This window comes from Canis lupus, chromosome 7 (assembly GCF_048164855.1).
Source record: "Canis lupus baileyi chromosome 7, mCanLup2.hap1, whole genome shotgun sequence".
NCBI lineage: Eukaryota > Metazoa > Chordata > Mammalia > Carnivora > Canidae > Canis > Canis lupus.
Window position 1 is genome coordinate 2699066 of NC_132844.1, and position 72089 is coordinate 2771154.

The following is a 72089-nucleotide window of genomic DNA, read 5'->3' on the forward strand; positions in this document are numbered from 1 at the left end:
GCATAGAATGAGTTTAGAAGTATTCTTTCTATTTCTATCCTTTGAAACAGCTTTAGTAGAATAGGTATTATTTCTTCTTTAAATGTTTGCTAGAATTCCCCTGGGAAGCCATCTGGCCCTGGATTTTTGTTTCTTGGGAGGTTTTTGATGACTGCAATTTCCTCTCTGGTTATTGGCCTGTTCAGATTTTCTATTTCTTCCTGTTTCAGTTTTGGTAATTTGTAGGTTTCCAGGAATGCAGCCATTTCTTGCAGATTGTCTAATTTGTTGGCATATAGCTGCTCATAATACATTTAAAAAAATCATTTGTAGTTCCTTGGCATTGGTTGTGATTTCTCCTCTTTCATTCATGATTTTATTAATTTGAGTCTTTTCTCTTTTCTTTTTAAAAAATCTCGCTAGGGGTTTGTCTATCTTATTAATGTTTTCAAAGATTCAGCTCCTGGTTTTGTTGATCTGTTCTACAGTTCTTCTGGTCTCTATTTCATTGAATTCTGCTCTAATCTATTATTTCTCTTCTCCTGCTAGGCTTTATTTGCTGGTTCTTTCTCCAGTTCCTTTAGATGTAAAGTTAGCTTGTGTAGTTGAGATTTTTCCAAAAATTTCAGGAAGGCTTGTATTGAAATGTATTTCCCTCTTAGGACCACCATTGCTGTATCCCAGAGGTTTTGAACAACTGTGCTTTCATTTTCATTGGTCTGCATGAATCTTTTTAATTCTTCACTAATTTCCTGGTTGATCCATTCATCTTTTAGTAGGATGCTCTTTAACCTCCAAGTGTTTGAGTTCCTTCCAAATTTCTTCTTGTGATTGAGTTTTAGTTTTAGTTTCAAAGCATTATAGTCTGAAAATAGGCAGAGAATAATCCCAATCTTTTGGTTGAGATTTGTGACCCAGTATGTGGTCTATTCTGGAGAAAGTTCCAAATGCACTTGAAAAGAATATCTATTCAGTTGCATTAGGATGGAATGTTCTGTATATATCTGTGAAATCCATTTGGTCCAGTGTGTCATTCAAAGCCCTGTTTCTTGGTGATCTTCTGCTTAAAAGATCTGTCATTAGCTGAGAGTGCCATGTTGAAATCTCCTACTATTAACGTATTATTATCTATGTGTCTCTTTACTTTGGTTATTACGTGTTTGATATAATTGGCTGCTCCCACATTAGGCCATAAATATTCATAATTGTTGGGTTTTCTTGTTGGATAGACCCTTTAAGTATGATATAGGGTCCCTCTTCATCTCTTAGTACAGCCTTTGGTTTAAAATCTAATTTATCTGATATGAGGATTGTTACCCCAGCTTTCTTTTGAGGGCCATTTGAATGGTAAATGGCTCTCCACCCTCTCATTTTCAGTGTTCTTCAATGAATCTCTTGGAGACAGCATGTAGATTGGCCTTGCTTTCTTGTCCAGTCTGATATCCTGTGTCTTTTGACTATCATTTAGCCCATTCAAATTCAGAGTAACTATTGAAAGATAGGAATTTAGTGTCATTGTATTACCTATACAATCCCTGTTTCTGCAGATTGTTTTCTTTGGGCTCCTTCTTTGCTTAGAGTCCCCCCTTAATATTTCTTGAGGAGCTGGTTTGGTGGTCACATATTCTTTCAGTTTCTGCCTATCCTGGAAGTTCTTTATCTCTCCTTCTATTCTGAATGAGAGCCTTGCTGGATAAAGTATTCTTCACCTTTCTCATTTAGGACCCTGAATATATCCTGCCAGCCCTTTCTGGCCTGACAATTCTCTGTGGAGACGTCTGCTATCAATCTGATATTTCTCCCCATATAAGTTAGGAATCTCTTATCTTGACCTGCTTTTAGGATTTTCTCTTTATCTCTGAAATTTGCAAGCTTCACTATTATATGTTGGGGTGTTGACCAGTTTTTGTTGATTTGGGAGAGGTCCTCTAACTCTTACATATGAATGCTGGTTTTCTTCCCCAGTTTAGGAAAGTTCTCAGTTATGATTTGTTCAACATACTTTCTGGTCCTCTCTCTCTCCATGCCCTCTGGAATCCCAATAAGATGAATGCTATTCTTTCTCAAACTCACTTAATTCTTGGAATCTCTCTTCATGAGCTATTAGTTGTTTTTCTCTCTTTTCCTTAGCCTCCTTCCTTTCATCAACTTGTCTTCTATGTCACTCACTCTCTCTTCTGCCTCAGTAACTCTAGTTGTTAGAGCATCCAGTTCAGACTGCATCTCAGTTAAAGTATTTTTAATTTTGGTCTGATTAGATCTCATTTCTGCAGTAAGAGAATCTCTAGAGTCTTTTATGCTTTTTCCAAGAACCACCAGTAATTTTATAACTGTAATCCTGAATTCTGTCTTTGACATCTTACTTAAATCCATATCCATTAGATCTGTGGTAGAGAGTATTCTGGTTCTTTCTTTTGTGATGAATTCTTCCTTCTAGTCATTTTTTTTTTCCAGTGCAGAATGGCTGTATGAGTGAGCCGAGGCAAAAATATCAACCAACACTTAAGCAAAATACACCCCAAACAATTCCAAGGAAGTCAGGGATCAGAGAATAAAAGGAAAAAAACAACAACAAAAAAAAAAAAACAAAAAAAACAATGAAAGTGAAAAACAAATTTTTAAAAAAATAGTAAAACATTTAAAAAGTGTGGAGGGAAGGAAATGATGGGAGAGAGAGAATATACTCACAGAATGGACCAAGACAATGATCCTCTTGGTTCTGAGTGTGTTTTGGTCTGTATGTTAGAAGGTACTAAGTTCCAAATTGATATAAAAAAGCAAAATTTATATAGAGAAACAACAGTAACAACAGCAAAAACAAAAACGAGAAGAAAAAAGAGAGGGGTAGAATGGGAAGAAAGAGAGAATATAGTCTCACAGAATAGACTAACATGGTGCTCCACTTGGTTCTGAGTGTATTTTGTCTGTATGTTAGAAGGTACTAAATCTTAAAATCATAAAAGAAAACAAATCAAAAAGTCCTCTCAAATACCCAAAACTTACATATTTACAAAAATATGTTGAAATGAAGCCAAAAATAAAGAATGTATCTATGACATATCATTGTAAAAAAATGCAAGTCAAAAAGGAAAAAACTGAAAAATGAAGAGTGGATAAAATATTGTAGTTGAGGCAGGAAAAAAGAAAGAATATTTGATATTTTTAACCTAAAAGATGAACAAATCATAAGGAAAAAAACCTTGAGTTCTATATACTATTTTCCCTCAGACCTGGAGCTTTCCAGATTTGCTTGGTCAGTAAACTTGCTGTTCCCCTGTTTTTCCAGCAGTTCTTCTGGGGAAGGGGCCTGCTGTGCTGATTCCCAGGTGTCTGTGTCTGGGCGGAGGTGCCTCACCCCTTGCCAGGTGGCTGGGCTCAGTGTGAGCTGTCTGCCCTGGTAGGACTTTGTTCCCTGGAGGCCATGCCTCACCCAGGTGAAAAGAGAGAAAAAATAAATAAATAACTGCAGCCAGATCTCCAGCCCTAGAACCAAGAGCTCCCAGCAGGTACCAACCTGCAGACTCTTATGTGCACTGGCGGAGATCCCGCTGGGGGCAGGCATGGGGACACTGATTTCTACAGTTTGAAGGGCACTGGGAGAGCTTTCATGGGCTTGTGCATTCACTGGCTCTGCCCCTCCTGGTGGGAACGGGGGATAGTCCACTTCTGTCCCCTGCCAGGCCCTGGGGCAGACAGCATTCACCCGTTCGAGTGTGCACCTGCTCCACCTCTTCCAGATGCCCGCAGCGGGCTGTTGCATTCCAGTCCTTTACTGGGACCTAGTGCGGCAGCGGTCCCCCAACCTAACCATGGTTTACAGTTTATGGCACAAACTGAGGTCTCTCCTGGGCTCGCTCACCTAAACCCGTTTGCCACTCCAACGCTTGGGGATTTTGGCAGTGTAGGCCTCTGCATACTATTCTGTGCCTCCGGGAGTATTGAGACCGCACTGCCCCTCCTGCGAGCACTTCTCAGGCAGGGAAAACTCTCTCTGGAGCAGATTCCTAAAGGTCCCGATTGTGCGCTGCATCACTTTCCCGCAGCGGCCTGACAAAGGCTCCCTCCCCCTCGCGTTTATCTTCAGATATATCCCCTCTGCTTCTCTTCTCCTTGCACCTTGCAAGGAGCAGACACCTTTCCCTTTGTATTGTTCCAGCTAATCTTTCTTTACATCTCAGGTGGAATTCATAGGTGCTCAGGATGGGTTCAAAGTTATCCAGCTAAATTTGGGGGACCAGATGAAACGAGGACCCTACTCTTCCACCGTCTTGCCTTCTTCCCCCAATATTACTTGTCACCTGCACCATGCAACACTGAACCAAACCTGGTAAGCTGCATGGAGAAAGTAAACAGGTGAGGTCACCGGTTTTGGGGTTTGGCCAAGGAGATGCTATGGAAAGACAGTGGGGCCGGGGAGCCCAGAGCGTTGGTAAGGGAGGAGGCAGAATGTTTAACCACAGAATCTAAGCAGGGTAATTATGGGACTAAAGAGAGGACAGGGCTGTTAGGCAAGGGAAGAGTAGAAGAGGACCAGAGGTCCTGATGAGCTCCAAGCACTCATTTTAGACCCAGTATATATTTAATGAATACTCAATTGATAGCATGGGATAGATGCCCATTTCCACGTGCAAGCACCAAAGATCACTGGACTCTCATCCGAATAGCTCTCTCTCCATTACCAACACCTCTGCTCCAACTGAGGGGTTCATTCATTGAATCGGAGTATGTCATCCTGCCTTTGAACATTTTGTCCTAATAATATCCTGTGCTAATGCCTATTCCATTCCCTTTTGCCTATTCAAATCTTACTCATATTTTAATGTTCAGGTCTGACTTTCACAAAACTTGTGGCTCAGAAATAGCACAAGGGAAAAACAAAATCCTCGGACATTTACTGAGCACCTATTATGTTCCAGGACATGTACTGATCACATGCAGTTCTGATTCAATTTGGCATTGGAGCACTCATCTTCCCTTTGAAAGTGAATTGTCCTTATTGTCTTTAGCACTCTATGGCATGGTATGGTTTACTTGTATCAAGAGGTTTTTTTTTTTTTTTTTTTTTTAAGATTTTATTTATTTATTTGAAAGAGAGAAGGGAAGAGCACAAAGGGAGAGTAAGAGGGAGAAGCAGACTCCCTGCTGAGCAGAAAGCCTGATGTGGGAACGATCCCAGGACCCCGGGATCACTCCCTGAGCCGAAGGCAGATGCTCAACCACTGAGCCACCCAGGTGTCCCATCTTTTTTTTTTTTTTTTTTTTTCTGGGTTAATTATGTTGTGTTTTCTGTAGCATCTTTCAGAATGGATTGGACATAGAGACATAGTTCATAAATTAAGAATGTGAAAATACACATAATAGACTGAAGAGTATGGAAAAAAGGAGAAGAAGTGTGAGTGCCAACCGTCATTCTTTGTAGGTGCTAGGGATTGGGAAAATTTGAAAATTATTGTCCTAGTGTTACAAAATCATTAACATATCTTCTAAAGGCAAGTAATTTACTGCTGATTCAATAGACTCAGACTTGATATATTTGTTATGGAACATCTTCAATTCTACATGACTCTCACTTGAAAAGCAGTCAACAATGGATAGAGACATGGATTTCTTTTTATTAGTTGTGTTTCCATATTTTATAGTTGACAATTCAGTAAAATATAGTTCAGTAATTTATTTCAAAAAATAAATACTGTATAATTTAGGTAGTTTTGCATTAAAAAGGTTAGTATTGTTGAGAAAAATAGTATTTAAATTAAAGTTAGCTAAAAGTTTAAAAGACTTGACCCATATAAAATATAGTGGTGTTTATAAGTCAGATATCAATGCCAATAGTTCAAATTTTAGCAACCACAGAGTAATGTTTTGGAGTTAAATCACTGGAATTGGCTCATTAAAGCTATTTTGTAGCATCTCGTTGAGAAATGGCTATGAATTTTTCTTTAATGAATCATCAAAACTTTCTTCTCGTCCTCTTCCAAATTCTCCTCCTACTTCATTTTAAGGAGGTTTATAATATTTTTACATTCAAAAGCTAAACTTCACTTAAAGGATTTGCCAACATGATGTTCATTTCACAGACAAATTAATTCAAGCACAGACAAGTTATACTTGTCTGAGTTTCTGCAGAAAGTTTTTGCCGGAACCAGCAATAGAACTGGAGTTTCCTATTTGCAAATGAGGTAACTATTTTAGAACACTCTCTGCTGTATGTTTAGTGGGTAAAGATGGTCAAACTTGTTATACAAGATGAATGGATCAGAGCCTTTTCACAACATCACCTTCTTCATGGAGATCTTTGGTTTCTTCATTAACCTCAATTAAGTTTACTAAAGGAGTGTTGATTTTAGGGAAAATTTACAAAATATTTCAGTATTTTGAGGGCTCAGCAATCTCTTACTATGGAAAAGGGGGGCTTCTTCTATTCCGTTTCTATTACAAATGTACAGTGACATATATCATTGAGATGACAAAACCTTTGTAATTCATAGGTGTATATAATACTCTGATATACCATAACAGTGGAGTGTATGTTTTCATACATGCTATTTTACTTTCCAAATGTAAGGTTATTTTTTCTTGTTATAATAGAAATATATGCATATTATAGAAAAATTAGAAAACAGACACATAAATAGAAGGAAAATAAAAAAATACTACTCTGAGTTAAACTCTTTGGCACTTTGGTGAGTTTAGTTCCATACCCATCCCACTTCTCTATGTAGATGTTTATGGATATATATATACACACACACACATATCTTTATATATACACATACACATATCTTTAACACCATATATACATTTTTTAACTTGCCCGTATAGTTAATAATAATAACCTTTACATGCCATTATGTACCGATAGCTGTATTTTATATTTTTGCAACATTATTTTTAGTAGCTGTACACTATACTATTATGCAGGTACATTCTACTCTATTTGACCACTTTCTATTATTGGACACTCGATTGTTTCTAACATTTTGTTATTACAATCAGCACAGTAATATACCTACTTTCACATATATCTTTTTGCACTTTCTTCATTATTTCCCGAGGCTAAATTTCCAGAGGAATCACTAGGCCAATGTCCTGGGCATTTAAAAGTCTGATAATTATCAGCTAAATTGTTCTCCAGAAGGTCTTATAATTTACCCTGTGACCAAATAAATGTGAGAATGTCTCTCTTCTCTCACTAACAAAAATTAAACTATTAATTTTCATCATTTCATTCTGATTTTTACAGTAACTGTGAGATAGCAGAACAGATTAGAAAAACTGCTAATGGTCACACATTGAGAAAGTCACAAGAGTGGGAGTCAAGGTTTCTGACCAGCCTTACCACACATTTCTTTTATATCACACATTTCTCACCATCTTGCTGTTGATGGTGGCAATTCCAAGAAAACCATCAGGAAAGAACCTGAGTGGGAATTCTTGCATGTCACAGCCTGACTCATGTCTGTGTGACTGGCAGTGCTCTGGCCTCCAGCCATTGGACTGTGGGTGGCACAATTCTGGAGCTCTGAATAAGAGGCTATGCTATCACAGTGCTTGTCCAGGCCAGCACTGAAGCCAATAGAAAAGGGAGGAGGAAAGAAGCAGTTGAGGGTCACCAACTTACAGGCCTTGTAAGATGGCCCTGAAACTTTTTGAGTCTTGCCCTATATTGTGGTTGAAATAATGCAGGCCATCCATCTGATCTGAAGATTTTTAATTGGTGGGTTTATTTTGTTTTATTGTAAGATTCATACAAACAGAATTCTATTTTTGTTTTCATTTACACAAACACTCAAGTATCCAAGTTCTCGTGAGTGAAACAACAAAAAGAGGTGGTAAAAGAGATTGCCTTTTGGATAGAAAGATGTAAAAGTGAGATTTTTTTCCCCCTTTGGTATTATATGGTTGGGTAAATTTAACTCAAATTTCAAGAAAGAAAAAAAAAAACAATAACGAGTTCAATCATGTGTTTGCAAAGTTGTAGAAACTATTTGGCTAAAGAATCATGTAGGGAACGGTTGTGCGAAGGTGCAAGTGATACGAAGGGCTGATAAGCCAGTGGTGGTAGTAGGTGGTGTGGAGTCAGGGCGATAACCAGGTACAGGCTCTGTCTTTGGGGGTGTCTCGTTGTGTGGTGGCCAGAGGAGTGCTCCAGGAAGCCTTCCTGACCACGAGTCTTTTTTTTTTTTAAAGATTTTATTTATTTATTCATGAGACACACACACAGAGGGATAGAGAGAGAGAGAGGCAGAGACACAGGCAGAGGGAGAAGCAGGCTCCATGCAGGGAGCCCGAAGTGGGACTCGATCCTAGGACTCCAGGATCATGCCCTGAGCCAAAGGCAGACGCTCAACCACTGAGCCACTCAGGCGTCCCCACGAGCCTTGACTTGATTCACTTGTTCTCTTCTGTGCTTCAATCCTGCTCTGCTCTCGTCATCAAACCTGCATCATAAATCGAAGTCACTGATTCACCTGTCTGTTGTGCTTGTTGGACAGTGAGCTTCCGGAGGGCAGGAATTGTGTTTTGCTGTGCACTGTGTTCACCTGGAAAGGCTGCCTAGAAGAGAGATGGTGGGAACTTAGTAGATAAAATCAAATTATAATATAGGAAACATAGCATCAGAGTTTATCATTTTGGAGTAGTAATTGTGTTTTGGTGGTTATATTCACTGCCTCTCAACAATAGGGGGTTATACTCTTCAAATTGATTAAATAAATTTATATTACATTAATACATTTCAGTCTTTATTAATTTTGCAAACTTGGACAAATTATTTAATCTACAACCTCAGGTTTTCTGCAAAGTAAAAGTGTTAGACTAGATCAATAATTCTCAGTGATGTTTGTGAGACCTATCCTGATATTCAGAGATGGGGTAGGATATATCAGGATATTTATTAGGATATTTGTGGTTTGGAAAACCATTCTCCATATCATTGTATAATTTTATATTTGGAAAAGGAAATGAAAGGTATTATTTCTATAATATTAAACAGTAGGAAAAAACAAGTTCTGGAAAATGTTGACTCCTAGGTTTCACAGAGGTTGGGAGCCGACTCTTTTTGGGAGGTTGTATTAGAATCTCTAGCACAGGTGTGGGAGGGACCATAATTTACATTATTTTATGTTTTTCAATGAGTTCAACAAATGTGAGAGATACTGCATTAATTAAGAAGAAGCTCTAATCACCTACGATTTCATCATGGCTGACATATACCTTGTTTTTTCTTTGGATTTATTGAAAAGTTCACTTACTTTCTTTTTTTTTTTTTTTAACTTATGTCATTTTGAAGAAAGGCAAAACTGTAGATCACATTAAGACAAAGCTCAGAAAAATAAAGAAGATAAGAAAACCAGTCAGACTGAGTTACTGAAGTATCAATGTGTAGAACTGTTGTTACTTCATGGACTTGCCCACATCCTTAAGGGTCGGGCAATAGCTTAATTTAATTGTAGCTTAAAAGATCCTGAAAAGAGTTGAAACACAGCATAGCATGTTTGGGTGACTGGTTGCTGCCTTTTTGAAGAACCAGAGGCTGTGTTCTCATGGTGCTTGGAGACCCTACTTGAAGGATTTCTTTAAGGGTAACTCTGCTGTTTGGTGTCTGAATGACTTCTCCATACGATGAAATACTTCCAGATCTGCACAATTCTCATACACTTTTCCTGTCATGAGTATCCATAGCCACAACAAAAGTATAAAATGATTGGAAATGCCATACAAATTAAAAAAAAAAAAAAAAGACCGAAAGGTCACCCTATTATAGCAGTTGATACACAATTGACTTCTTGCAATATCCTCTTCCTGGGGCTTTCCTCAGCTGGTTAGTGTTGGGGACAGCTGGGCTGTTTATACTCTGTAACTGTTGGACACCTGGTCCATGCTCTTCAACCCCTCTGGTACCTCGATGACTTGATCACACTCCTGTTGTCCCATGAGTCAAGTGAACCATGATATTTTTCATACTACTTATAGGCCAACGTGGGCTACTTTTACTGTCTATTTTGCCTCTGTGTATATCAGATATACAGAAGCAGAACCCATTTGTCCTGTTTTATGGTATTTTTAGCTCAGATTCGAAACTACTACATAGCTTTAGACTAAGGGCGTTGTTAAATTGTAAGCAGAGTTTATGCATTTAGAGTAGCAAGTCTAAAATTTGACTTTTGGACCTAAATCTTGAGTACTTAGAGTACTAACTCTCTTAGTTTAGAAGTCCAAGTCTTCTGAAGAGCAGATGTCAAGAAAAGATTACCTGGGCAAGAGAGTAATTGGGGGAAATGCTTGTGAAGGAGAAAAAGGGGTGGGGAGTATGAGTAGGCAAGAGCAAGCTTCAGGAGAGAAGAGATGATCTGGTTGGAAGCAGCTGCAGACCACAGTCCAGTTCTGAGAAAGCCTCAGCTATGCCAGTAGGGATCCCTGAGCTCCCTGAGCTCACATCCTATCAGAGGAGACCTGACCAGGCAGAAATGGCCCAGGTTTCCTACCCCCACTGTGTTCTCCTTGTCTGGGAGCAGCCGATGGGAAGGAGACCTAACTCTAATGCTGCAGTGGATCCAAAGTTATGTCAGTTTGAGGCTGTCAGACAGCTATGTTCCCTGCTGCAGGTGCTCTGGAAGGGAGAGTTCAAAGAGGGTAACTTCATGGCCACCCAAGTGCCTAAGCATGTGACCTGAAATCCTCAGGATCCTCAGCAGAACTTTCCAAAGCTTATGGGCATTTCCCCCCTCTTTTCTCCACGCCCATCTCCAGCCTAATGTATAGCAATTCAGTCCATTCTTAGACTCTCAGTTCCCTCAGAACCAGTTTAGGTAGAGAAGCTACACCTCTGGAGGCTCACTGTGTTTGGCTTTTTATTTCCTAGCCGATAAAATCACTCCTTAAAAAAAAAAATCCTAATTCCACAAACATTTAGGGATGAAATTCCTAGCACTGGGGTAAATACAGAGGACAGAAGATAAATCAGACACATCAACAGACCCATATCCTAGAGAGGTGCATATGTATTAGCAGAAATTTTAATAATGTGATAAATAGAAGACTAGACTGGACACAGATGGGGACTAGCTTGGCCAGCCTGGGCAAAGTCTGAGCAGAGTCCTCAAGGACAAATACAACTTACTCAGACAGAAAAATGCAGTCAGAGCAAGTCTAGGCAGAAAGAAAGTATGAGGAACGGACTATAAGAAATGGAGCATTCCTGGAAGATAAAGGGTCAGACTTAGAGGTAGGCAAGATCCAGATTTATGCTTGGGAACTTGTACTCGATGGTGTTAGCCATGGTCACAGGTGCCCTTTACAAGTGGGGCAGAGGACTTGGGTGGGTAAGACCAGGGAACAGTAGGAAGCCATTGCCTATTGAATATTTATTTCCATCCATTCACTGACATTTTTGTAGGAGGATAGGAATCCTGGGGAAAGACTTACTTACATCCAAAAGATGTGGATTCCAAACTCAGCATCACAGCTCACCATAGTTAGACCAGTCACATAATTCCAGAAAACAGACATTTCTGTTATTTAGAAGTGGGAAATAATGACACTTGGCTTGACCCCTATGGAACTATTGTGAGGATCAAATGAGCTGAGACAAGACTTTTTGTAAACTTTCAGTCTGTGAAAAGTAAGGGACTGTTATCATGTACTGCTCAGGAAATAACAGCACCTGGGAAAACCCACAGAGTGTGGTTTTGTAAGAAGTTGCTCAGCCTTCAAGGGAGAAAATGCCTGGCTCAACATTGGCCAAGAGGAACAGATCTGGGAAATTACGACATGAAGTAAAGCAAATGGGGCTTCTGTTTTGCTTCTGGAAATCACCAGTTCTTAATTGTCATTCTCATTGTTTACCCTTCCTCACCTTGGGTCGTTCTGAAATGAGAGGAAGTTTGGTCGGGTCAGGGAGTACTACTAATAAGGCAGAGGAGATGGTTCAACTTACTGGATGTAACAAATAGAAACTGAGCCACTTTAATGTGGGGAAGGTGGTAGGCTAGACATCGGGCATGTGAGTGGGCTTTCATATAAGGATGAGAAACAAGTTCAGCTTTACCAGGAAACTTTCCAACTCTTCAGGAGTACTATGGGAATCCCTGTCTTCTCATATTCCTAGGGAGAAATAGTATATATTATCAGATAAATAATATTTGCCCTTTAACTCCTCATCTGGAAAAAAAAATCCTTCCTTTATTAGCTTGGTTTTGATGATGATTTGTTCAATTCTCAGGGAAGAAGCTACTAAAAATATAATCAATATACTCAATGTTGGTGAGACCCAGAGGCCAGGCCTTATACATACATTATCAGTACACATATAAAGATATGGAAAATCTCCAAAAAAAAAAAAAATCCCATGATAGAGACTATTCTTAGAATAGCATTGTTTTCTTTAAAAAGTTACCTATTGGGCAGCCCGGGTGGCTCAGCGGTTTAGTGCTGCCTTCAGCCCAGGGCCTGATCCTAGAGACCCGGGATTGAATCCCCTGTCGGGGTCCCTGCATGGAGCCCACTTCTCCTTCTGCCTGTGTCTCTGTCTCTGTCTCTCTCATGAATAAATAAAATCTTAATAAATAAATAAATAAATAAATAAATAAATAAATAAATAGTTATCTATTCCATGAAGAACAAAAAATTTTATAGAGGAATCAGTCTAGAACTATTGGTGTATCCGTTTAGACAACTGGTTGATTTAAAAAAGGGATTTGCTGGCAAAAATGTTAATTACTTTCTCTTGAGTACTTGTATGTTAGGTTGATCTTTGCCATCTTAAAACAAAACCAAAACCAGACAAAAGACTAAGGGACTTTTTAATACTGATCAGATGTCCTCTGAAAGACGTGGACTTTTGGAAAAGAATTCCCCAAGGAAGATGGTTGCTGAGATCGATTCACTCAGTACCAAGACCAGCCACTTCTGTTTTTTTTTTTTTTTTTAACTAAAGTTTAGAGGGCAGAAAGTGAAAAGCCTTTCCAGTTTAATTCTGAGGACCCACATGGCTCCATCATGCACATGCAAGTGTGCGTTTGTTATTGCTGTGTAACAAATTACATGGATTTAGTGGCTTAAAATAACATCATTTGTTGGCTCAGTTTCTACAGATCGGAGGTATGGGCACAGGGTAGCTGGACCCTCTGCTCAGGGCTTCCTCCACAAGATGCTGGCCAGGCCTAGGCTTTCATCAGGCTTCTCTTCCAAGCTCACGGCCTGGTCGCTGGCAGAATTGAGTTGCGTACGGTCGTAGGAGTAAGCTCCCTGCTCTCTTGCTGGGGTCATTCCCCGCAGGCCGAGCCTTCTTGACATTCTCTGCCCTGTGGTGCCGTCTACACATGGCAGTTTGCTCCTTCAAGGCCAAGAGGAGAGTGTCTCTGGCTTCAAATCTCTGACTTCTTTTAAGGACTCATTTAATTGGGTCGGATCCACGCAGGGTAACTCTCCTTGGATTAATTCCCAGCCAATTGACGGGAGACTTTAGTTACATTCACAAGACCCCTTTTTGTTGTATAAAGGAATATAATCATGGAAATGATATCCCATCATATTCACAAGTTCTGCTCACACTCAAAGAAAGGGTATTGTGGTGCGTATTTACATCGGGGAGCAGGAATCTTGGGGGCCATCTCAGGACGCTGCCTGCCACCCATACCGTGGCGAGGGACAAGTAACCAAAAGCAGTGAGGACTGTTACCTGGGACATAAAGCCTTGATTGAGACAACAGGATCATAAACGACCTCTCTATATATCCATTAAATGTGTGTAATTCTGCGTTGTCTTTATAGATTCATAGTATGTCAAAGCAAGAAGAGCACTTCTAGTTCCATGGCTTTTTCCAACTATATATATATATATATTAAGATTGTATTTATTTATTCATGAAAGACAGAATGAGAGAGAGAGAGAGAGGCAGAGACAGGCAGAGGGAGAAGCAGGCTCCATGCAGGGAGCCCGACGTGGGACTCGATCCCAGGACCCCAGGGTCACGTCCTGGGCTGAAGGCAGATGCTCAACCACTGAGCCACTCAGGCATCCCCCCAACTATATTCTATGGAACACTTGCAATAAAGTCCAGGATGTGAGCACTTTTTTGAGGGGAAAAAGTGTTCAATAGTCCTGTCAGCTTGGGATTCACTGCACACTCCTGGAACTCATAGCCCTCATTAGCATAGCAAAGACTCAGGGAGATCCTACAGGGAAAAACAAACACCCAAAAACTTCTCTGGATCCAAAGAAGGGTTCCTAAACCAAGCCCCAGAAAAATTAAATAAGTCACAAAAGCCTACTAGAGGGCTAGTGGAGAAGGAAGGCCTAAAACTAAGATCCTTAGGCTTTCTACCTTCCAGAAACGTGAAGCATGTTCCTCACGCCCTACGTGCCTGCGAGATAAGCTTCAGTGAACACAGCCAGCTTCACGAGGAAGTAAACAATAATATGTAAATAGTTTGGCAAATGTATTAATGCTGTGTCCATGGGACCCGTGGTGTCTCTTTGAGAAGCCTGCAATCCCGGCCACGTCTACTCACGCACCACGCAGCAGAGGTGCCAGCCCAGAGACCCAGCCCAGGGCAGCTGTACCCCCACCTCTCTGTTACCCACACCACAGCACTTCCCAGGTATAGGACCAGAGGAGGGAAAAAGGAGCTTGTGAAATCCGTCTCTGGGACGTTTTGATAACTGTAGCACACTTACCTATCAGCCAGACATTTGGGGCTAAGGGATTGATGGAACACGGATCATTTAAAAATAAGCCCACATTTAAATGAAGAAAAAAAAAAATGCACGGAGGTCACTGCAGAAGGCAATGCAGACCATGTATATAATAGAAACCTGATTCTTGGATCCGAGCGCTTGCAAGCACATGCCCGGGCTGCATTCCACAGTGTAGATCACATCACGCACATCTGACCAGGAGACAAGAGGTTCCAAGGGGCGCATATTTTCAGCATGAAAACGAGGAGCCATTAGTTGTTGCAAGCACCGGGCCGGTCAGCGGGCGGGCCTGACACACCTTGGCATTCATTGCTCCCCAAGGCCACGCGGTTGCGCCCCGGCGGGGGGGGGTGGCACGGGTGGGTGCTGTAGCAGTCACCCCCCGCATCCCGCTCGGCTGTCCTTGGAAGAAGCCAAGCTAAATAAAGGACCTAGACTCCACCACACTTTTATTATTGGCCGGTGATTCCCCCCACCGGGCAGAGGCCTAGATTCCCAAGTGGTCAGACTTGGTGCATTCTCTCTCCTGGTGCTCCCCTCTCTCCTCCCCCACTCACCTCATGGTTTCTTTCTTCCTTTTCTGTGGCAGCTGCATCTCGAAAAGGACTGGTGCATTCGTTAAAAACAAACCCAAACCCAGCAAACTGTCCTCACGGTGATGGTTCATAGCCACTCAGACCCAAAGAAAGAGAGAGAGAGAAAGAAAGAAAGAAAGAAAGAAAGAAAGAAAGAAAGAAAGAAAGAAAGAAAGAAAGAGGTAAATAAACCATTTAGTCATAAAGGAACTCAAACCACAATATACACCCACCACAATTCTCTGGCAACATTTCCACACATGAGCATATTCTCTGGGGTTTATGGAACCTCCCAGAGCATCCACTAGGGCATGACTGGGGCAGCACCCTGTGGACGACTCCAGGCTTCGGGGGCTTGCATCTACTCTGCTGGATGCATCAGGAAAATGTAATTTAGGATTTTTTTTTTTTTTTTTTTCTGAGCTAAGGCAGTTCCATTATTCTTACATGCTGAGTGTTCGGTGGCCATCCTCCAGCTTTCTGGGTTCCACAGCTGAGCCCCCACCCTGATGCTTTCACACCAAAACTACTAGCCCATCGGCAGGTGGCTGTGTGGATACGCTTGAGGACCACAAGAGGCCTTGGTTCTTTGAGAAAAACAGCAAAGCCAGCATCCAAGGAATGGGATTGTATTTCAGCTTGTATTATTCTGGGGCTGCTCATGGAAGAACCAAAATAATAGGAAAAATCATTTCTGAACCCAGAACGTTGGTATATCTGTTCATCGAGAAGTAAAATCAGGTTAGTAAATAATATTTCCCCTGTTATTAGCCCTCAAAACTGGGCTCAGACTCTATTTAGTCTATAATTAACAAGATGTGATGAATATGTTACGCAGAAAGATTTTGAATATGACCGATGCCCCTGCTTTGTTAGACCGTATTCAATGAGGACAGAGTCGTCCTATAACAGAGAACACACACGCTTGAGCTTAATGCAGATGGGCGTAGAGACACACGTTTTTCTTTTTTTCTTTCTTTCTTTTTTTTTTTTTTTGAGACACACGTTTTTCTATTCCAGCAGTGGGACAATATATTTACATCAAGAATATCCAGAAAATCCTGACTGTACAGGTTGGTTGCTGTCTGTACAGTGCTTCTGTCTATCAGTATGGCACAAGGGGGCTCTGGGAAGTGCCTTGTATGATACCCACTGTCCATGCGGGCGTGACATGAGACTTCAGCGTAGTTGGAGCTCGTTAGTTAGAATATTCTTTATTGTAAGAAATATGGGTTCACTTCTTCCTGGTAATTATTTATGCTAAGTTTATATTTAAAAAAATGCTGCTTCGAGACAGTAAGGTCTCCAGGCTTGAGGTGGGGCAGGGTGATCTTATTTCCATTCCTCTTCTTTCTTTTATCTGGTGGCCTGAATTTGTTTCAATCCACCAAAACCAACATGAAATTGCTTCCTCAAAAAATTCTTGATTTCCTATGATCTGAGGAGCAAAAGGAAGACGGTGTTAGGGGTTCCCAGTAACATGAATATATATTTTCCCCTTCACTGCTGCACACCAGGATTTCAGGTCAAACCCTAGGAAGGAGACAGGAGGTGTCGAGGGTGAGGAGACAGTTCCCCAGTGATTCTTTTTTTTTCTTCTTTTATCAGACTGTAGCTTTAAATGACTGTCTTCCTGGTCCAAAGCAGGCAGGTCTGCTAAGAATTTCAAATAAGTATACAAATGACTTTATCTGATCCTATAATGGACATATTTTCGGTAAGTGAATGGGGAGAGGTGAGATCCCCATTTCAAAGGAGCCGGCAGTGGGCCCGCGAGGGTTGGCTAGCAGGAACTTTCAGGAAAATAGTCGCAAGTGCACTGCTGGGCTTCGGTGGGTGCCTTGGGGCTGTACTTTGGACTCTTCACTGCTGGTCTAACAGGTGAGGCCCCAGATGCAAATATTTGGTTTGACCCTTTCTTACTGTCAACACTGCAGCCCTTTGCATGATGTAAAGTATAGAATTTATGGCTGTTTGCACAGACATTATCAAAATAATTGTAAATCCTGCTTTCTTGTTATTTCTGAAAGATTACTGGCCTCACCGGTATTTTAGGGAAGGGGTTCGGTGAAGGTAGGTGAGTAGGGGGCTAAAGAATGAGAAGAGTCAACAGTACAAATGGATTCCAGGGCTCTGCCTTGAATTCAGACGCCATGGTAGAGCAAGGAACAGTCACCCAAAGAATCCAAAGTTCACATCAGCACAGGAAAAGGTGATAATTCCTGAACTTAATGGGGTGGACATCAAGGCCAACCTCCTTTCCACACAGACTGTCCCTCCCATCTTTACTTTTTGTTCACGACCACACATTGTGGTTTTTGACCACCTTCCTTGTTGGATTTTGTTGAATCCTATCTCGTGTTCTTTTTTTTTTTTTCCATCTCGTGTTCTTTTTCAATTTATTTTTATTTTTTTGCTTTTCCGATCTGTGTAAATCTTGCCTCTCCTTATGGTTTTTAAAACATCTTCAGGGCAGACGCATTTGGTGTGAAGGCAGAGGGCAGCAAGTAGAAAGATGATGGGCTGTGGGATCAGGCCGGCTGCTTTCAGATGCTGGTTCTTTTACCCACTGACTGTGAAAGCACAGGCCAGTTCATTAACTTCTCCAAGTCTCTCTTTCTGCATCTCTCAGAGGTGATCTGTCCTGTGTTAGGTATTACAAAAGAGAGTGAATATAAAGACCACAGCCCAGATCTAGTTCCTTCATAATAGTTCTTCCCAAAAAAAAAAAAAAAAAAAAAAAAAAAAGGATCCCTGGGTGGTGCAGCGGTTTAGCGCCTGCCTTTGGCCCAGGGCGCGATCCTGGAGACCTGGGATCAAATCCCACGTCGGGCTCCCGGTGCATGGAGCCTGCTTCTCCCTCTGCCTATGTCTCTGCCTCTCTCTCTGTGTGTGTGACTATCATAAATAAATAAAAATTAAAAAAAAATAGTTCTTCCCTTCCCTTGCACGTCTTTGACCTTCCTTGGCCCCAGCGCTCTATGCTTATACTTAGCACACAAGAGCCATCTAAATGTGCTGGTTAAATGTAGTAAAAATACATGTGCTTTTTGAGAGTGGATGGAAAGATATAGAAATTATCTCGTATCAGTTTGCATCAGGGTGGAGAGACTCAGCCCTTACAGAGCTCCACCTGCCTTCCCCTGGATCAGGAGGTTGCTATTTTGTGCTGAACTCTTCTCCAGAGTTGCCTTAGCTCCCCACTTTGCCCGTGTAGGTACAGCCTTAATACTTAGATCTGGAAATGGGTTTGTTGAGAGGCAGTAGCAAGGTGGGGAGTGAAGAAGGAAGATAAAGTAGGGAAATTTGGGCAAAATATCCATGTGAGGCAAAATAGGGAGAGCAAAGCCCTAAAACAAACTAATAAACAAAACAAACACTGAACTAAATACATTTGAAACAACCAAATTCCATTTAAGTAGCGTGATTCTTGCAGCATGGAAACAGTGAGGGCCAAGACTTGGGTAGACATGATCAAGTCTAGTTCATACTTAGGTGTTGAAGTATGTCTGCAAGTGTAGATTCCCCAGGGAATTAGAAAGCTGAGGGATAGGCCAGAAAGTTTAATAAATAAGATTAATCAATTCTACAGTCTATTTGGAAGCCAGCTTAGACTATGCTTCAGGAAAAACACTAGACGAATATTTTGTATATCATTTGACTTTGATGTGTGTAACATTTTGACCTGGCATGTTCTAGAAATCATGGACTGAGATCCTTTAGAAGAGAACATATTTGGGGGATCCCCAGCAGGGTGGGTGGCTCAGCAGTTGAGCATCTGCCTTCGGCCCAGGGAGTGATCTTGGAGTCTCGGGATCCAGTCCCGCATCGGGCTCCCTGCATGGAGCCCGCTTCTCCCTCTGCCTGTGTCTCTGCCTCTCTCTCTGTGTCTCTCATGAATAAATAAATAAAATCTTTAAACAAAATTTAGAAGAGAACATATCAGAATTAATATTTGATTAATGAGTTGGGGAGGTGGGAGGGCTTATTATGCTCCCATCTCTATTCTTGTGCAGCTGAAATTGATTTAAAAAAAATTTCATCCAAAATTTACAATTTCAAAAAACTATTTAAGCTGCAGGTTAGCAAGAGGCTAGAGGTAGAGTTGGAGATCCACACTGGAGGATAGCTATGGGCTTCGCTCCTGACCTTGCCCTCTATTGGGGAATTGGTAGCATTTAAAGGTTGCATTTGTGCCCTGCGTGGCCTGTAGTGTACTCCAGCCTGGGTCTGCAGGGAGGTGGGTCACTGTGCATACAAGTGCAAGCCACAGAAACATTTCTTCCCCCTAGGAAATAGATTCTGATTATGCTACAAAAACAAGTGCCAACATTTGTCTTTCGTGTTTCTCAGTGGTTCTGCAGAGACACAGACTTTGAAAAACAAGTTAAAATTTAATTATGGACTTAACAAACTGTTTTGAATATTTAAAGGCCAGGCATTAAAAATCATGTAGAATCATTAAGAAACCATAGCTGCCTGTCCAGGGTGTACAACGTGCTAAAAAGGGAAAAGGAAAGAAAATAGCTCCAAGTTGTTTTTACAGTGATTTGGGAAATAAAACTAAAAGCAAAAACGTGATGCCCAAGGTTTCTGTTTGTTTTTTCTTCCTGTGTCTCTAACTTCTATCTTAAATCTAACAAATGACTGCCTGAATTTGTCCAGAGGCAGTGACCAAGCGGGGAGTGAGAAGGAAGCGTAGAAACGCTGGCGAGGGATCAGCAAAAGGGAAAACCAAAAGGAAAGTCATGGTGAACACACTGAACTAACAAATTAAAGTAATAAAACTGCATCCAAGTTGACGTGAATACTGAGCAACCTGATGAAATCAAAGTTGCAGGCCTACCTTGGCTTAAGTATGGAAATTAGCTAAGGTGCAAATGATCTGCCGTGCTCTCTGAACGCTAGCTGAAGTCTTAATTTTACATGGGTTTTGGCTCTTGTTTAGTTTAATAAATATTAATTGAGCACCTGCTGTGTCCCAGCACAGCCAGGAACCGGCCACCCCGTGTAAGCAGCGGAGGAATTACAGCCTAGTCGGGAAGGTGACAAGCCAGCAGGTACTTCGGCTACGGTAGAACAGGGTGTTATAAGATAAAAACATGTAAGAGAAATGATGGCTAATGAAGAACAAAATTCTTATTTAAATCTAATTTAAAAGATATGAGTGACCACAAGGCCAACGCGGGTTCATCAGCTGACCATAGTGGTGAGTTCTGAAGGACCCTGCCCTCCGCAGCTGAGCTAACGATGTGTGAAAGGTTCACTACGTGTAAAACACAGGCGCTAAAAATACATACATCGGATAGGAATTTTGAAGCTCAACCACCACTACCTATGAATTATCATTATTATATTCAGTTATTAGTTATTGAACCAATACTCTTTTCCATATTCACGCAAAACCATGGAAAATAATTAGATCCAAGCAGATCACAGAACACTTTAACTTTAAAAACTGTGGTTTTATGAAATATCTGTTCAGTCTTCCAAAATATCCAGATGTTTGGCTTTTGCAGAAAAAAAAAATATTGCTTGTGCTTTTCTCTTTTCATTCAGATGCTTTGACATTATTATATAGACTCTAATGTTTTTGTTGTCAAGATGTGATTAGAACCTTCTAAATTACCGTCTGTGGCGTCCGGTGTTATTTAGGCCCACATTAGACCTGACATCACGCACTTAATAGTCACTTCAGAGTTTTTACAGAGTTTGTGTCGTATAAAATGCGATGCCAGAGCCTCTATCACAGATGTGTTCAATAAGAAAAAGCTTACAAGAAATTCTCGTCCATATATTAGTCATCTCCCATCAATGTGCTCCCTCCTGATGCAGTTCATCTCCACGTCCTTGGGGCTGTGGAGTTAGAGAGCCTCAGGCAAGGTCATCGCCAGGCCCATTGCGTCGAGGATTAGGCCTTACAGAGGCTCAGCCTCACTAGTCACCTCCCCTCACAGACTATGGACTTGCCTTCAGCTCCCCGGAGCCCCTCCAGGTATGCTGGGGTCTTTCCTGGTGCCCACTGCCCACAGGACCTCCCCCAACACTGTCACCAGCCTCCGGGGCCGGCGCCTGGCGCTCTGTTGTCTCTCTTCCACCCAAGCAACCTTCTCGCTCAGTCTTTAAGTCCAAAGGTTTGTTGTTTAATGTTCTTTCCCGGGTCCTGTAGGAAATACACCCATTTCTCCCAAATCTGTTAACTTGATTTCATTCTCCCAAATTTCTCAGTGATTCGTTTTGTCTGAGAAAAGCTTTTGTAGGCCTTCCTTGGCCCTTTGGTCTGACTCACTGGTGGAATCTCCCTGCCTTTCCTTGCCTCCGTGTAGAGTCTCTTGTGAGCCCACCAGGAATTTCCATAACTTCTATGGACTCCGAGGCTTACAAAAGCGTTGGGCTTACTTCCTCATTTCAGTGGTCGCTGAACTAGCCCAGCAAAGAACCCAAATTTCGAGTGGCTGCCGTTAGAATGGTTTCTAAACCAGAGTCTGAACGATGCTGTTTGCCCTTCCGAGATCCTCCTATTCTCCATTTTCCCCAAGTGTCTCCCCCTTGGAGATCCGTAGCCCTTCCAAGCCCTTTCCCTTTGCATCTTCCTTCTTTACAGAGTCACGGATCACCAAATTGTCAATCCTCTTAGCGCTTTTATCAGTCATGAGACCTATCCCCAAGGTCACACTAAGACGTTAATAGTGGTTTGGTCGGTTTTTCTGCCAAGGAGTCTTTTAAAAAGCAAATATACACTTTTTTTAAATGGAAAGAGACATGAACATACCTTTAAAGGAAGAGTGAGGTGAACGACCAATACTCTCCTTCTAAGTAGGAGAATTTTGTGCATGGGGCATCTAGATGGAGAGAGCGTGTGAGGGCATTAGTTAGTGCTGTTCCGTACCCAGCAAATATTCCACACCCGCTCTGGTACCTTTTTGTCTTTTTAAAATTTTTTTATTGGTTGTGCCAAATAGTCTGTTGGGCCTCCGACAGCACTCTTCATCTGAAAACTCAAGTAATTGCCGTGCCCAAGCAGGGGCACGATCACTCTGTTCAGCTCCTTCTCTTCTCCTAGCACTCCCTGAAGATCTGGTTTTGAGTTCTGTAGACAGAGCCCTTGACCCTGCATTGCACAACTGCCCTGGAGGGAGAGATGTTCTCTCCCCTTCACATAACCTTGTTCTTTTCTGGAGAAACAGCTCTGCAAGATTACACGCACTTGAGGGAGAATAACATTACCGAGGAGACGATATTTAGCTGTTCCCTTAAAATCCAGTGGGCAGTGAACCAAAAGCATTTGGGGAAACAGAAGTAACTCCTTGCGAGCCAGCCAACCAGTGGCCTACATTCTTTTGCTTAATGGTTTTTTATGAGGGCATAGTTCAATTGCCTTAAGACCAATCAGGTTATTAATGGGCTGTTTAGGTTTTTAACGAGATTATTTAGAGACTCAAAAGCTTTCTGAGCTCATTTAATAGATGAGTTCTCTCATGACAGGCAAACTGTAAGGTCAGTGATCACAGAGTGAGGTGCGCCGATCCCTTGATTTATCGAGGTATGGGGGAAATAGTGAAAATAAATAAATGTATCTTTAAATATTTTTTAAAAACCTTTTTTTGTGAGTGCTTTATATCATTCATAATACATTACCGGGCAGCAGAGTTAGGTCGTTCGTAGGTAAAAACAGATATATTGGGGTAATCTCGTCTTAAACTGTTAAACAGGGGAGATTAAATAAGGTGAAGGCTTACTGATGAAGGAACACCTTGCCTATAATGCCTAGCTCCTCCAATCCACGCACTACGAAGATGGGCTCTCTGAGACGCCGTCTCCCATGTAAACAATATACCCAAGAAAATGTGAAGCTTTTCCCTGAATTCCACCTAGAGAATCTAGTAGTAGTGTTTTGGTTTTTTTTTGTTTTTTTTTTTTGTTTTTAGTATTAGTTTAGATAAAGTCGATGGCAGCTCTTGAAAGAGAACATTTATTTTTAGGCCAGAGCACCTGTCTTTTCGCATGATCCTTCAGTGTCACGGCCGTCAGACGTCCCTCCTGGACACAGCGGCAGTGCTCACAGAGCAGGGCTTCGAGGAAGCCAGAGGAACGGGACGCGTGTGGGTGCCCAGGTGGAGTGCCTGTGGCCTGTCCCCTCTGGGGGAGACAAATTGGAGCCTGTTTTCCTCTGGACATCAGAAGAGAGGACCTCCTATGAGAGAAAATGCTGCCTGCTTTGAATTGGCAAGAGAACGTTTTCTTTTATTTATTTTTCTTTATTTATTTTTTAAAAAAGATTTAGTTATCTATTCATGAGAGACACAGAGGGGCAGAGACACAGGCAGAGGGAGAAGCAGGCTCCATGCAGGGAGCCCCATGCAGGACTCGGTCCCAGGACCCCGGGGTCACACCCTGCGCTAAAGGCAGACGCCCAACCACTGAGCCACCCAGGGGCCCCAAGAGAAAGTTTTAAAGGCCCGATTCCTGCCTGTTTCTCCAGAAGTTTGATAACTAAGGGACCCAAGATGGAAGGAAGGAAAGAAACAGAAGTGTGGGTTTTTTGTTTTTTGTTTTTTGTTTTTCTCCCACTGTATCAGCCTGCTTCTGCCTGCAGAGGAAAGCCCACTCCAGCTTTGAAAACCGTCATATCTGTTTTCAGATCCCAGGAGGCCGTGTCACCGCTACCTCACAGCTCCACACGTACCAATCCCGTCCCGGTCTCGGTGGCCCACAGCCCTGGCAGCCGTGCTCTGCGTGACTGTCTGGCTGGACGGGCCTGCCTGAGCCTTCATGCTCTAAATTGCTTGGTATGTGGTCTTGGGTGAGTTGCTTATTCTTCCTAATGGTAAATAGAGTAATAATTCCTCCTCACAAAGCTGGGTACACTGTGTGCCATATAATTTAAGTATTCTAAGTGCTGGCTTCCTTTTCTAAGTTTTGATCCCCTCTCCTGGTCAGTCCAACCCATCGCTCATCTGCATGGTGTCCCTTGTCTACCTCTCTTCACGTTAGGATCTTACCTTTTGGGGCCTCACTGATCAGGAACCTTCTGCGGATCCCTTTCCGTGTAAATTCTTCCCCTTATATTTTCCTTCCTCACCAGCATTTCACCAAGAATTGGTCATGAAGCACTAGTTGTACAGGATTAAAAAGTGTCACATGAAACATAAAAAGGGGAGGGGCGTGGTTCCAAGGGCCTCAGTGCCTTGGGGATATGCTGGGTGTGACAAAGGTGCCCGGCTTCCCTAACAGGGCGGCTGTGGTGCAGAGACACCACTCTGCAGACTTAGCCCATCTGCTTACTTTGGAGTACAAAACCTTCTTTATGCAGGTACCTCATGGGTCTAGAGTTCTGTGGAACATACTTGAAGAACTACTATTCTTCATTTATCCTGCTAGCATTAGGAAGAGCCTTCCATTCTCTGAGGTTTTCATATCCAAAGACCTACTGTTTCCTGACATCAGTTGAAGACTCTGGTTTCATTTCATTATCCCAAGTAACTCTACTCTAGTTCCTTAATCACAAACCACCACCCTAAGACCGTATCTAACGGCCCTCCCCAAACTAGGAGAATTAAAAAAAAAAAAAAATTCCCTTCTACATCATCTCCATAATGAGCTTCTACTTTCACTATCTTTAAGACAGTAAAGAAGAAAGTAAAGAACAATGCTTAGAGTAGATAACATCAATTTTTCCTATTGCAGGGCACCTGGGTGGCTCAGCAGTTGAGTGTCCGCCTTGGCTCAGGTCGTGACCCCGGGGTCCTGGGGTCGAGTCCCATATGGGGGTCCCTGCAGGGAGCCTACTTCTCCCTCTGCCTGTGTCTCTGCCTCTCTCTGTGTCTCTCATGAATAAATAAATAAAATCTTTAAAAAAAATTTTTATTGCATTTCATAAGTTCCTAGGACACTATATACGCAGTATGTAATTTTAGCTTTTTATTCTTTTTCTTTTGATCACAAGATGGCTCTTTGTTCTAACCAAACCTTCTTTAAAGACACCAAAGACCACGTAGAGCAATATAATAGGAAGTGTGTTTACAGCAGATATTCCATAAGCTTAGAGCAACAAAGGAGAAAGAATAGCACAGTATTTGCTGAAACCACAAGGGGAGGTGTTTGTGGTGTCTAAGACCTCATGTACTTCTAGGCTAGAATAAGAATGCTGATGTTGAGCAATTTTAACCCCTTCTCTGTGAAGTTTGCTGGTGTTTCCGGATGTGGAGAGTATCTTACACAAGCATTAATTAGCACGCTGGTTGCCTGTCAGGACAAGCCCAGGGGTGGTATTATTTGCATTTTGTCAATCAATGCCTCTTTGGGGTTATAACAACTCAGACCCAAGGAATGACTCAGAAAGCCAGGGGCCCACGTCGTTCTGCCCTGGACTTGGCCCCACAGCACAGCAGCGTGTGACTCCATTGGCCCAGCCTCTCACCTAGCTTTCGGTTTTCCTCTCTTACGGTGTCATAGGTGGAACAGTCGGCAATCCAGAGTCCTCAGCCCAGCTTCTCAGTCTTTTCACCTTTAGTTCTTGCTCAACTGGGGGCCGAGGACAACGGCTCATGAGTCATAGGCCCTACATCCTGGCAAGTAATCATTTTCCCACAGCAAGTGATGATTTATGCTGGGAAGGGGCAAAGAATGTTGAGTGGCTTTTTTTTTTTTTTTTTTCCATCCAGCCTTTGTGCTAACAGAGGGTTGGCTGGGAATGCTCTGGCTCCACTCGCAAGGCCATCTAAAACACTGTCTTAAGAATATTTTCACTTTCTGAGCGTGGGGTCCTTACACATACGGTATCCACAGAGAACTGGAATGTGATAATCCCATCATATGCGCTGTTAAAAAAAAACAAATACAACTTTGAAATGTTTTCCCTTCGGCACATGAGGACTAGGAAAGCCTCACAGAAGTTGGGAATTGGAGAAGCGCCCAGGCCCGACCCATTTTATAGAGGAGAATGCAGAGACTCGGGGAAGTTGCCTGACTTACCCCTTTCCACAAAACGGCTTAGGGACGGACATATCAGGGCTGCAATTGGCTAGTTTTAAGCTGCTACCTTATCTGACGTTAAGATTACCTGTACCACATCCCCAAGGAAAAGTCTAGGTATAAAGAAAACTGTGACTTGTGCGGTAAGTCACCTCAATTAGTGGCAGAAGAGTCAAGGGGAGAAGCATGATCCCTGGGATCAGATGGGCCTCGGTTTGAATCTTGGCCCTGGACCTGGTGATGGTGGCTAATTTCCCACTTAATTCCCCTGAGTGTGTTTTCTCACCCTTACAGATGAGAATAGGGTTAATAATGTCTCTGTGACGTTTCCTTCTGGATGGACAAGGGGCAATGCACGCAGGGCCCAAGCACAGAGCAGGCCGCCGGACACCCAGGCCCTACTTCGTGTTTACCCCCCAGCGCTGTGGCCTTTGCCCTCCGTGTCCCCCTTCCAGCGAGCTTTGGGGCGGGCCTGTCAGGCTCGGCAGGGCCCAGTTTGTTTTCTCAAGCCAGGCTGAATTTCTTTTCCTTTGTGATTTGCATTTGAGTTGTCTCATTTCCCTGAAACGCTGTCACAAGCCAGGAGGCTGTTGCAGAACATGATCTGAAACCTCACGGGCCAGGGAAAGTCCCCTCCCGAAGAGGCTCCTACCCCCCCTTGGGCTTCCCACGTCCCTTTCAAATGGCACAGTCAGCCCGTCAGCCAAGTGTCTGGCCAAGACAAGGACCTTCCCTAAGTGTCCTGCGGGCAGTCTGAGGACAGTGGCGAAGGGAGGGCCTGGCCACCTCCGCTCCCAGGGTCTCCACTGTCACGGTGTCTCCAAATTCCTCTGGCTTCCCCCGAAAGGCTTTTGTTGTTGCTTCTCTTGCCTTTGGTCTCTGTGTCACCTTTCTCCTCCCACCAGGGCCAACTCTCAAAACCTCCAATGGAAATTTAGAGGCTTCTGTGGTTCTTAGGGGGTTATTGGATCTCTGCATTTTCTGTGTCCTCACTTCCTTTATAGCTCACAGGGATTTCCTAAGAAGCCTCTTCCTTCTCTGCCCAGTAGTTTGGGCCAGCTCCCTGCCCCCCACCCTGACGGGGGATTGCCACTTAGGGGCAAAGGCCCTCTTCTTCTTTTTTAAACATAGCTCCGGAAATACATGCCTTATGTTCATGCAGGTCTTGCAGTGGAAAAAAAGAATCTCCGGCCATTCTTTATTTTAAGTATTATGTACATATGGTGATAAAACAGAGTGTATTTAATCAGATGGATTTGTCTTTTTACCCCAAATGTGTGTGTGTGTGTGTGTGTGTGTATTTTCTCCCCAGTGGCCTACTTTCTATTTTGTCACCAGACAATTTTCCCACTTGAGGATATGTTGCAACACGAATGAATTATCTGCAGTAGTTTAAAAAAAAAAATAGCAATTTATGCCAATATTTTGAAAATACTTTAAATAACAGTAAACATGATACATGAATTTTTTGAAAAGAGAAAATAATAGGCTCTAATCTCATCCTTTTCATCTAATGACTGATTTCATTTTCAAATATTAACTTTCGTTTTCTTATTCACTTACTATTTATGTGTTATGATTGCTTAGGGTAGGCTTTAAAAAATTTGTGCTATAAAAGTGAAACTAGATGTTGCCTCAAATTTATTGCAACAGGTCTGCCCACTTCTCTAACTTTATGTACACTCTCCTCTCAGACCTATAACACACCAAGTTAGGATGAAGATAAGATTCTCCTGTCCTGGGGATTGCTCCCCTGTGAGGCCCTGGAATCAAACTCCATTTTTGGTGCTTCTCTTCCTTTTAAGAATGAAAGAGAAAGATTCCAAAGACACAGGGAAATCTTTATTTTGTTTATTTCACAAACGTCCAATGAGTATGGAGTATAACTATGTTGATTGGGACAGAGTTTATACCATCACTCTGGCTTGGTGAATATGGGAGTGAAAGTGATGAAGGAAACTCAATTGTTGGTTTGGTAATTCTGCAAGTGGCTCAGGGCCAATCAGAATGGAAAAGTAATCTCTACAGTCATGTTCTGAAACAAGGGAAGAAGTGAATGTGGAAGTGATATAATAAAATGAGAAGGCATGGCAAGTCATGGGCTGATGGTGGGATTGAATTTGAACTTGGAGATGGGTAAAGTAATGGACCCCAAAAATAAGAGAACTAAGTTGACTCAATGACCACAAAATAGTTTAGTGTCTAGGAGCAATAAACTAGTGGCTTTGTTTGTTTGTAAAGAGTAGTTGCCCTGAATTAGCCAGATGGCCTTTCACTAAAAGGAGAGAAATTTATAGCAAACAAAAGTTGTTGTGATTTTGTCTTTTTTTTCCAGATTTCTATTTAGTTTTTTTCCTTGTTGGCTTCCATTGTAGGTAGGCTACTCCACGAGGTGGCAAAGATGACCACAACACAGATTCCTTCGAGTATTTGATAAAATCTTCTATGTCTATAAAATTTTTCATAAGCACTTAGGAACACAATATAATTCTGCTTATAACTGCATAACATCACAGAACGTCTGAAGTTACATATCTTTACCTGAGAGTTCCATAGGCCTCTGCACTGTGAAGTAATGGACCAAGCCAGCACCCTGACTTTTTGGACAGGATTACTTCCCACACCTAGTAGACACCCTTGTACATATTGGATACATTGAATGAATGAGTCAATCAATGAATCAACCAACCTAGCAATCAATCAAATAGCACTTTTATGTGATCTCTTGTGCTGCAGTGTTAGGTGTTTTATATATATTGTCCTCATTCATTCTTCTAACATTATTTTGTGGATGAGGAAACTGAAGCTAAACTAGGAATAAAGTGAGCTGAACACCTAGAATTGACAAGCATGGAAAGAAGATCTGACATTCAAGGGGAGGAAGCCTACATGAGCAGGGTATTGGTCTGGGGTGTCAAGGAATGTTGTTGGATTCACTGTTGTGCATCAGCTGGTCCTAGTTCCCAGCCACAGCCATGGGGCCACCACCTTCAAGGCATTCCCAGGCCACTCTGTGTCTCCTGACCCCTGGCTACCACTTGTCAGGACCAAAAAGTACTTACTATATTTTCTTTCTAATAGCCTTTTAAAATAACACTTGGGTCTTTCATATTTTTAGCTTTCACTTTAGAACCTGCAGTCAAACAAAATCTTTTAAAAAAAAAAATGGTTGAGATATATTTGCAATCTAGTTATTGGGATTCATTCACTGGGTATTTAGGAAACCCATCGGTAATTGTATATTCACCATTGGAAAATCCCAATCCCTTGAGGTTTGTCACCTCAAGTTGTTTGTCAGAAAGAATGACACAAGCTATAGGTCAGTAGTTAGAGTGATAGCAAATTGGACAGCCCGTAAGAGTGAATTTCCTCAAGCTGTAAGTACTGGGTGAGCGGAGGAAAGCGCTAGAAAAAATTATCATGGAGTCACAGGGTTAAGTGGAATTGGGAGATCACACTTTTTTTTTTTTTTTTTTTTTTTTTTGAGAGAGAGAGAATGTGCAAGTCAGTGGGTGGGCGGGGCGGGGGGGGGGAGGCAGAAAAAGAGAGAGTGAGTGAGAGAGAGAGAAAGAGAGAGAATTCCAAGTAGGCTCCACATCCAGCATGGAGCCCAACACAGGGCTTGATCTACAGACTCTGAGATCATGACCTGAGCAGAAATAAAGAGTTCAACACTTAACGGGCTGAGCCCTCCAGGCACCTAGTGAGATCACACATTTTAAGAATTTTTACTCTTTAAAAAAAAAAAAAAAAAAAAAAAACTTAGAGCCCATGTGAATTGGGTAATACAAAGGCACAAAAAGAACAGAAACAGAGGGAGTTGTCCTACACAGACTCCAAACTGAGAAGAATGAAATAACGGACTCTTCCTTTCAGCAGATTGTCTCATATGAGAAGAATGAGGGACAGCTGATACACAACTTTCAGCAAGAAGACATATAACTTAGGGCACCTGGGTGGCTCAGTCAGTTTAATGGCTGCCTTCAGTCCAGGTTACGATCCCAGGATTCTGGGATGGAGCTCCACATCAGGCTCCCTGCTCAATGGGGAGTCTACTTCTTCTCCATCGCTTGTGCCCTCTCAAACACTCTCTCTCTCAAATAAAGAAATAAAATCTTTAAAAAAAAAAAAAAAAAAAAGACATATAGTAGGGGCACCTGGGTGGCTCAATGTTTGAGCATCTGCCTTCGGCTCAGGGCATGACCCTGGAGTCCCACATCGGGCTCCCTGCATGGAGCCTGCTTCTCCCTCTGCCTGTGTCTCTGCCTCTCTCTCTCATGAATAAATAAAATCTTTCAATTAAAAAAAAAGACATATAGTATATATTCTGGTTAGTTACTAGTGATTTGAATCCATGCAGATGTATCCAATGCTGACATATGTATGCATAATGTGTATTTATATGAATAGTCATAGACTTGAAGCATTTTTTCATATTGCTAAGACTTAGTACTAAGTGCCAATATGAGAAGATATTTTACTTTCTTTCCCATTAATTTTGATCAGCTTAAATCCAGCTACTTTAAGCTCCCCTGTTCTTGCTTTTATGAGAGGCATTACTTTTTTCTCTCTGTGTGTATATCTTTATTAACCTTATTGTTTGGGCTCTTGATAAAGGAAGATATAATACAGTGCACATTTGAGCTAAACGTTCATTTCTTCAGCAAGGATTTCTATTTAAGACCTTGTGCTAGACAAGGGTGAGAAGGGGTGTGGAGTGATGATGAAGCAAGATGGGCTAGATGATTTCAAACACCCACTGTGAATTTTACCTGATTTGGCAAAAGCGTCTTCGAAGATGTGTTTAAGGTAAGGATCTTGAGAGGGGGGGATTATCCTCATAAACCCAATGTAAGTACAGGGTTCTTATCAGAGAGGCAGGAGGTCAGAGTGAATGGTAGGAAACGTGATGATGAAAAATGAGGTTGAAGTGCTGCTCTTTGGAAATGGGGTCACAAGCCACGGAATACAGGCCACACTAAAGTTGAAAAAGCCAAGGAAACAGACCACCCCCTAGAGCCCTCAAAAAGAACACAGCCTTCCTAACACGGATTTAGATCGAGCTCTCCAGAGCTGTAAAAGAATACGTTTGCATTGTTTTTGGTCACTTTATTTGTTACAGCAGCAATAGGAAACTAATACACCCTTTGATTCAATAAGAGGAAATCCCAGGAGACACTTAATCCAGTATATTAATATGTGAATTTTTCTGCCTATGTTATATATGTATATATAGTCATATACTTATATATGGTCAATTCAATCGTTTGGTTTTCTTGGTGTTAGCATCCAATATATCATATTAGTTTTCCTAAAAAAAAAATATGTTTGATTCTAAGTTTAGTAGCAACTTAGAGGAGAGAATGGAAAGTTTGTGAGGACATGCTGAGGGAGTCCAGGGAGCTTGGGATGGTAGGGCTTAGTGTCTCTGTATTGGTTATAAACTCTAGGCCATGTTGTGGTAACAAAAAGCCCTAAATCTTAGAGCAATAGCAGTTTCTTTCTCATTCATGCTGGGTCTACTGCATGGGTGGGTGACTCCCTAGGGTAACCTTCTTCTGTGTCTTCTATCATTATGTGCTTCTATAACTGGGGCAGGCAGGAGAACACTGTAGCCTTTCACACCAACCATGACATGCTTCTGCCAAGAAGTGACACTCCTACCTCATTGGCCAAAGCAAGTCACATGACTGTATCTAATTTCAAGGACCCAAAAGTATAATCCTCACCAGTCTGAAGAGAGGAAAGCTAGCAGTACTGGTAAGCAGCATTTCCATCTACTCCATGATCCCAAATTTTTAGGGTAGAGAAGAATTTTAAATACTTTTTAAATTTTCATCTGTTCTTCCAAATATAATGATAACTCCATGCTCAAGTCCAAGGTACTCGTCTTCTTTCATAAAAATGTTTGTAAGTCTTGAATCGTCTCAGTATTATTGCAGACCCAGATTTCAGTTTAATAGTCAATGCTGAGAAAGTGCTATGATTAATGGAGCACATTTATTTTGAATACTATATTCTTTTATTTTAAGGGGCTTAAAAAAAAACACCTACAGAGAACTAGACAAAATGAATACATGCGAGCTAATAATAAAGACAGTGAGAACCCAAGTGCTGCTGAATTAAGTATTTAGCAACATTTGTAAAGAAATGGAAAGTCATATCTAATTATTTCATTGTGCTTACCTTTCCTCAGTCAGAAAGTCTTTGGCATGCAGTGCTTTTCTATAGGCATTCCACAGTGATTTAATATCAATTAATATCTACTTGCAGCAAAAGTGTTGACAGTAAGTTTTTAAATTCACAAGCTTGACATTTTGCAGTGTAATTGGGCATAAGTGAAAGAGCTTTCCAGGTTGCTGCTAAAAGCACCACAGAAAGATGTGAGGTGAATGTTAACCCTTTGCCAAGGAGGCCCGCTGCGACTTGCTGCTTCCATAGCAGATCGTTTCTAGAAAAGAAGACAAGAGGCCCTCCAACCTGTTTTAATTCATGTTACTTTTAAAGATTTATTTATTTATTTATTTATTTATTTATTTATTTATTTATTTAAAAGAGAAAGTGAGAGACAGAGAGATCATGGACAGTGGGGAAGAGCAGAGAATCCCTGTTGAGCAGGGAGCCCAATGCAAGGGCTGGATCCCAGGACCCCGGGATCATGACCTGAGCTGAAGGCAGATGCATAACTGACTAAGCCACCCGGGTGCCCCAACCCAGTTTTTTTATCTACAAGTTGTACCTTCAGGTTTCCCAGACTCTGGAAAGGAATTTACTTGTCCAAGCTTACACTGCTGGTGTGTGTAAAAGCTTGGATTTAGAGTCAGGTCTTTGCTCCCCCTGTTTGTGGTCTCTCTCTCTGACGCTCTCTCAAATAAATACATGAAATCTTAAAAATAAGTAAATAAATAAATAAATAAATAAATAAATAAATAAATAAAGTCTCCTGGCTTGAGTTCTGTGTTTGTTTGACTCTGTCACATGTGCACCTGAATGTTGGGGGAACCAGAGCGCTGGAGCCCTAGATAGCTCGAATAGGGCCCCACCTGAGTTCCGAAGCCTACGTATCAAGGTTAGGTTTGTAAGCTCAGTATTTAAAAAGCTTACTTTCCCTGTGTTCTTCTAAGGCCCATTAGCTTTAATGTAAGATATGTTGGATCCAGGAATATGACAAAAGACTGGTGTTAGTTTATTTCCTTTGTTTCTCCTTGTGGCAAGCTAACTAGTGTCCCTAGCACCCGGTGAGAAAATTAGGCCTGTGTTCTTGATGAGAGCATTCTGCTAAAAGTGGCTTTCAAATGCCTCTTGATGGAGTTACTATTTAATTTAGGCAGTTTATTTTCTAAGAAAGAATCAACAGATTCTGTAGGCTTTCCCAGCTAAAACCTTTAGTTTTAATCACCTCCTTAAAAACACTCTCCCTAATCCACTCAGGGCAAGATAGTGGATTTCTTTGCACCCTGGTCTTTAACTTTGACATGATTAATCACTGAATATTTGAATTTACTACTTCTTTTCTTGTCTTGCTCGGGGTCTAATTGGAAAGGAATCAAACCCAGAGTCCCTTTGAATTTAGGAGTGCCAGGTAGCCTGAATAGTCAAATAAGAAATTTTAGTGTAAATACTTTTAATGGATTTTTAATGTAAATACTCTGCTAAGTATGAGATCTGGATGACCACTGTCGGTATGTATTTAATGTGCATAGAAAAACTGATACGCAACTTTCCAGAATATACCAGGAGCTTGAAATGTACTTATTATCGGTTCTATCTGAGATCAGTCAATAGATCAATAAGAAAACAAAAAACAAAAAACAAAAACAAAAACCAATCCCCAGGGAGTTAACTTAGAGATTTCTAGACCCCCATTCTGTGTGTATCTCGTGATAAAGGAGAATCTGCTCCCACTGGACGCTAGAACCATTCATATCAAACTTCTATCTACATTTTCGGCCTCACCCCACTTCATCAGGAAGTTGCCGTTTCCTGATAATTAAAATAGCCAGTAAGGTTAGGAAAGCAGAAAATCCATTTCTAGCTTTTATTATTATTATTATTTATTTTTTTAAAGATTTTATTTATTTATTCATGAGAGACACAGAGAGGCAGAGACACAGGCAGAGGGAGAAGCAGGCTCCACACAGGGAGCTGGATGTGGGACTCAATCCCAGGACCCCGGGATCTCGACCTGAGCCAAACCACTGGCCCACCCAGGCATCCCCATTTCTAGCTTTAAATACCAGGTAAGAAATATTTTTCTCTACGTATATCACACTCGTGTAGGCAAAGTGATTTCATGTAGTTTATTATTCGGGGCAGTCATTAGCAAATATTTTCCGAGCACTAACTATGTGCCAAACATTGGGCCAGATGCTGGAGATTAAGCTTTAAACAAAAGGGATAGAATCTTTGTCTTTCTGGGTGAGGCTAGTAAGAGATTCAGGAAAAAAAAAAAAAAAAAAAAAAGCCAAGGATAACACAGTATGATAAATGAAATCACAGAGAGTTCATATGCTCTGGGAATGCCAATGAGTGGCCCTTCAGCTATACTTGAGGGGCTGGGAAAGGCTTCTTGGCAGAGGTGGAGCTAAAATGCAGCAGAAGCAGAGGTTATGGCAAAACTGGGGACTGGGTTGGGGGAGGCAGTGTGATATGTTGAGGAAACACACAAAAATGAGAGGTGGTATGGCACATTTGAGGTAATAAAGGCATTTAGGTGGGCTAGAAAGAAGGTTAGCGCTGGGGCTGGGTTGGCAGGGCTGGGGTCGTGCAGGAGTTTTCTAAGCTACGTTAAGGAATTTTGCTTTATCATGAAGAACAATGGGATATATTGAAAGATTTTTAGGCGCAGAGTGACATAATCACATTTATAGTTTAGAAGGGGGCACCCAGGTGGCTCAGTCGGTTCACAATCTGACTCTTGATCTCAGCTCAGGTCTCGATCTCTGGGGAGGGAGTTCAAGCCCCACACTGGGCTCCATGCTGGGCATGAGGCCTACATAAAAAAGAAAAAAAGAAAAGAAAGGAAGATTACTCTGGTTTCAGTATTAAATGGCCTGGAGGGTTTAAAACCATACTTGGAGAGGCCAGTTAGAACCGGTGGCCCATACTGTCGTGAGGGATGCTGGCACCTGATCTAGCCCAGCAACCAGTGAAGTAAAGAGGTATGTGATGGGGGTAGAGCCTACAGCTACTGATGATTGGTGGTGAGTCAAGCCAAGAGGAAAGTGTCCAGTTTAGGTAATTTTCAGAGATCAGAAACAGGAGTAGGGTCAGCTTTGAAGAAGGAAGGTGGTAATTCTGGTTTGGGTCACCTAGGGGGACATCCACATGGAGATGTCCAGTAGGCCATCAGTTACATGGCCCTACCATTCAGAGGAGAGAGCTCATCTGTGAATACAAATTGGCAGTCACAGCATGTAGACGGTAACAAAAGGTACTACGTGGAGTGAGTGCTGAGAGAGGGGTTCTGGCACCAATAACCACGGTGTGGGCCATCGGCCGGAATCCACACAGGAGACTGAGAATGAAGAGAAATAGGGAGAAAGCCAGGAAGTGCCCATTCTGCAGAATCACAGAATCTAAGAAAATCAAGATGAAGCTAAGCACAGGCCCGATAATTCATATATTTTACCATAAGAAATCAAGACAGGCCAAGGGATGTTAGGAGTCGGAGCAATAGAAGTGAAGACTTTGCTTTTAGGGTCTATGGTTGTGAGTGTGCGTGTGTGTGTTTGGTATTTACAGGAGGAAACAGAGAATGGGGGGAATATTGTCGGCAGATACCACTTCTGTTCCCTTCGCTCAGTCAGCTACGAATGTTTAGTCATTTAACATATACTTATTTAGAACTTACGTACAGAGTATTTTCCCTAGGGCAGCGGGAGATAAACAGGAAGTCCAAGCCATAGTTGCTCCCTGGGAGCCTGTGATCTAGTTAGGGATGTATCACGTGCACAGCAGCACCAATAACAAGGGCAACATATGAGGAGTACCAAGGGCTTGTGTAGAAAATAAGTTGTAAAACTCTTTTACAACTCAAGAATTTAGAGGAAGGATGTGCTAATTTTCACCATGAAAGAAAACCAGCAAGACCAGCCCAAGGGCTGGACATCTAGCTCTGCGAAGAGACTAGAATTCTGCAGGTTTTGGATTGTATAGTTTTCCAACAAGGAAGGTGGAATCCCAGGCCTGCTCCCCAACATGCCCTTTTCAGGATTATTACTCCATCTTTCCAGAAATGTCTCTGGCTTCTCAAAGAAACATTCATCCTGAGGGGAACAGTTAGTCTTTGTCTCTCCATAGTAATAGAACCAGCAGCTCAGAAAAGAAAAGCCCGGCAGTGACTTTTCCATCACCCCATCAGCCCCAAGGTCGTTCTGAGAAATCCCCAAATTTCTTGTAGGCAGAGCATACGATATATTTAGCAACAAGTTCCTCTGTGCCCTGAAGTATGCCAGAAACATAAACTTTGAAAGCTCATGGAAAATAGGAGAACTTGTGGTTTTGTTACTTGGCAACTGAGATTTGAGATGTTAAAATAGGAAATTTGCATTATTTTATAATTCTAAAACTGCAATACATGGTATTCTCTATTCTCGGGTGCGGGGAAACACTGTACACTTAGTACCCCACCGTTTCAATATCCACACTCGTTAGACTAGCGTTGCTGCTGTTCTACTGTTGTCATCCAGAGTGGATGCCTCACGGGCTGGTGTCCAGGTGAAGCAGGGAGTCTAGCTAGAATTTCCCAGGAAAGCCTATATTCAGACAATGAGAAGAATTTTGCCAGCAAACTAGCAAAGTCCCTTGCTAACAAAATGGTGGTGATGGCGGTGGTAGAAAAGAACATCGGAGAGACAGAGATCAGAATAGAGGCATCACCCTGACTGGGATCGTAGTGGTGGATGTTGCATCGGCTCTACTTCGGAGAAACGTGCCGTCCCTCTTGCTGGCCAGCCCCACCTCCCTGGCTGCTGTCCCTCCACCTCTGAAGTTGCCCCTGACTCCATGCTCAATGCAGAAGAACCTATCACTTTGGCAACCCATATCCTTAAACCCTATCTTGTGACTAGCGCCCTGGCCAGAGTGAAGGAGTGATGACGGAAATGGACAGAGTGTTTGGCGTAACTTCATGGAGACAATGGCATGGAAGACACTCTTCTGTATGAATCGACTAGAATGGTTACCTGAAACTCAAAGCTATATTAGGTGCGTTGGACACTTCTGGATTCAAGGGTGGGCCTTAGCACATCTCTGCTCCCTTTCCAGTGTTATTATATCCCCAACTACCTAGAGGAGTTTTGTTACAAGATGGATATAAAAAAAAAAAATTATTGAATGAATAGCTTAACTGAGTCAATGAGCTGTAGATAATACAAAATCGAGTGATTTTTCTAATGTTTCATGAAATTAAATTCTCACTTACGTTAATGGATTATATTTCTAGACAAAGATCTCAGATTATTGGCCATTTATAAATCACAAATCCTGCAACTTTAGGTGTGGGTATGACATTCTGTTATCTGTTAACAGAAAAAAGCTTGAACTGTCTTCAACAAAATGTTACCTAAGCATTCTTTTCATTCTAAAAGTCGACAAATCTATGAATGTAGATTATTTCTCAAGCTGCTTCCATTTATAACATTCCTTGGTTCTTATAAAAATATATAAAAGAAGAAACACACCCGCCGGCTCTATTCAACACCTCCTATACTGTAGGCTTTGAAAAATCATGAAAACACAATGCCAGTTCACCTTTGGTGGTAATCCAGTACCTCACCCCATCTAGAAGAAATGTTAATCATTGACTTCTGAAAAGTTGTTGCAGGCTCTCTGGTCAGAACAATTAATTAGCAATAAGGACCTACCATTTACTAACCACCTTTCGGGCGCTGTGCTAGTGCCCACGCAGCGGCACTTTGAATATAGTTGAGAAGACAGACAAAACCCAGGAACTCATAATTACAAACTGTCAAAAATTACCAGGACAAAAAATAATGGGGCCGAGGTAGAGGTGAGCTATTTCTATCAGGAGATCAGGGAAGGTCTTTCTGGAAAGGTCTCATCTGACAGATAAGAAAGATTCAGCTATATTCAGGGCACAGGGGTAAGCATTTCAGGCAGAGAATACAGCATGAGCAAACAAATCACGATTTTAGAGCTTCTTGTATTTACAGATGAAATGATACAACACCTAGGATTTGCTTTAAAATATTCATTGAGCAGGTGGGGAAGGGGAGCTTTAGGGTTATAGACAAACAAGATTGGCCAGATAATGATGATTTTTGGAGCTAAGTGATGAGGACACAAAGATTTCTTCTGCTGTTCTTCCTTTTATGTATGTTTATAATTTTCCATAATAAAGTCTTTTTTAAAGTGTTTTTTTAGAAGCCTGTGGAACGTGTCTGATTTGTGGGTCTCGTTATTGTCTAATATTGTTGGTGGTTTTAGAATATGACCCTCTTTTACAACTTACCATTTAAAGAATATTGGAACTTTTGGTCTGAGGAGACTAGTGTTTGGAATATCTGAGCGGGAAGCTCGGCAAAGTTCCCTTCATATAAATTAATCTCTAATTAATCGATATCGAGGGGATAGCCCTCGGTATAGACTCATGTCTCACTTAGAGCCTTCACAAATTTTTATGAAGTGAGAGGAAAAGAATATTTAAAGAAATTTGACCCTGTCCGCCTTTTAATATATCAACTTTTCTGAAGTATAATTTACATGCAATCAAGTTCACCTATTTCAAACATACAGGTTGATGACACCGTAGAACCATACCCAGATCAGTGTAATATGGCATACCTCCACCTCTCTAGAAAAGTTTCTTTGTGACACTTATGGTCAGTTCCTCCTCCACCATTTTTAGGAAACCACGAATCCAATTTCTATTATCATAGATTAATTTTGTGGGTTCTGAAGTCTCATATAATGGAATCATACCCATTCTTGGTATTGTCTCCCTTCCTTCAATATGTCTGTGTGGTTTATCCTGGCTGTAGTGTATACTAGTAATTCATTTTTTTTTTTTAATTACTGAGTAGGGTATTCAATTGTGTGACTATACCACAATTTGTTTATTTATTCACTTATCGATGGATACGGGGTGGATTCCAGGTGTGGACTATTATGAATAAAACTGCTATGAACCGTGAACATTTGTGTACAAGTCCTTTCTGTTCCATACATTTTCACTTCTCTTTAGTAAAGACTTAAAAGTGGAATTGCTGGGTTATATGGTAAGTATATTTTTAACTCTATAAGAAACTTCCAAACTGCTTTTCAAAGCCTTTGTACCACTTTACACTCTCACCAGCAACGTATGAGCATTCCATTTGCCCCCAGTCTTTGATGATATTTGATATTGCCAGTCATTTTAATTTTAGCCATTCTAGTGGGCGTAAAGTAATACCACATTACAATTTTAATCTAATTCACACTTACATTACATTTACAATCTAATTTACATTACAAGCTAGTAGTGTTGAGTACCTTTTCATGTTGAGTACTGGATATTCATATATCTTTGTGAAGAGTCTACTGAAATCTTTTACCCTTTTAAATAAGTTATATTATTTGTCTTATAATTGGGTGCTTTACATATACTGGATGTTCTCCTTTATCAGTTATATGTGTTGCAAAAATTTTCTCCCAGTCTTCCTTTTCATTTCCTGTATTTTTCTCTTGAAGAAAACAGAAGGATTTAATTTTGATAAATGCAATGAATTTTATTTTATTTTTGGTGTTATTTTTGACCTAGTGAAGAAATCTTTGCCTGACACAGTCATCACACATGTTTGGATCTATTTTCGATCTCTCTATTCTATTCCACCCCCTTGATTTTTTCACAGTAAGTCTTAAAATCAAATAGCGTAAGTTCTCCAAGTTTTTTCATCTTTTTCATAATTATTTTTTCTCTTAGATCCTTTGCATTTTCATACATATTGTTGAATCAGCTTATCAATTTCTTAAAAAAAGAGATATGCTGGGATTTTGATTGGAATTACATAAAATCTATAGATTAATGTGGTGAGAATAGAGAACAATCCTGAGTATCTCAATTCATGAACATAGTATATATTTCCATTATTCAAATCTTTATATATTTCTCTAGCAATGTCTAATCCTTTTCTGTGTCTTACTCTTGCACAGATTTCATATTTATTCCTAAGTAGTTCTGTCTTTTGATCTTATTGTAGACAGTATACTTTCGAAATTTTATTTTCCAGTTCTTTGTCTAATTTTAGTTTTTAAAAAGTCATTTCTAGCTTTAGTACTTTGAGATTAATACATTTGCAACTTAACAAATCATATCACTGACATTTACATGAGTTATTTCTCATAAAAACACAAACTGACTCTACTTTCTACTACAAACTGAGGCATCACATGAAAAATAATTTGAATCAAGCTATGCAATGCGCAAAATCCTTCCCAGCCTTTTCACTATGCCTCTCTTAGGAGAAAATTGGAGAGATGTCACCATGTTCTTATACTACCGGAAATGGGCAAGGGGTAATTTTTTTTTCCTTTATACTGAGAATACCCCTAGAAGGGAGTATAACCTAAGGAAGGATTGGAGAAAAAAAGCAGCACAACCCTTTGTCATGATTGTTCACAGAATGTGTGCTAAATGTTCCCATTGTGTTTTTCAGAACAATCTTCTTACCCCAGAGCCCAGTTCAGGGAGTCATTGTGCTTTCCCAGAAAGATCCCGATTCTCTGGGTTTAAACCTGAGCTTTGTGACTTTCCAGTTGAGTAAGTTTGATTGAGTAACTTGTTCTATAGAGGACTCACAGTGCTTTTTATTTTTTCCCCTAAAATTGAAATGGTAATAATTCTTGCTTTGATTCCTTCATGGAACTTTTTCTAAGGATCAAATGTTAAGGCTCATAAAAGCCCTTTGTAAACGGCAAATCTTTAATCAAATGTTAAGTATCAGTATGATTGGAACCTTTTCCAGTGGCTATGTGGAGCAATTTAATTACTAGTGACAGTTTGTTGATTTTTTTTCTTTTTAAACATTTGGCACAGGAAGAAGGGAGAGAAGACAGGCTTAACATACGCAGACTATCTGCTATATGTTGGGCACTTACCTATATGGCTTTTAAACTTTACTACAACCCCACGAGGCTGCGGTGGGGATGCTGAAGTAAGAATTGTTTTATTTTGTTTGTTTGTTTGTTTGTTTGTTTGTTTTTGAAGTAAGAGTCATTGTCTTTTACAAATAAGAGACTGGGATTCAGAGACATTAACTTGCTCAAGGTTTCTCACGTATTAACTATCTGACTTTAAGACTTTGCATCTCCTATAACACAAACTGTCTAATTGAGAAACTAGTGAATGTTGGCAATGAGCGTGCAAGGGGAGTGTGGGGATGCTTGAGTAGTGGATGCAAAACAGCTCCAAACTCAGTTGAGGGCTGCTGGATTTGCTCCCCACTTGTCCTTGTGTAACCTTGTTGGTCACCACAACCATGTAGAGTCTCCAAGTGGTGAGGCAGGCCAGACTCTTAATGCAGCTGAAATCACACATTTCAGGTTGAGGTGTTTTCATAGATTTTAAGTTTATTTACAGTGTCTGTACGGAAATTTATTTTTGGAAGCTTCAGTCAAATAGTATTCCTTAAGTATCTTTATATGCTAGTCTGGTAATGGATGCTGGGAAGAAGTCCATGGTCTAGCCCCTAGCCTCAAGAAGCTTTTTCTCTGGACACGGATACAGGACATACCCCCAGGCAGATAATTCATGATAGTTCCCAGCAATACGCAGGCAGTGCTATAGGAATCCATAGAATGTCATGCTCTAGGATACAGAGGAGGCTGAGAGCGTACGTGGGCTTCCATTGGTTGCTAAAATCTCACTTGTGCTTTGAATTGGCAGGTAAGATTCAAGAAGGAAGAAGGGAAGGGCATGATGGGAATGAGAAGACGTGTTTTCTACTGGAAGGACCTCAGGGAGGCCATGTGGTTGGAAACGTGCTGTCAAGAGGTGGTCAAGCACAGGGTCTGGAGGGAGACTACCCACATCTGATGGCCCACCAGTGCCTATCTTTGAGATTCTGGTTCACTGATTCACTCCCTGGGCCCGTGCATGTATGTGTGCATGTATATGTACATGATGATGCACACACAATCCCCAACCGTGAAAGAGGAGCAGTGATAGTGCTCATCTCCTGGGGTTACAGTGAAGAGTCAGTGAGACAGTGCATGGCTAGTACGGCAGGCTTCCTGACACATAACTCACACTGATTAAAATGACAGCTGTCTTGGGCACCTGTGTGGCTCGGGTGGTTAAGTGGCTGCCTTTGGCTCAGGTCATGGTCCTGGAGTCCTGGGATTGAGCCCTTCGACTCCCTGCTCAGCAGGAGTCTGCTTCTCCCTCTCCCTCTGCCTGCTGCTCCCCCCACATGTGCTCTCTCTCTCTCTCTCTCTCTCTCTGCGTGTGCCAAATAAACAAATAAAATCTAAAAAAATAAAAATGATAGTTGTCTTTATTCTAACGGTCTCAGATGCCCAGCAAAGGCAAACATTTGCTCAAATTCATGAACATCACCTTCCAAATTTGTGTTTGTAACCATATCAGTTTACTCGGGCTGCCATAACCAAATACCACAGACTAAATGGTGTAAGCAACAGAAATTTATTTTCTCATAGTTGAGGCTGGAAGCTCAAGATCCAGATGTCGGCAGGTTTGGTTTATCCTGAGCCTCAGTCCGTGGCTTGCAGATGGTGTCTTCTCCCTGTGTCCTCACATGGCCTTTCCTCTGTGCACCTTTTTGTTCTCCCTCATCTCATAGGGCACCAGTCACGTTGCACGAGGGCCCCACCCATATGAACTCACTTGACCTCAATTTCCTCTTTAGAGGTCCTGTTTCCAAATACAGTCACATTCTGAGGTCCTGGGGTTTAGGGCTTCAACATTCAAATTTAGGAAGGGACACAACTCAGTGCATAATGGTAATCATTCTTGCTTTTCTTCCTCTTGCTTTCAGAGCACTCCTTTTCCTTTTCAGGGTTAATCCTTACACACCTCCCACATCCCATCAAGTATTGCTTCCTCCTCTCTTTTTCGGTGGCTTGATATCTGGGGCTCTAGGTCATGTTGCTTTCGGATATTTACTTATTCAAGCATTGTTTTTTTCTTTGAGGAAAGAGGTGGATAAATATAAATCTTCCTGCCTCATACATTTATTGTGGAAATAGAATGCTTTTGTATTTTTTTCCCTGTAGCTAAGTGGAGAAGATGCTTTCAGATTTTTATATAATGCAGATAAGGTAGCAGCAAGTGTGTGTGTAGGTGTGTGCGTTTGGCATGTAGCCAGAAAACCAGGAAATCCTGACTGATATTTGGATGAACAATCAAAACAAAAATGCCTGCCTTCAAGTGAACAATGCCTCAGACATGGAAAGCCCAGCTATAGAGAAAAGTAATCATAAAAAAAATAAATGTTCACGAAGATTGCTTGTCTATATGAAAAATGCAGATCGCTGCCCTTACATAGAATGGAAAAGGTAACGCCAAATAAATGGTCCCCAATGTATAGCGTCCAGCTCTGGACAAGGAAGGACAAAGGACCACGGAGAGGACACCCACATCTCCAGCCCCCCCAACTCCCTGCTGTGTAGTTCTGCTACAACTGGGAACAACTTTCTTCAAATTACCTGGTGGTGAGCTTAACCCAGGAGAAGATGAAGTTGAAGGACTAAAACACTTAATGACAGAGACACTGGGTCATCAAGATGGAGTCCTGCAAGACTGGGTCATTGATGACTCTGCATTGGCAACTGGTGGAGACCAAATTTTGAACCTCCTCAGTATCCATATATTCCTGCACATATTACAAAACCTAAGGACCATAAGAAGTTGTTTTGGGTTCAACTTCAAGAGAAAGCCTTGTTTGCAGTCCCTAAAAGTCACAAGCTTGTAGCTGCACCGTTGTCTGAATTGTCTGACAATGCCCCAGGATACGGACCCATCATTTCTAGTCTCCCTCAGCTTCTGAGCAGGTTCAGTTTTATATACAACGGAATTCCTGCACGGTGGAGAAGTAAAAGGAGCCGTCTCTGTGAGCGCAGCTAAACACCGTGTAGAATAAACATGGTAGAAAAGTTCTTTTGGTTTTTATCTCTTTCCCAATCCCTAAATTGCTACCTACTTTCTATTGTTTGAATAGTAAGGTTAATATGAAGAACTAGATAGTGGTGTAAACAAACGTGATAAGGCTTAATTTACTTTTGGTTCTACTCTTACTTTTTTGTACAACATTAAAGAATATGAGCTTCAAAAAAAAAAAAAAAAATCTCCCTGCCATGTTGCCACACTGTGGATGTGGTCTTCACTTCAGTGGCACTCAGGCAAGGAAAAAGAAAAAATAAAAAAAAGAAAAGAAAATGCACATGTTGCATATGGAGAAAAGCTTAAGTTCTTCCTCGATTTATGAGCTGCCAAATCTTGCTGCTGGTGTTTACGTTAACAGAGGAATGTGATATTAATATTTAGCTCACTCTGTGGAAATCTGCATTTAAATGGCAACTTCAGGGGCACCTGGGTGGTTCAGTGGTTGAACGTCTGCCTTGGGCTCAGGGCGTGACCCCAGGGTCCCGGGATGGAGTCCTGCATTGGGCTCCCCACAGGAAACCTGCTTCTCCCTCTGCCTGTGTCTCTGTGTCTCTGTGTCTCTCAGGAATAAATAAGTAAAATCTTTTTAAAAAAAAATTCTTAAAAAAACAAACAAAATAAACAGCAACTTCAGCACGCAGGCTCCAGAGCAAAATCTCTGTCTGTCCGTGTCCTGCACACACACACACACACACACACACACACACACATAGAATGTTTTCCAGCTCCCATGGCTGGGGGTCCTCAATTAATCCGGAGAATGACACATGGCCAACAGAAGGAGGGGACGGAGCGAAAGGGCAGTTGCCAGTGGCAGGGTACTGTCGCTTTGAGAACGTGCTGGGGCTGGGAGGGCCCGGCAGCTGCAGCATCGCAGGGCCCTGGTGACCTAGATCCGGCCTCTGCCCGGGCGCCAGCAGCCTGCTCGGCGTGTGGCGGTGTGGCCGTGTGGCCGAGTGGCCGGGCCCACTTCCCCATGACCACCTGGGCCGCTCTGCGCCAGGCTGCACGAGGCACCACTCGCTGCTGGCACCGTCAAGCCTTCAGAGTGAAGTGTCCTCAGAGGTTTTTGAGAAAACTCACGCACAAGCCTTGACGGAGGCTGACAGTCTTGGGCAGCAGGGGACAGGCAGGAAAGGCCACGGTGGGCCCGGTGGCCGTGACCTCGTCGGCGCCCCACGCCCGCCGCGGAGCCGGGCCGCACTCTGTGGCCCGCCAGGAGCTGGGTGACAAAGATGTTTCTAATCCAAGTGGAGCGATAAACAGAGTAATCGGTGGAAAGGCTGAGGCTTCGGTTCCCTGCCTGTGTGTGGTTTGGCCCCTTAGGATCCGCAGAACCAAGTAGTTTAAAGCTCCTGATGAACACGTGGCCGTGATTAGAGCTGGAATTACTGCAGCCTTGGCTCGGCCTGAGCCGGCACAGAGTCAGGCTTCACGGGAGGACTTGACCCCGCGAGCGAGGCCCTCAGGGGAAGGGGCCTGGGCTCTGGCACGGGAGGTCCCCTGGCAGCCGCGACTCAGGAGCATCGGCCGAGGATGGGCGTCGTGGGGCCGCGGAAAGTGCCGTCCGCTTCCCTGACAAAAAGCATAGCGTGGAATGGAAAGCGTTCGCAGGTCTTGGTGTGGAAACCCGGCACCTCTCCGAGCCTGCTCCGTGGTTGTTCTCAGATGAGCTCGGAGGGCAGACGCGGACCTCCCGAGCGACCCTGCCCGCGTCCCACCCGAGAACTGCGGCGCGACAGTGGCCCGGCCCGGCTGCCCAGCTGCTCCCACGGCCGCCCCGGGCCCTGAGGCCTCCCGTGGCCCAGGCCTTCCGGAGGACCCCAAGGAGGGGAGAAGCCGGCTGGCCTCGTGGGAGTCGCCCCGAAGCAGCTCGTGGAAACAGGGACACGCATCTAGAGTGGGTCTCTGCAAAAGAAACGAGGCCCCCGCTCCTCTTGCCACGGATTTGGGGAGCTGCTCAGCGTTTCCTTCACTGCTTATAAAGCTTTTCTTTCCTGCTGCAAGGACTCCGCCTCCCGCCCAGATCCTTCTGGTCTGAGGCCCCCTCCTGTGTGAGAACTGGCCTCCTGGGAGAGGCATCCCCCCTCTGGGAGCCCCAATCCGGGCCCCCTGCCAGGGACAAGCTACCGAGTTAACTAAGCAGCTAATACTCTCCTGGCGAACCAGGTCAGGAATCGAGAACACATCCCACTTGCAAAGGGTAGTAGCTACGGGGTCAGGCCTTCAACTCTGAGGGACGACGGAAGATGAAAGTTGATTACAGCGTATGCCAGAAAGACCGCAATAATCTTTCACGGCTGAAAATGGATATGGGAGTGGAATAGGCAGACACTCTCGTCCACCTGTCTGTCTGCCATCCTGGGCAAGACGGTAGCCCCTTTCTGGGCCCCCATTTGAATGATAAATCCCATGGTCTTCCTAACAAGGTCTTTCAGTGCTTAAAACATCCTTCCTCGGTGTCTTTCCATAATTTAATTTGTTGCATATGACTATGGGTTGTTTTTTTTGTTTTTTGTTTGTTTTTTTTCACGTGACTGTGGTTGTATTAGCAAGAGGGTTTTCTTCAAGAACGTGGGTCAGCCCCTCTGCAGAAGTTCCACGGCTTTCACGGGGTAGAGTTAGGGGCTCTCAGGGGCGAATCCAGGAGGGAGCCTTGCCCAGACTGGGAGGTAGGCTAGGTTCACAATGGTGCTTGGTCCCTCCAGGATGGTCTTCTCTGCCCCATGCCCCTGGGTTACATGTTTTCCTCTGAACTTGTCTTCTCACCATCGCTCTTGCTGGTCCTCTTGCCAAGGTCTGGCACTCCCACGTCTTCCACTATCACCGATATACAAATGATCGATAAGTGCATTAAAAGTCTGGTTTTTGAAGGGTTATTTGCATTTTTAAAAGGGGCAAAGACTTGAAAGTCCCAGGGAGAGCTTTCTCGGTGGAATTTCTGGCATCCACCCTTAGAACCTTAGCCTCTTCACCTACGCCCTCAACGTCAGTGAAGCCGACCTGACACCGGGTGATCAGCAGGACTCCGGTATAAATGATCTGAAACGCAAAGTCGAAAACAGCCTGTTGGTCTCATGTGCCTTCCTTTCCTTGGTCTAGGAAGCTGAGTTATAGATTTCTGAAAATGACATTTGTGGGAAAGCACACACAGACATCCAGAGTGTGTCTATTGTTTCATAGTTGGTAGACAGGGAATATTTGGGATCAATGCAACACTAAGACTTCTGATATAAAAGAATAATGTATGCATGGCATATTTCAGTCGATTTCTCAATTAAATTGGCAGACAATTGGCAATCTAATTATATGGTATTTACTTTTGTTGTGTGAGAAATTAAGCCTTATAATATCAATAAATTCTAGTGGATTGTTTCTCACAGAAAAATTTAAAAATATAGGGTAAGGTATTTCATTAGATCATTCAAAAGCCTTCCAATGGTTGTGATATTGTCTCTCTTCCACCCCTCAATCATTGATTTATTATCTTCTAGGGTTTGCCTTGCCAGAGTATTTAAGGACTAGTGTAAACATTATCTTTGCAAAGGCTTTCAGACTTTCAGCTCTGAATTTCTGCACAGCTTTAATGGGATTCATTATCCAGACATGCAGCATCTCATGAACCGAATCATCTTTTTGAATTGACCATGAGTTCACTGATGCTTTAACTACAAGACATTTTTTGGGGGGAGGGGTATAGTTTTCACGTTTTATTGTACACGTTTGAATTTCATTATTAAATACTGAGCTGACGTATATGCTTGCCTTGGCTCATGTCCAGATGTTTGAATCGTAAGGATAAAATGGATGGCTTTATATTAAATAATTAGAGACTCTAGCAGGCGGTGAATTCTGTTGATACATTTACACGGTGAGTGGTATGAGTAAACTCCAAGGGCAGTAAAATCTGTAAAACTGCATTGCAATGGGGAAAACCCATTTGGGACTGAAGAGAGAGGTCCTCGGTTGCTAACAAGGATCTCACCTTGGCTTCAGACTTCAGACAAACTAAATAGAGTCTGTCAGTATACAAAAGCCGCTGAATTGCACTAAATCTCCAGTCAAGGAGAAATAGTAGCAACGGGAGAAGTAAAGGAACTGGCTCGGCCTTTTTGGGCTCTGAAGGCTGGTCAGTCTGTAGCGAGCAGAGCTGACTGGGCTGGAAGTGGGAGATCCAGCTGGAGGCTGCCGCTCAAGTCCACAACCTGCAGGTTAGAAGAGCAGGCTGGAAAGTCTAGAGGCGGAGTGATGAATGCATTCCTCAAAAGTCTTTGCCTTCTAATCAAGTTCCTAGGATGCTTGCCTCAAACAGAGTTAACTACAGGATATTTAATGATGCAAATGGCCAGTCCGTTTCTGACGTACCAGAGCATCTGCCCATGGCAAAGATTTGTTTGTTTTGACCTGTAAAAGCATGGTGCTAGGTTGAATGTACGTGCTCCTGACGCAGGCTAGACACAGATGCATTTAGTTCTGAGACAAAGTTATCACCTTCCACTTGGAATTTCATAAGAAATGGCTTATAGCATGTTCGTTCATTCTATGGTGGTCATCTCACTGCCAGATAAAGTGATTTTCCATTCTTTTAAAAACCATTGTCCTTCGTTTTTTCCCTTATAGCCCTGCTTTTATGTTTATTGACTTTATTAGTTCATTCACTAAGCGGATATGAAGGCAACACCATCTTCCTTCTCCAACGAGGCCTGTGCCGGGTACTATGCCATGCAAGATATTCAGGTTGCATTCTGGTGGGATGGCTAAGACTTGTACCCTTATGCACAATATTCCAGGCAGTGATGACGTGCCATATCTGTGATGCAGACCATGGGCCCCAGAAATCTGAAATGGAAGGGATTCCAGCTCTTCTGGGAATGATAGACTTCCTTTTGACCAAGATTGGAGGGCAGTGCTGGGCAGAGAGCTGCAGCTGAAGAAACAGCAGGGAGGTGAACAGGGCATTCTATGATCAGGAAATAATCTAAAATAGTTGCATTTAGAGCTCGACCTTGAGGAGGACTAGGGCTTGAGTTTGGAATAACAGCCGGGAGCCAGAATTTTCGGTCAAATGGTTTGGTCTTAATTCCATCGGCGGTGAAGAGGCAGTCAAAAATTTTAAGTAGGATCCTGGTGATTTTGCTGTGCTTTCAGAAAATGATTAAGGGCAATCTGCAGGATGAAGCACAGGAGGGAGGAAAGTCAGTTGGGAAACTATGGCAACACTCAATGTGGTGGGAGAAGATGTAAACGGTGGTGGTAGCAGTATGAATAAAAGGAAGAGAAGATACGTTACCTATGAGTGTTACTGTATTTCCCCAGAGAAGTGAGATTGTGTTGGTCGGTGAAGCCATAAAATCAGTTATGCTGCTCGTAAACCTTCAAAAGATGTAGCAAGTTATTTTGCAGAAATCGTGCCCATGATTTATTTACGAAACCCACTCAATCAGTGATTTTAAAAAGACATACGTCACATGATAGGCAGTGATTATCAACATCTTAAGCCCAATACACTTCTTTTTCCAACCCTCCAGCGCCCACACTCTCCAAGTGCAAGGGCTCCATCCCTCTGAGAATGATGTAGCACTTCTGTTTTGGAGATGGGGAAACCGTAGCCCAGAAAGTTTAAGTATACAAGGTGACCCAAAAGCAATATTCTCATTACACCGATTTCCTTTAGCAGGAGACAGGTCAGACTATCTTTAGGTGACAACTACTTTAGAGCCAAATAATTTGACCAGACCACACTTTTGATGAAACGGCCTAATTGGGAATAATTAAGGTTGAGCATAAGTGGAGGACTAGGGTTTCTCATCTAACAAGGAACTGTCCTTAATTGCTGAGACCGGCATGGATAATTTAGAAAATTTAGGACAATGACATGGGATTGTCGTCATGGGTTATTTGGAGTAATTGTTGCCTCTTACTCAAACTTAAAAAAGAAAAAGACCTGCTAATTCTTCACTTTGCGTTGCATATGTCCCAATCTACAGGTTGCCTAAAACTGTCTATTTAACAATAATCTCGGACTCATCAATGGGAAGAGAGGATCAACACATCTGAAAGAACATAAGGATCAGTGGAATGCAAGTTCTGACGATTCTGACGATATCACCCATTGCACATCCTGCCTGGCACATGACACCAGTAAGCCACGGTTTATTGGAAACAATTGCTGCGAGTGTACATTGGTTGGGCATTTGTGTATCTACCTGAGAACATAGAATTTATGGTTTTGTACATGTATATGATGAGGTAGGAACAGGGAGGAGAAAGAAAGATAAGAAGTTTTACCTAAAAGCAGAGTTTTCTGAGTAGTGGTTCTTAGAGCATTTTTTCCTTACATCACTGAAAGACTTCTCTCTCAGGTGTTTGGCATAAAAATCATTCTTTCAGGATCCCATTTTATATATAACTCGTTTTTGTTCGTGCAGAGTTGCCCGAGAAGGCCGCACTCTAATGGGTTATGACTTAGTCTTCTCTCACAAACAACAGAATCCTGGGCTTTGAAAGCTGACAGGGGGGAAGAAGGGGGAAAAAAAAAGAAAAAAAAAAAAAAGGAAATGTTTATACCTCCTCATTTTGACATGGCTCCTTCAGAAACCTGATACTAAATATCTTCCTGCATCTGGAGGAGGGAAGAAAGAGACCATACAGGCATTCTGTACATAATGTTGAAATAAAACCCTCTATTGTCCCCCAAGACAATAGAACTAGTCCATAATAATGTAGTACAAGTAGAGCATAAACTACACAAGCTGGCAATGCAATCTTTGTTCCAGTGTAATCTTCCATATCAACCATCGACAATCCCCAGAGGTAAGAGAAAGGCCTTTCTCCTATTTCCCATAACCTGCCACCACTTCTCTCTCTCTCCTCGCTGTGTAGAAAGCAGGAGAATAAAGTTCCCCGTTGGGTTGGCTAAACGTGTTTGACAACATAGGAACTGTCCTAAATCTTGGCCAAAGTCTCAAGCGAAACCCAAACTGTTGGTGTGGATAATCAAAAGGAGTTAGCGTCATCCTCTGTTTCAAGGTCTGTAGGAGGTATTCATTTGGGTGGGAAGAGAAGTAGAAATACTGAGAACTAAGGGTGGGGGGCTCACGATGAAAGCACAACTGGAGAAGATACCGTGTTAACTTCTCTCTACGGAGATGGCACCACAGTTTTTATGGGAGTAGGTGGTGGAGACGATACGTTGCTAAAACAAAGTAAGACATCCAAGAACCTCAGGATGAAGTTCACTGACTGAGCACATCGAATCCGACAGTGAACCGATTCTCGCTAGCAGGTTCACCGCTACCTGGCACTCGGTGAGGGGGCAGGTGGCTCCCGCAGTGCTGAGGAAGACCAGCACGCTGCCATCTGGGGGGGCTTGCACTCATAGTGGCCATTCCACTTAAGCATGAGCATCAGAGAAATATTTTAGCTCCTAGTATTTTTCCTGAGCCTGGACCAGTTTGAGGCTCTAAAACTACCTGAATTTGTCTATAATTAACCTTGCTGAACACTACGACTTCAGGTTATAGGCAAGAGTCAACAACAACTAATTCACAAAATGCGTCACACCTTTTTGCACCCATAAGATTTACCCTTTTGTGAGAGAAAATTCAGTCTGTTAAAAAAATATATTTTATGAATGAAAGAAATGAGTCTGAAGATAAACACCGTTAAGAAGTGCGAGAGCAATCAAAATAGGACGTTTACGTAGTTAAAAAGCTGAAAAGACGAAGGAAGGAAAAGGTTTATGCTGTTTATCTTTGCTGGAGAATAGAAAAGAGAGAAGGGCTCACAAAGTAAGTGTATGGCCCCTTGACATCCTACTCTTCTCCCTGGAAACATCTGGTTCTGCATCTTTTTGGTACACTTTGATTTTGGTATGTCTCAGCGTCTGTCCCATAGACATGTTCAATAATACTTATAAAAGAGCTATAATTGGTGTAGGGGATTTGCCAGTGAACAAAAACAACGTCCCTGAGCTCACAAACCTTATACCTGGAGACATACAATAGATATATAAATATTTGAGGACAAAAAGGATATGGGGCGCCCGGCTGGCTCAGTCGGTTAAGCTACTCAACTCTTGATTTTGGCTCAGGGCACTATTTCGGGTGAGATCCAGCCCCACATCCAGCTGCATGCTGGGCATGGAGCCTGCTTGAGGTTCTCTCTCTCTCTCTCCCTCTCCCTCTTCCCTGGCGCAGGCTCGCTTGCACTCACACTCATACTAGTAGTCTCACCCGCTCTCCAAAGAAAAAGAAATGCGAAGGAGGCGAAAAACAGGTTAAGTGGAGAAAGTTACAGAATTGAACAATTGTAGAGTAGCTTTTAAAATATAGGGGTATCGGGACGTCTGGGTGGCTCAGCGGTTGAGTGTCTGTCTTCGGCTCTGGTTGTGACCCCAGGGTCCTGGGATCGAGTCCCACATCGGGCTCCCTGCATGGAGCCTGCTTCTCCCTCTGCCTGTGTCTCTGCCTCTCTCTCTCTCTGTGTATGTCCCTCATGAATAAATAAAATCCTAAAAAAAAAAAAAAAAAGTGATCTTGAGCAAAGAGACAACAGGTTTACACCAAGAAAGTTGAGATTAGATGTACAAAATTACGTTGAGTTTTAAAGCATTTAATCATTGGAAAAATTTATTCAAGGGTAATACAGAATCTCATTCAACTGAAATACTTTGGAAAGACCATGATTATTGGCCACAAACTACGACCCAGAAAAAGGATCACCCCAGCCATTTAAACTAATCCAGTCAATTTGATTAACCATATAATCAAATTAATTTAGTAATTAAGACCACCAGGAAAACTGGAATATATTCGGCGATTCAGTCTATTTTTTATCAGTAGGTACTTTCCAGGGGAAATGTCTATTTTACTGTCTTTAGGACAGTGGTTCTGCTATATTTGGCCCATGAACAATTTCAGTAGATTTTCAGTTATTTATTGTAGAAAAATTTTTTTTGTTGTTTGGAAGGAACATCAGCAGGACCGAATAGGATCTGAAGCAACTTGAATCAGCGCCTGATTTAATATATTTTAAAAATAATATTTAAAAAAATAGTCCAATGCTCATCACACTGGGATTGCAGAGAAATGAATCTTTTGTTAAATATTATATATATACCAGGTTCTTACCAACTAGTTCCCTTTGGTGTCCAATATGAACATTCTGCTGAAAAAAACTGGCAACGCTTTTCTCAATCTTCAGTGATTCTTTTTTTTTTTTTACTTTTTTTCCCCCTCTGCTTTTCCCAAGCTTCAATTTGTTGATGACATAATAAAGTGTTTAGAATTTAGCTGACAAAATGCACCTTTCCTCTCAAGAGCGTTGTGCTGGGCGCTCTTCGTTGCCGGAATTCAGCCTCGATGGTGACTTTCAGGTGAAGACTATCCTGCCACCTCCCAAAGGTCCTCACCTGTGAGAGTGTCGCCCGGCAGGGCGTGTTTTCCGTCTTTCTCAAGCAAGTTGGGACTGGGATCAATGCACATTGATTCCCGTGACATTTGGGTGGCTTTTATAGATTTGTGATAATTAGTTGCCTAGCTGACTGTCTCCACCCTTAACGGGACTCTGTGGCCACATGAACATGTTGCAGATGACGCGACATAGAAGGTGCCCAAGCGCATGGGACGCCTCCTCGGGCCTACCGAGCCTGGGCCGGGGGAGGTGCAGGAGAGCTCTCAGATGCCCACCCACCTCGGGTGGTGTCCGGGCTTCCCTGGCCGTCTTCCCGGTCCTGAGAATCGTCGCTTGAGACGTTGATTTTACCCCTCGTGGACTCCAGTGCCTACAGGAGTGAGGGATTATTCTCGCGTGTTGGCCTGGGTCGGTGTGTATTTTAAATGAGGATGGATGCTCTCGGGCCTTCCAGGCCCTGGACTCAGGTTACATGGTCATTGGTGCTTGTCAACTGAGGCTTTAGGAAATCAGCGTGTCTCCAGGGTCCAGGATGCTCACCGTGGTCCCTGGGCCCAGACGGGAGGGCCACAGGGTCCCACGCACCCCGCTCTCCCCTACCCTTGTCCGACAGACACTCTGCCCACTTCAGTCTGTTGCCAGTCGGTCCATTTCCAGGTTGGCTGCCGGCCACCAACCCAAGTTCCGTGTCAGTGAGGTGGGAAAGTGAAGAGGCCTCTCGTGCCCCCCAGGTAGGTCCCCAAACTAGATGAGACCCGGAGCTGAAACAGGTTCCCTGCTGCCAGCGAACGGGATCTGGGCCGCTTGTGCGAGTCGAGCTGCCCAGTGCCAGCTCCAGGCAGGTGATTCCGTCCGACGGGACCAAGGGACACCCCACCCCTGCCGCCCAGCGCCTCGCTCACCTGCCCCGACCCGGGGCACAGGTGGGCCCTCAGCCAGTGCACATCAAGGCTCCAGGGCAGCCGCTTGGCCTGCAGCCCGCATCCCACCTGCCCAATGGGGCATCTAGTAGGCACCGAGCACCCTGCTCTGCCCAGTGGGAGAAACAGCCATGCTGCCCTAAGCAGCTGAAACCCCAGCCCTTTATACCAGCAACCACCCCATTTCAGGGCCACTGGATCTCCCCCCCCACCCCCCAGGCCCTGGCCCCCTGGCTGTCCTCAGGCCTGTGCATAGCTCCGCAGAGGCTTGGGCTCCGGGACTTTTGTTTCCTCCCAGGGCCACGCCACCCCCCTGACACGCAGTATCCATGAGCTGCCTCAGCAGCTGTAGACATACGGTCTCCATAGACTTTGCCTGGATTCTGGAATTTCCTACCCCTGCATGGTTCCTGGTCAATGCATCGGCAGAAGTGACGGCCTGAGAACGACCCTCGGTTTGTTCTGAGTTTCCTCCTTGGCTGGTGTAGGCCAGTTCATGAAGCAGTTCACCTACCCCGGTGCCGGGTCCATAAAGGGTGAATTGACCTCTGCCTTTGGCCTGCTGTGCCCAACTCCCACCACCTCCCTACTGTAGCTTCTCTTAAGACGGGGCCACCCTTCCCTTCCACGACCCTAGTAAATCCCGTCAGATTGACGAATGGCAGAAGGGGATGGTGATGAGTTCTTATACATTTTCATGTGGAGGCTGTAAACCAGTCCCTGTCCTCCAAGAGCCTCCTTACAGGGTTCCTGTGGGACCCGAGCAGTTATCCTGCTCCAGGTTTCGTAAGAGGAAGAGACCATTCTTTTTCTTTCCTGCTGCCAAAAAAGCAAACCAAAACACAAACACAAACCCTAAATGGAGTGAATTGAAAATGAAGTCAAAGGAGCAGGAACTTTGTTTCAGCTCAACACTTGGTGATCTGCTTGATTGCATATTCCACAGCCCCTCCCTCAAATCTCATAGGCACGGACTCATTCCCCCATTAGGATTTGGCTGGGGAGGCTGAAGAGACAATGAGAACATAGCCCAGTTCGGTGAGATTGCCAGAGTTAACAACCCCTTGTGTGCAATAAAACCAGACAGCATTTTTGATGGACCACATTCTCGTTGCATTTAAACAGCCTTGGAAAGCTTCCATGGCTGCTGATTTCAAATAAGAAAACATCCTGGAGGGAAGCAGGGCAAAGATGTGTCCTTTGGGTTTGCCTCTAACACTCGTGGGGCCCAGGGTAAGCATGCAGATGGAGGCCCACATGCCACATGCTTAAATACTTAAAAAGTTACGATTTAAGCTTGAAAACCCTTAAGTAAAACATAAAATGTGTTCTATCTTTGCTCCATGATATTTTTATTGATAATTTAGATGTTGTGTTCACATTTGGGGTTCTCTGACTCCTTGGAGTTCCATTCCGGGACACAATGGCCGGTGAGACCTGGCCTCTCACTGCTCAGCGCACAGTCCTCGGTCCCAGGTCCACCCTCTTCTCTTCATAGTCAGCTCAAACCTGCAATGTGTGTGGCCTCTCAGACTCATGCAGGTCACTCTCCCCCATGCGTCAAAATTCCACTGATGCCAACTGCCAACCCCTGGCCACTGCTTTGCCTAGAGAGGTGTTCAGTTTGTACTTAGGTGGACAGACCCAGGAAAGAAACCTTACACAGATCCTGGAAATGGACTCTGGCTGGTTGAAAAGGGTCCTGAGAACCCAAAGAGCATCGTGAGGGTGTATGAGTGTGGGACTATCCCTTTGGCCCTGTGGACTCTTCTTGCCAAGAACAGAAGCACTGTTGAAAGACCAGGCCGAACCCTATAAAATGTAGGGCACAAAGCAGTCAGCCCTCTTGCTTGGATTGATGAATAGTACATATAAGGTAGGTCCTTTATTTTTTTTTTATTTTTATTTTTATTTTTTTTAGGTAGGTCCTTTATAAGAGGATATTTCACTTAGAAAGTCCAACCTTGCTGCAGTGTCTGCAGATGGAGGGACAACAGGTGAAGGTACTCTTTGCCTCATATGCTAAAGGCGGATAGAAGTCTAATTACAAGGATCTTTATTTCCGAGTGCATAGTGACATCACTTGGGAAAGATTCACCATGACTCCGCACATAGAAATTCTGACTTAATTCATCCAGGGTGGGGTCCAGGCACAAATATATTTTTTTAAAAGCTCCCCAGGTGATTCCATGTGCAGTCAGGACTGAGAGCGTTTGGGTCTAGCCTAACAACTTTGCTTCTCGTTAGGACATCAGTCCCGGTGCCTATCCCAAGGAACTCAAAACCATCATGACTCCGGAGATGTTTATATCCAGAAAAATGGGACCCCGAAATTGCAGCCAACAATGAGTTCAGTCCTGGAGCTGTGATTGCTCTACTGGGTTCTGACAGTGGTCGGGGGAACTCTTAACCGGCATCTCCGCTGTGCCCCAAGCAGGACAAAATTCAAAATCTGTAACACTGAACCACTCCAGCCTTAGAATGCTGTCGGCCCTGACTGTCTGACAGATTAGTCTGGTTACGCCTCCCGCAGATCCTCGAGGATGGATGAGGATGGACGTTACAGCGAACATTTATCACATGACTTTCAAGAAGTTGGGGGGGGGGGCTGGGACTCACACTCAGGTCTTTTAACTCCAGCTTCTGAGACCTATCAGTTATACCGGACAGCTTTGCGTAGTGCTTCTCGTTGGCACAAACTGCGTTCTTTAGTTTATAACACAGGCCTAAGAAGCCCTAAAGTAAAAAATAAAAAAATAAAAAAAATAAAAAAAAAAAAGAAGAAGCCCTAAAGGAAGGTATATTATTGGCCTCATATAAAACACTATCTAAAAAATGGATCATCTAGCTTAAATCTGCACACACACCAGGAGGGAAATGGCAGTTCAGAACCCCTATTTGAATGACATTTATTTCTGAGACTCGTAATTGGCTTTTTAATTCTGAAGTTTATGCATAAATTCTGAAATACGCTCAGAGCTGTGCTTAACAATTGATCACATTCATGTCGCCCAAATGTAGGATCTGTGACTTTGAGATTGTAGCTACAATGTGAGTGAAATGTGAGTATCTGACACTTCAAAATTATGAAATCACAGGACAGAAAGGGATCTTTCATGGCCATCTAGTCTACCTCTGGTTCTGGGAAAGTTTGCATTTAAGTCATCCCAGAGACAAAATTTTCCCACTTGGAAAACAATTTCTTTCACTGCTCAGCAGGGGGGCCTTCTAGTCAAAGCCCAGGTCAAGGCCTATCTTTGTGGCAAAATAATTCCCTTGCAAGTCTCTCTCCACAGCAGGGGAGAGTCAGGTTCTGAGAATTGGAATTTTATGCAATTTAGAGGGGATTTTTTTAATGACAAAGAACACGAAAGGAGGTAAAAGTTTACTGGAGCTATTGGATCCTTGGAGAGGCATCGGTCCCCTAAGATCCTGTTGGGTAGTTTTCCAGACCTGTTTGCCTAGAACGCTTCCTGGTTGCAACATGACGTTCCCACCTTACCTTGGACACTCCACAAAGCCCAGAAGGTTCCACAAAGCCCAGAAGTGTTCCCAGACACTCTCTGTGTCTGGTAAATCTGCCTTTGCTCTTCTGCAAACGTGTATTATTTATTTGCTGATTTATCTGTTTGTGCGTCTCATCGTTCCAAAAGGATTTTAAGGCAGAGAATTTTGCTCTTTACACTCTGGCCATGTAACACAAAGTGCTTTTGCACACATTGTTCCTTTTTGTCACCTCCGCTTTTTCTCACCTCCCTTGGCCAAGTTGCAACATGCCCTGATTGCAACCTGTCTCAATTGTGATTTGGCAAAATCTTCTACTTACACCTGAATCGTATAGTTTATTAGGTTTACTATACATTATCTTATTTTAAAATATTTCTAATGTGGGCAGCCCTGATGGCTCAGCGGTTTGGCGCCATCTTCGGCCCCGGGATATGATCCTGGAGACCTGGGATCTAGTCCCACATCGGGCTCCCTGCATGGAGCCTGCTTCTCCCTCTGCCTGTGTCTCTGCCTCTCTCTCTCTCTCTGTGTCTCTCATGAATAAATAAATAAAATCTTTAAAAAAATAAAAAAATAAAATAAATAAAATATTTCTAATGGGTAAATCCTCTCTCTTTAGCTAGACTATAAGCTTCTTGGGGGAAGAGCGCCTGTCTTATACTTTTTCTCTATGTTCCCACATACTTTAGTAGTACTAAGCATCTAATAAATGCTCATTAATTATTTGTGGATTGATTGGCTACCAATTCTTGCAGATTTTTATGTAGGGTAAAGTAATATATTGATTAAGGTAGGGTGGGCTTACTAAGGGAAGGTTTCTTATGGAATTGTACTCAAAACTGATTATTTTTTTTTAACTGATTTTTGAAGAAGAACAGAAGGACTATTTGATTGGAAATGAGGGACTCCCTATAGGAGATAGGAAAGTAGAGAGAGTTGTTTAATGATGCTTTTTTAATTTATTAAAAGAAATATGAGTTTATAATGATTATCTTTAATGAAATAGAACCCACTGAGTATAAGGACATCTTTAGGTTGGTTGGAAAAGCTATTTTGGATATGACTTTTAAAACCAAAGTTGTGTTTTAAAAGTAATTAGAGTACAGTGATACCTGGTTGTCAGTGGGTAACTCTCCCAAATGGTTCGATGGAGAGCAACGCACACACACACACACACACACACACACACACAAACAAAACAGATGGGTCAGTGACTGCAGTGAATCAAAACTGCAGAAAGTCCTTAAGGCCTTGACAAGTCTCCAAATAAAGATGCTTGAAAGAATGGTGGCTCAGGCCTTGTTGGCTATTGCAGAATGGCTTATGGGATCACACAGGCGATGTTTTAGATCTTCACATCCATACTTTCCACTCCTTTCTGTTTGTGTGATGACTGGGAGGGTGCTGAGAGGCCATAGGGTGGGCCTAGGCTCCCCTTACATGGCATCTTTCTTCCAGATGTGTAAGAAGAGAAAACCCCAAGAACATGGAGGCTGCAAAGAAGTTCTGATAGCGGGTAAACATCTGTCTCAAGTCTGGTAGAAGGGCAACAAGCACATGGGAGACAAGCATGGCATTTTTACAGATTCTTTACGCCAATCCCAGTTAAGCCAGATCCTACATCCTGCCCCTGCTAGCTACCACGGGGGATTGGCAGGATATTACAGAAGGCAGGGGTGTCGGAGGGCAATAAGGGAGCCTAACTAAGCTCAAGGCTTCCTTTATTCAGACACAGGCTCATCACTTTCTTATAGATTGTTCTGGTGGACAAGGACCAATTTTCTTTCTCAGTTTACCCTCCAGCTGTGTGTTGAGAACTTATTTTACATTATTTCTATCATCTGATAGCCTGGATGTTTATCATTTTTTCTCTCTCAATGCACAAAGCACAGTATGGGTCACATAATAGGAACTAGGGAAATAGATTTTGATTGATTTTTATTTTTTAAAGTGCTTCATCTCAGTAAAACTGGGCCTCCACTATGTCTCCCCATCACTGAACCATTCCAGCTGTCTACGACTTCACGCTGCATGGCTACCAGATGCATTTTTACCGAAGCATATTTTAATATTACTCATTTTTATGGGAGTAAACACATTGCAACTACCTTCATTAGTTTAGATAATTAAGGAAGCTGGTATTAGAGAAAGTCAGAATTAACTTGAGTTATATTTCATTTCAAACACGGAGGGATAAAGGCCTGTGTGGATGATAGGTAGCTATAGTTTTTGTCCATTCTCCGGAAGCTTCCTTGTCTCCCCTACTGCCTGATAGATGTCACCTCCAGCCATAGGAGTAGCCTGTAACAAGACAAGCCAAACAGTCCCCTAGCTTTAAAGATACAGTTTAAAATTGGGCATAGGAGTCAAGCAGGACCAGCCAAAATCTTTCCCCTTCCCCAATTTTGTTACCTGGTAACCAGGTGAAAGGAGTGAGCTCTTTCAGAATGGATGTGAATCTGGAACTTCCTTCAGCTATTTTCTTGGGGGTACCCAGAAGGAGTCTTCACTGTGACAGATCATAAGGCAGCGCTTTCAAAAAGTAGGCCAAGCGATGAAGGCAGTGAAAGAGGGAGCGGGGAAAGGGTCAGACAAACATTGGATGTTTACTGACATCCAGATTTAGTCATGCTTACAGTCAGCGCCTCGCTTGGATTTTCTACCTGCAAGAGTTAACAACTATCTTCCCCTTTTGTTTTCTTACTTATTTGAAAGTGTTGTCTGCTTCTGACAACTAAAGGAATCCTAGTTAACATTATCTGTGGAATATCCAGGTGGATTATCCAAATCAACCTGGCCAAATTGGTCTATTTTTCCAGAATTTCTTTTTTTTTTTTAATTTTTTTTAAATTTTTATTTTATTTATGATAGTCACAGAGAGAGAGAGAGAGAGAGAGGCAGAGACACAGACAGAGGGAGAAGCAGGCTCCATGCACCGGCAGGCCGACGTGGGATTCGATCCCGGGTCTCCAGGATCGCGCCCTGGGCCAAAGGCAGGCGCCAAACTGCTGCGCCACCCAGGGATCCCTTTCCAGAATTTCTTTCCCTAAAAGAACCTTCCCAATTGAGTGTACTAAGTCCCCGAATGGAAGAAGGGGTCCATTTTTGTCCCCATGATTGTTGTATTAAGTCAGTCATACAAAGCTCTTAGCACTCAGTGCACGGTTCAAGTTGTTTTGTTGACTATCGTTCATCACTATCTCTTCATCCTACATGTTTGCCAGAAGTTACTGCAATAGAGACTAGGTTGAGAAATTGCCTGGAAGTTGGAAAGTGGTAAATCTTTATGCTGTGCAAGAACATTTTGCAGGTAGATTGGAGTTTCGTCCACATGAGTGTGATACATGGAGTAGAACAGGCTTCACGAGGTTGTTGGTTTCTGTTAAGAAGTCTCCTCTCTGCTAGTGTTCTCAGTATATAAGTGTGTTTGGGGGGAATCGGCAAGATTTATTTTTACATGGAAACACAATTTATCATTTTGACTATATACACAAGGAGAGACAAGAGGCGGCTTATTGACAGGGGGTTAGACAACTCCAAAAAGCAAACACAGTTCTAGCCTTTTCCAAGAGCTGCAGTCCAGATAACCACTAAGCTAAACTTTAACAACAACAAATAAAAAGTTCTGTGACTCCTAGAAGATTTTAAAGAAATTCAAACATTATTTTAGAGAAAATTGTGAGGTGAGGATCTTAAGGAAACTTAAAAATTATTTTTAAGAAGACAGAACAATTGGCCATAGACATGAACTCTAAATTCAGCGAAAGCTGTTGACAGGATACACGGAGAAGCATGCAAGTCTTTCCTCTGACTCACGAAGCAATTAAAATCAATTCTGGTGAATAAATCGGTTGTAACAGGGTAGGCGACTACAGTTACCGTAATTTGGGGAAGAGTCGGCGAAAAGATAGAAATTGAGAAAATTTCCACGAAAAAAACCAAACACTTCTGCCCCAGTGGAGGCAACTTGAAAACCTCTTTGTTTTTTTTCCGCCCACAATTTTATTTCTGTTCTCACACCCCACCCTCCTTTACATGCATATTAAGGACGGAGGCTTTAGCAACAGGCTTTGGTGGAGGGGGAGGTAGGGGTGCAGGGAAGAGTGTTGTGTATGGCTTTTCATATGTTAATAAGTCGATTCCATGACAACCATTGAAAAAGAAGGGCTGGAAACAAAAGCTACAGCCAGAGAGGATCAGTGCTCTTTCAGGGGCGCTGTGAGAATAGCAGCCGGGCCCCCCCTCTGAAAGGTATCTGATGGCCGCTTGTCAAAGGGCTTTGTTTTAATAGTGCAGAGTCAGTGTATAATTCATGCAGAGTTTTAGGAGTCCAAATTTCACCCTCCATGATGCTTCCCTCTTAAAAGCTTCTAAATAAGAATCTGAAACCAAGAGAACGTGTCAGTGCTTCCAGTGGGGACCGGGAATGCACGTAGACTATCAGGGCCTATGATCTTGCACTTCAGTTTTCGGTGCAAAGGTCAAGGGCTTTCATCTCGGAGTGGGAGAAGGCGTTGGGAGCTGGGCACTGGGGCAAAGGCAGAGGGAGAGACCTGCTCTCCTCTCCAGGCCGCCTTGGAACGTGGTGCAGCACGTTATCCCCAGCGACAGGTTGAAACTGCACAGGACGCACCCACCAGCCCACAGGAGGACACGAGGGCCTTCCTGGGCCCTGGTAACCAATGAAAAGAAATCCTGGCTGGCTGTTTAGGCTTCCAGAAACAAGAAGTGACACCCTCATGCCAGATTTCCCAATGTCTCGTACAGCTAAATTTTTATTTTGACTTAAGTAGTTACACACATCAATTAGCTGTTGTATCGTGCTACACAATGCATTCCTTCTAGGCAGTTCTAAAACACTGCGAAGTGTTGCATTCAGGAATAATGCTGACTATACTAATTTTCTGTCCGGCCTTGTTTTTCTCTTGTGTGGATTGCCCGTCTTTGATTGAATTCTCTTAAATTCTTCTTATTTGTCCCCTTTAAGTAGTTGCCAAAAACTTGCCATGAGTAACTTGTGATACAGTGTTTTCTCTGTTTGGATGGACACAAGAGCTTTCATCACAATGGAATGCTTATGGAATTACATATTTCAAAGGACACTAACATGAAAATACAACTTCATTCAGAGTCAGGTCACAATGATGAATAGTAACGCCAAAATGAGCCCTAAAAGAACTTTCAATTTGCTTTTAAAGTATTGGCTTTGGTCTTCACTGTAAGTCATGTTTTGTTTTGTTTTGTTTTTTCTCAAAAACTTCATGAACTTAAAAGAAGCTCACTTTCATGCTCTTAGTGACTGTAGCTGTGTTGTTCATTGAAAATAAAAGAGATATTGTAGCTATGATAAATCAGAATTTGGGATCTGACAATATTGTTACCATGATTTTATCAAAATATGCCAGTTGCCATAAAATGATTTATTTCCAAATGCATATTTTACTTAATATTTGCAGCATGAAATTTATCATTGTCCAATATTTTGGTAAAAATCATTGAACCATTCATTCATTCAACAAGCTTTTAGTAAGTGCTTATTGCGGACCAGAACTGGATGAAATTCTGTAGAGGCTAAGATGACACTATGATTGCTTTTCTTGAAAAATTTATAGTGTAGTGAAATGGATAATTATATTAATAGATAATTATGGCTCTTGTCACTTTTTTTATATTTCACCTCTTCTGAATTAAGATTTGATATAGCTTCAGGAGACATACACGACAAAATATTTTTCAAAAAACGAGGATGAATAGGTGAAGGAAAGGCAACGCAGAAAATAGAATAAAATGAAAATATGGGTAGGGTGAGCTCTAGACACAGACCGTAAAATCCTATATGTTTGCCAGAAGTGATTCATAGATTTGACCTTGAAGTTTTAGTAGCCAGTCTAAAAAAGTATTGTTTACAAAATCGATGGTGTACATAAGAGCAGAGTCAACAGAAACTAATGATAAGCCAAGCTTTTACTTGTATTGACGTATAAGAGAAAATTCCTTTATGGATTGTATGAAAGGTACATAGTTGGCTTGACCACAAATAGCCGTGCTCTGCACAGTACAACCTTCCCTCCAGCACACGCGCAAACATACACACACACAGAGTAATCCAACCTCCCAATTACAAACATTATGGCCACAGCTAATTGGCCTGCAGATGGGAGGGCACTTGACTCAAGAGTAACTGATGTTTACAGACTGGCTGGTGGCCTACAAGGACATCTGACAAAAAACCCTTGCTCAAAAGGGACGATCGAAGTTGAGAGGAAACAATTGGATGTTTTCTTTTGGAGCATTTGAAGATAAGAGATACACAGAGGGAGGCAATTATTTGGAAGTGTGAGCAGGAACCAAAGGGCACAGAGAGAAAAGTTGGGTTGCAAAGGCCAAGAGGCAGCTGAAACAATAAATAGGCATCAAGTGAAAGGGACACACAGAGCGAGGGATGAGGTGATGATTTCGTGGGGACAGAAATGGTGTAATCAATAAGCTCCTGCTGCTGAGCTGGGGTTTGCGATGATCGCTGGGACCCTGGTGCTTTCTGGATGACAGAGCAGGTTTCCCAGGGGCCTAATTCTATTATCGTTCTGTTCTTCCTTCAAGATGTGGGTTTGTACTTATTACTGGACCTAACTGGAAAGAATTGCTGATTTTCGTCATAGTCAGAGAAGTTAAGGAAGCAACCGGTGGCACAGCCTGAAGTACAAGCTCAAGTGCAGTGTGAGAAGCCTGCAAGGTGGCGAACAGGGTAGGCAAATAGGTGGTCTCTGAAGGTCTGGCCTGACCCAGGAAAAAGCTTATTTTATTTATATATAATGATGGGTTTACATGCCCTTCAGAAAATCTTCCATAAGTATTATTTCTGTGATTTATAAATAAGTTCTTCCCAAGAATTAAACAGTAGAATGTCCGGGGTTGTGCTCTGGAAAGAATACAGGGCACAAACGTCTCCGATGTCGTTGACTGAGGGTTAATCAGCATGTGTTGCTTATCAACAATTTGAAGGATAGTTTGATGTCCTTTTGTAGAAATTTTTAACTTCGGGTGCTTTTTGTCAACTCTATAGGATTGATCCACAGTTGGTGGGGCTAGGGCATCTAACAAAACAAAACCATCTCCCAGTTCTAATCTTAAAGACACAAATAAACACAAACCAGAAACCCAAAGCTCGGTGCCATAAATCGGAGATAAAATGATGTTTATCTATAAACATTTTAAAGTATGGTGGTTCATGATTGCCCCTCCTGGCCCTATAATAAAATTTCCGTTACATCCTCATAGAAACTCTTGCCTGGTATGGCATCTTTTAGAAAGAACCAATTGAGTTTTAGAGTTCAGTTGCCTCCAATGATGGTTTTAGTTTTAGTAATTTACAAATATCAGAGTCTATTAGGTTTTGGAGTCCTGCTGGTCATCACAATGAGCAATATGGGAGAGACATAAAAGGAAGACTACGAAGGCTCATGAAGGGAAACAATAACTCATCAGAACTGCAAGGGATTGGGGCGTGACTCTGGCACTGAGCCATGACAAATAAGGGCCATGTAGAGACCCTACAAGGCTCTGAACCCCTGATGGTGGAAGCCATTCTCTAACTCACATCTCCCAGTGTAAAGGCTGGTCTACAGCAGCCTTAGAAATTGGATCCTAAAGGACTGGGATGGGATCTGACCTGTGTAATGAGATAATGCTTTCCAAGTTTCTGATCTGCTTCTCTGATTAATAGGATCACAAGAGCAACTCCTGGTGAGAGATCAACTCCTAGATGTAAACTTCACAACCATTTTGGGATTGTATCTCCGTGTTACTTGGAATTTGGTACCAATTTGGAACCAAGTTGGTTTGTACTCATGCTTAACTGTTAGATAACTCTATGTAAGTAAAATTCAAGATAAAGATGAAGCCTTTATTAAATTCCTAATTCAAAGAACCCATTCAAACACTAGGCTCATTCATCATACATGATTCATCATATGTGATGGTGTTATCTATCACAACATCAATTTTGTGAAGAATAAGCATTCTCAAATATGATTTTATTACCTTTTCTTATTTTCTGATTAATTTCCCTATGGCTGAACCAAGTTACTTGACTTTTAAAATTAAGACTTCTAAAAAAAAAAAAAAAAAATTAAGACTTCTAACTTAATAGCCAAGATATATTGAGGAGCAAAATCTAAGAAAGTTTCCAAATATCTTTGATATTACTAATTAGGGAAGATTTCCTATATTTTAAAGGCTTTTATGCTAAAAAGAGAAAACTATCAAAAGATATGACTTTTCAATTTCTTGTTTAGAAATTTTTGTCATTCATCTCTCTGTAGTGGATAGACTATTAGATTTGATATCAAGAGAATGATCTGGTTCTTCATGTATTAAATTTTGCTGTGGGACAAATGTCTTATTTTTGTTTTATCTTTGCTGTACCTATCTGCAAGATAGATGAAATGGTATCTCTGTATAAAGGATTTTTTTTAAAGAATTAAATGAAATAAGCTTTAATATCCTGCCACTCATACTTTTTGACCTAGTAGGTAGGTGTTCAATAATTATTTTTCTTTATATAGCTTTAAAAAGTTGGATGAGAGGGAGAGCATTGTTAATGCTAAGATTTGACTCAGTCATTCTTTCATTTATTTATTTTATTTAAAAAATATTTTATTTATTTATTCATGAGAGACACAGAGAGAGAGACACACACACACAAACAGGCATAGGGAGAAGCAGGCTCCATGCAGGGAGCCCGATGCAGGACTCGATCCCAGGACCCCAGGATCATGACTTGAGCCAAAGGCAGACGCTCAACCACTGAGCCACCCAGGTGCCCCTGACTTAGTCATTCTTTCAGTAGAGAACTGTGAATGGATGCAGTTTTTGTCACTGTAGGACCATCTCCTTCTAGAAGTGACTTCTCTAGCCTAACAAGTTTCATGTTTTGAATGAAATGGGAAACTGTTTAAAATTCCAATGATGGTTTTCCTTTTATTTTGTATGATCTCTACAGATGGAACATGAAGCAAGAAAATTGAGGCAGCTGCCTGAGTAATTCTAGCCAAGCCAAAAAAGAGACTGTAATTGTGTGAATGATTATCAGCAAAAGGGGTCCTTAGCCTAAATTATCCAAATAATTGCCACAATTCTTATTCTACTTTGTGTACAAATACATCACCTCAGTATTGGAGAAATGTGAGGGGCAGTATTCCAGCCAAATTTTAATTTTCAAGTTGTTCTCTCATAAGCTTCCTTGCTCCATTGGTTTAATAACCTCATGGAGTTACCTTATTAGTTTTCTGCCGATTGTTATACCTTATCGGAGAGGGAGGTGATGTATACTGTTTTATGCCGAGTTTCAAAACAAAAGATGACTAGCACTTTAAAAATATTTCCTGAGGGACCACATTGTTTACATTTCCCTAGGGAGCTAAGAGTACTCCAGGCAATGGGAAGATCTTGAGATCTCAATATCTGTATTTCATGAATCTCAGCAGAGTACTTGGAGTAAATAAAATAGGCAGCCATAATATACACATATTAAACATTCAGATGCATAGAAGTCAATACAGTTTTTTTCCCCTCGAATGAAAACATTCAAGATTACCCACTTAACAGCTAAAACTTCTGGATAAGGATGAAAAATGCTATCAGGTATTTAGATAGTGTGCCTACAAAATATTAAACAAGAGGTGTTCTTCATAGTCAACAATTTGAAACTATTACGGCTACAATACCCAGATGTTACACTAGAGCATTAATATATTTGTTTTGTAGATGTCTGCCCAAAATGAAGGTATTTTCAAGAAAAGAGGTTCTGTGGAATATGCTAATTAGATACAGTATATTGTAAAGTGTTTTGAAGATACTACTGCTACTACTACCAGTCTCATAGATTTGTTGTGAGTCTTCTGGAATCATAGTAAGGCATTTAGAGTGGTGTCTGATCCGTAGCAAGTACTGCTGATAGTGTTGTGACAACTGGGTCCCCTTCTGGCAGACTAGTACCTTTTATAAAGAACCATGCTGAAAAATCTATTTTAAGAATTACCATTTCATTTTGATCGTTTGTCAGAAAAGAAGTTCCTAGCAAGAGAAATTGATGTGCAAGGAAAGCTGGCAAAAGCGGAGTGAGGAAATAGGAAGAGAGGTGAGGTCTTGGGTACCTGTTGGCTCAGGAGTATTGTTACCTTGTGTCCCCTCAACATGGCTACACTCCAATCCTCATCTTCCAGATCCATTTATTTAAAAATGTTTATTCGTGCTGAGGTTTGTGAGGCCAGGATGTGAGTATAAGTCATGAAACCCTCACTGAAAAAAATCAACATGGACAAGAAAATCAGAACTGTGGCAAGGTGGGCATCACGAGTTTGGACACATACGTTTTTACTCTTGGACAAGAGAGCTTCAAAGGAAAAGCATCTAAAGGAAAAGCTAAAATGAAAAGCAAGTGACAAAGGCAGAATAAGGAAAGAGAAAAGGATAGAATGGAGAGGGTAAAATGAGAACAAGAAAAAAAAGAAGTAACTATTAGTCTATCATCTTCTTCAGAGGGATTATGGAAGGAGAGAGCTCCAGGAGGAAGAAAAATAATAAGGTAACCCTTGCATTTTCAGGAGGGGGCGATGAAAGTACGAAGATGTCTACATGCAGGTTCCAAACAGGACTGAATGCTGCCCCCCCACAGGATGTTGTACATTGAAGTTAGTAGCAGCTCTCACGGGGAGTGCGGACTAAATGGTATAACCAATAAAGTCAAAGTGTAATTGCTCTGCTGCAACTGAACTTGAGTTTCCACTCAGTCTATAATGGATGTTCCTATGTTCTAGGTTAGGAGGTGGTGAAAGGGCTCTATGCATGCAGTCTTTCAGGGACCTGAGACGCAAACAACGCCATCATTTTCAACAGGTGCCTTCCACGGATTCTCTGGTTAACAGCATTGCAGGCAGTAGAGGGGGAAAGGATCTCATGATGTGCTCTCCACCAGACCTGGAAAGAAAACACATCAATCATTTCTGCATACTTGAGATTGGCAGGAATCTGGTCACGTGGCCCCAGCTAAATGCAGAGAAGCTTGGGAAGTGTGGTCTCGCTAAGGACCAGAATGTATTTTGGTACTGGCTATGGTTGCTGACATTTAAAACCAACAGATTTCACACACACACACACACACACACACACACACACACAGGCCAATTTCTAACTTCTCCCAAATGGAAATATCTGGGAAATTTGGTTGACTGCCACATGCCAACAATTTGCTGGAGTCAAGTAGTAGCTTCCCTTTGCAAAGCACATGCTGTCTCTGGGTCACTAGCATCCTCACCACCTCTATGTTTGCCCCAATCCCACTCCTACTTTACTTTACCTACATATGATCATGCTTGAAGGAGTTATAGTTAGAAGTCCTCTTATGCATGTAATTGAGATCGGTATTTGTTTGGTTCATTAAAAAGTAAAAATAGGCAAATCAGGGAATAATAATTTTAAAAAGGTCCTTTGGACATTCTATACTATTCTAAAGCATATAAATTTACTTTCATTGGCTGTATTTATAATCTTGGGTCAAGGTCGTTTCTTAAAATATGTCTACTGGTTGGAGCTCAAAGTCAGCTGTTATTTTTCTACAAATCTTAACCATAATACCATCCATTCAATATCTTTTTTTAAAGTAAAAGGAGAATTTATAGATGTTTGTGAAGCACTCTGAGGGAAGAATCCTTCAGATTTTGATGATTTTCTCCCCATCATTTCCAATTGTCTCATTCACATCTAATTTTTAGTGACTTGCCTTTACTGAATTGTTCCAAAGTACTGAAGTTAGTTTTCATGGAAACCATAACTTCTTTTTATTTTACACTTCTATTTTCATCGGATGAAATAATATTCTTTAAAAAAACCATATAATTACAATAGCAAATATGTTTGTCATAAACACCTTTGAAGACAAATACAACGGACTCTTGGTAAGTATGTTGGTTAAGATGTAGGTTAAGTTGCTATAATAAAGATGTTTAACAGAGTGGTTTCAATATGGTGGAAATATATTTTCAGAGGACAGTTCAAAATCAGGCGCGTGTAAACAATAACCCCGGAGGTATTTTTCTTTTCCTGCTTAGTTAAAGGTGAACTATGCTGTGCCTACATTCCAATCCAAAGAAGGGGAGTAGGGGGAGGGATAAGGGGAGAGTCCAAGGCAAGCAGTGTTGTATTTAAGAAGACACATTGAAGCTGCACTTGCCGTTACTATTTACGTTCTGCTGGTGCAAACCTAGTTACGTGACCTTACATAGCTGCTAGATGGCTGAAAAATGTCGTCCATAGCTGGCCGTGTATCCAGATAAAGGGGGAACATCTGCTACTTAAAGGAAGAAAGAGAGGATGAATGCTTGGCACTCACAGTCTCTAACCCCATAAACAAAAAAAGTACTTAGCAGAAATAGAAGTCAGTATTATATAATATTGTATTGATTAACTTTTGTTGCATGACAGATTTCCCTAAACTTTGTTACTTGAAACAACAAACATTTATTCTCCTCATGATTCTGAATTAGTCGAGTACTTCTGGTCTGGCTGGCTTAACTGGGGTTGCATGAACTAGGATGATCTCATTAGGATAATCTGTTTCTGATTCACATGGTCTCTCTTCTAAAACAGACTAGCCCAGGCTTCTTTTCATAGATATCTCGGAGTTCCATAAAGCAGCAAGAGTGCAAGCTCTGAAGGCATAAGCAATTTCCAAGCCTCTGCTTGCATATACTTGCTAAAGTCCCATTGACCAAGGAAGTTACATGGATATGCTCTGGCTGTAAGGAGTGGAAAGATAAAGACCATCTCACCATGGTAGACGCAGCAATATCACATTGCAAAGAAGAGTGTATGTAGCGAAGGGAGGCATTTGCGATCATTTTTGCAATCTACCACAACTGAGAAGAAATCTATTAACTTTGAAAATTCAATTTATTTATTGTTTATTTTAGAGAGAAGTGTGAGCGGGCAAGCATGAGCTGGAGGGTGGAGGGAGTGAGGGGGACAAAGAGGGGCAGAGAGAGGGGGAGAAAGAAAATCTTAAGCACAAGCACGCTCTACGCCCAGCAGAGCCTGGAGCCTAACAGGGGCTTGATCTCAGGACTCTGAGACCATAACATGAGCCGAGATGAAGAATCAGACACTTAACTGACTGAACCACCCAGGTGCCCCCGAAAATTCAATTTTTTTATGGAGAAAATAAAGAGTGTTGGTTATTCAGGCGAGGCTATTAAATGAAAATCATAAAACAGAGCTTCTAATTGTTACGATATTTGCACCTCAAAGAAGAAATAATTTCTTACCTTTACTCTTACTTAGAAATAGGAAAAGGTTTGTAGATAAGAACCCCAAAGGGCAAACCCCAATAAAAAGGTTGATAACCTGAAGACATTGAGATTAAGAACTACTTTCATTAGAAGACATGAATAACATGAAAGCTGAGCACAGACTGTCTGTGCAGCATGTTCAACTAAAATAGGTTATATAACCCAAAAGTCCTAAAAATCAATAAAATAAAATCAATACAATAAACAATTCAATAGAAATATGGGGGCAGGAGGGAAGACTACCTGGGTGTCAATTCATAGGAGAAGAAACTCAGAGGCCAATAGGCATGAATAAAAGTTGGATCTTATAAGACCCCGAAGAAAGGTAAGTTGAACTCTCAGATACAATTTCAGCTTTAAAGATTGGCAAATATCAAAAAGCCAGACAATAATGGATGTTGTAAAGGATATGAAGCAATAGCAACTCATGTATTTTGGACAGGAAATAGTATAAATAGTTTGGAAAATGATTTGGCACTATTTTGTAGAGTTAAAAATGTGCATATCCTATGACCCAGAAAATCACTCCTAGATAAACAGAGTAATCTCTGC

The 72089-nt window shown here is 42.1% G+C and overlaps 4 long non-coding RNA genes across 7 annotated transcripts; 2 read left to right on the forward strand and 2 right to left on the reverse strand.

Annotated features, from left to right (window-relative positions):
• Positions 1–7680: 7680 nt before the first annotated feature.
• On the reverse strand, positions 7681–12066 carry LOC140636205 (uncharacterized). The gene is made up of 2 exons (XR_012033502.1): positions 11918–12066; positions 7681–8535 (listed from the first exon to the last, which is right to left on the reverse strand). It is a non-coding gene; the product is annotated as an uncharacterized lncRNA (long non-coding RNA).
• A 4147-nt stretch (positions 12067–16213) lies between these two features.
• Positions 16214–24421, reverse strand: LOC140636477 (uncharacterized). The gene is made up of 3 exons (XR_012033662.1): positions 24258–24421; positions 22028–22097; positions 16214–17899 (listed from the first exon to the last, which is right to left on the reverse strand). It is a non-coding gene; the product is annotated as an uncharacterized lncRNA (long non-coding RNA).
• LOC140636478 (uncharacterized) lies at positions 23248–25116 on the forward strand. The gene is made up of 3 exons (XR_012033663.1): positions 23248–23481; positions 23897–24058; positions 24943–25116. It is a non-coding gene; the product is annotated as an uncharacterized lncRNA (long non-coding RNA).
• A 6841-nt stretch (positions 25117–31957) lies between these two features.
• Positions 31958–42704, forward strand: LOC140636206 (uncharacterized). Of its 4 annotated transcripts, XR_012033503.1 has the most exons (4): positions 34304–34469; positions 37302–37437; positions 41267–41384; positions 42116–42704. It is a non-coding gene; the product is annotated as an uncharacterized lncRNA (long non-coding RNA). The 4 variants fall into 4 exon arrangements; XR_012033505.1 differs by lacking the exons at positions 34304–34469; positions 37302–37437 and adding an exon at positions 31958–31989; XR_012033504.1 differs by lacking the exon at positions 37302–37437 and having other exon boundaries at positions 34307–34469.
• The last annotated feature ends 29385 nt before the right edge of the window (positions 42705–72089 follow it).